General features: G+C 52.9%; 8 protein-coding genes across 8 annotated transcripts in view; 5 read left to right on the top strand and 3 right to left on the bottom strand.

The window, feature by feature from the left end:
* The window catches only part of VOLCADRAFT_103327 (uncharacterized protein), a gene marked incomplete at both ends in the record, with an annotated part of 4,222 nt that extends 2,625 nt beyond the window's left edge, over positions 1-1,597 (bottom strand). Inside the window, 3 exons of the mRNA XM_002947061.1 lie at positions 538-909; positions 1,083-1,214; positions 1,316-1,597. Of these exons, the coding sequence (XP_002947107.1) occupies positions 538-909; positions 1,083-1,214; positions 1,316-1,597 (786 nt within the window). The remainder of the gene's footprint in view (positions 1-537; positions 910-1,082; positions 1,215-1,315) is intronic.
* A 6,936-nt stretch (positions 1,598-8,533) lies between these two features.
* Positions 8,534-17,768, top strand: VOLCADRAFT_79505 (uncharacterized protein; the record flags this gene model as incomplete). Its single annotated transcript, XM_002947198.1, has 23 exons — positions 8,534-8,750; positions 8,931-9,031; positions 9,480-9,596; positions 9,866-10,022; positions 10,129-10,220; positions 10,672-10,755; positions 10,934-11,047; positions 11,118-11,216; positions 11,419-11,605; positions 11,937-12,096; positions 12,388-12,457; positions 12,587-12,759; positions 13,057-13,177; positions 13,419-13,547; positions 13,805-13,928; positions 14,454-14,650; positions 14,954-15,106; positions 15,546-15,726; positions 15,836-15,930; positions 16,038-16,200; positions 16,418-16,614; positions 16,752-16,892; positions 17,170-17,768. The coding sequence occupies 23 exons, from the start codon at positions 8,534-8,536 to the stop codon at positions 17,272-17,274; spliced, it is 3,177 nt and encodes a 1,058-aa protein (XP_002947244.1). The 3' UTR covers positions 17,275-17,768.
* Positions 17,769-18,646: 878 nt separating this feature from the next.
* VOLCADRAFT_116341 (uncharacterized protein) lies at positions 18,647-20,786 on the top strand (the record flags this gene model as incomplete). Its single annotated transcript, XM_002947197.1, has 5 exons — positions 18,647-19,069; positions 19,103-19,211; positions 19,281-19,569; positions 19,893-19,929; positions 20,730-20,786. The coding sequence occupies 5 exons, from the start codon at positions 18,647-18,649 to the stop codon at positions 20,784-20,786; spliced, it is 915 nt and encodes a 304-aa protein (XP_002947243.1).
* Positions 20,787-22,235: 1,449 nt separating this feature from the next.
* VOLCADRAFT_103325 (uncharacterized protein) lies at positions 22,236-24,693 on the top strand (the record flags this gene model as incomplete). Its single annotated transcript, XM_002947196.1, has 8 exons — positions 22,236-22,339; positions 22,440-22,497; positions 22,587-22,664; positions 22,777-22,859; positions 22,964-23,134; positions 23,426-23,691; positions 23,924-24,078; positions 24,487-24,693. Exons 1-8 carry the CDS (start codon positions 22,326-22,328, stop codon positions 24,691-24,693), a joined length of 1,032 nt encoding a protein of 343 aa, XP_002947242.1. The 5' UTR covers positions 22,236-22,325.
* Positions 24,694-31,187: 6,494 nt separating this feature from the next.
* VOLCADRAFT_79498 (dihydrolipoamide acetyltransferase) lies at positions 31,188-37,330 on the top strand. Its single transcript, XM_002947195.1, has 15 exons — positions 31,188-31,329; positions 31,401-31,462; positions 31,536-31,588; positions 31,659-31,976; positions 32,093-32,158; positions 32,264-32,348; positions 32,438-32,520; positions 32,815-32,968; positions 33,454-33,551; positions 33,951-34,193; positions 34,505-34,652; positions 34,917-35,005; positions 36,008-36,082; positions 36,302-36,412; positions 36,644-37,330. The coding sequence occupies exons 1-15, from the start codon at positions 31,259-31,261 to the stop codon at positions 36,827-36,829; spliced, it is 1,842 nt and encodes a 613-aa protein (XP_002947241.1). The 5' UTR covers positions 31,188-31,258; the 3' UTR covers positions 36,830-37,330.
* A 5,500-nt stretch (positions 37,331-42,830) lies between these two features.
* On the top strand, positions 42,831-54,301 carry VOLCADRAFT_103323 (uncharacterized protein; the record flags this gene model as incomplete). The annotated part of the gene is made up of 24 exons (XM_002947194.1): positions 42,831-43,595; positions 43,696-43,806; positions 43,865-44,021; positions 44,342-44,529; positions 44,838-44,969; positions 45,101-45,278; positions 45,438-45,567; positions 45,893-46,391; positions 46,631-46,856; positions 47,084-47,394; positions 47,747-47,897; positions 48,281-48,420; positions 48,552-48,701; positions 48,942-49,226; positions 49,441-49,630; positions 49,897-50,102; positions 50,474-50,966; positions 51,209-51,652; positions 51,757-51,905; positions 52,069-52,221; positions 52,446-52,640; positions 52,843-52,974; positions 53,424-53,627; positions 53,837-54,301. The coding sequence occupies 24 exons, from the start codon at positions 42,831-42,833 to the stop codon at positions 53,948-53,950; spliced, it is 5,703 nt and encodes a 1,900-aa protein (XP_002947240.1). The 3' UTR covers positions 53,951-54,301.
* A 3,198-nt stretch (positions 54,302-57,499) lies between these two features.
* VOLCADRAFT_87399 (uncharacterized protein) lies at positions 57,500-57,893 on the bottom strand (the record flags this gene model as incomplete). The annotated part of the gene is made up of 2 exons (XM_002947060.1): positions 57,500-57,559; positions 57,612-57,893. 2 exons carry the CDS (start codon positions 57,891-57,893, stop codon positions 57,500-57,502), a joined length of 342 nt encoding a protein of 113 aa, XP_002947106.1.
* Positions 57,894-58,424: 531 nt separating this feature from the next.
* On the bottom strand, positions 58,425-66,890 carry VOLCADRAFT_87398 (uncharacterized protein; the record flags this gene model as incomplete). Its single annotated transcript, XM_002947059.1, has 9 exons — positions 58,425-58,472; positions 58,682-58,906; positions 59,086-59,218; positions 61,373-63,174; positions 63,257-64,967; positions 65,158-65,314; positions 65,475-65,728; positions 66,212-66,273; positions 66,660-66,890. The coding sequence occupies 9 exons, from the start codon at positions 66,888-66,890 to the stop codon at positions 58,425-58,427; spliced, it is 4,623 nt and encodes a 1,540-aa protein (XP_002947105.1).
* Positions 66,891-68,951: the final 2,061 nt, after the last annotated feature.

Raw genomic sequence — 68,951 nt, 5'->3', positions numbered from 1 at the left:
TTAACGTAAAACCAAGACAACCTGAAAAAGTGTATACTAGCTCCCTGCAGTTTCCCCTGTTACCACGCAAGCGAGAAGGCCCCCCAAAGGCGCCCCCACGGGGTGATAGACGCAAACCTTTCTGCAGCATGGGTCGACTTCACTGAGACGTCCATCGGCGACATGCCTAGTATATCTAAGGAGTTGCGCAACAAGCACGAACTCTTCACACACAAGGAATCAAGGATGTCCGGGCCTAATTATACAACGGTACGTATGATGAGCTTTGCCTGGCTAAAAATTGAGCAGTGTTGGCTGCAGGTCTGCACCCTAGGACGATGGGAATCCTGGTCCTGTACCGCTTCAGGAGTACCAGGGTATAGTCGGTAGACTGGGTTGACCCTCAATGCAGTATCGGGAGTGTGAGGCAGTGGCTCCACAAACCTCTGCCGGATTCGCCCATGATTGTGCGTTTCTTATGAGCTACACCTCCCAGTTAGAAAGTCCTGCATTTCACGGCTCTAAAGCGAGCCTCTCCGCAAGCTCTTCGCCCTGTACCTTGTTGCCATAGATCTCGAAACACGAGACGCATAGGCTGATATCGCGATACTGTTGCTGCGCCATGTATGAGAAGATGTCGGCTGAGGCCCGAATCGGCAGCGGCGACATTGTATACGTCTTACCGCTACCGGTTTGGCCGTACGCAAAGCAAGAGGCACGACCGCTGCGGAATAATGTGCGCACAAGGGGCCCCACAGTGAGCTGGTACACGGCCTCGTTGCTAACGTGCTCATCCAAAGCCTCGTCGAACTTGAAGGCATGCTTTTCGACGTACTTGGTGAGATCCACCTTCACCTTCTCCTCATTCACGACAACCGTGCTTGACTTGGCCAGCACATCAACCACGTCCTCGTCACCGCGCTCCCGCTCCTACAGAGGTTGCATTGAGACGAGCAGGCGGGAATGACATGGAGGGCGGCAAGGGGAACCTGACAGAAGAAGCTGAACTAGGCGACATAAGACAACAGTGCCATAACACGCGAGTTGCAAGCAGTCGGAGGGTTCCCTCGGAGCCCTGTTGCAATACCCCCAGAAAACAGTACCTTTTTGCTGATTGGCCGCTTCCGAACGACAACGCGAATCTTCGGCGGATCGTCCTGGTTGCTTGTTGGACCTGCAGACGGAGCTGCTGCCTTCTGATTTGACAACGGCGACAGCTGGAAAGCAACACCGGCCTACGTTTGGGGGGGACGAAGACATGTTGCGTTAGGCGGGAACAGTTGAGAACTCAAGGGACAAATCGCAATAGAACAGAACCCGACGCAGGATGCCTCACATCTGCAAGAAGGTCACCGTCATTCTCATCGAGATCGATCAGAGCGTTTGGTTTCTCCACTGCGGGGTGGGAAGGCGTTTCGCCCGATGCCTTTGAGGCCGCTGATATTGACTTGATCAGGCGAAACAGTTTCTGTTTGTCTTCAAGTTCAACAATGCCATGGCTTGGATAATCGCTCATCATGAGTCCAAAGAAGGCTTGGTCCGAAATGCCCGCAAAAGCTGGTATGAAACGCTTTAACCCAGCATCCTCTAGCCCCCGGACCACTAAAGCGCTGACCATTACTGCAAACGTCTACGGCGACAACCTATGCCGTGGCCGAAAACTGCACCATGCCGAAGTTCCGAGGTAGGTCGCAACCAGGTTCTGCGGAAGTTTATTGACGCCTTTAACAAGAAAATAACAATTGCTGTTATGCTGCAAGAAAGACGATGACGCCGGATGGAAAAGAAGTTGTCCTGTGTGTCGTACCCGTATGTACAGTACGAACTCACAAGCAAAATACAAAGAAAGCAGTTTCGCCACCATTTGCGACAACTCCAAATGCATGCACCTGTGACTTTCATGTCTTTTCAACCCAAGATCGAGGCAGCTCCCATGCGGTTTCGATGCTGCCGCTTTGGGGTTGCAGGCCTTTTGAATGCATAGCCGAACAGGGTACAGTCGTGAGGCCCCAATCGCTGGAAACCGTATGTAAAGTTTAGAGCAACCTGTCAATTGGGCATCCCGATGGTTCGTTAAAATCAGCCGTACGTGAGCGTGCCCTGTGGTACTAAGTTGTAGCTACGAAGAAGCTTGCGGACGCGCACACACGCACATACACGCAACGCACCCGTGCAAGATGAGCACCTGCATTCAATACAGTAACTCTCATGTTGGCTGGATTCGGCGAGCGGACACCACACCTTTGGCTTTCCTGAGGCCGGTCTGGTGAGCTGGTAGACTAAGGTAGACATGTAAGGACGTGTTAGTCGTCTGCCCCTGGTAGCGCCATCTACCGATTTTGAAGCAAAGTTGTCCATACTATCCATTTCATATTTTCATTGGACTGCTCCAGAGGCAAAAATTTGCCGTTGTAAACCGTTCCCTATGATTTAGGGACCACTAGTTGTCCTCATATCTATCGTTTCATTCGCCCTGAAGGTATACTGTCGCTATGTAATGATGCTTATTTGACCTTTTGGGTCACAATGTGTTAAGACCAGCAAAGCGCCGGATCCCCCCTTAGGTCCTATTACTGCTGCTACCATTCTATGGTACCGTACTGCCACGATATTTTGGTAACACGCAATTGGTATGGCGTCACCAAATGCGTGTCAGTGGAAAAAGCTCTATGGCAGTTTTTTTGTGCCCGTCGCCAAAATAAGTGTCACCAATATGCCGTACACCAGCTCTGTGGTGCCTAACCTGTTTTGTTTGGTTGACAGATTGACTTCCTTGCGCTTCATCTACGTGTACCGTAGTGACAGGAAATGTTCGTCTTTTCATTGTTCGAGACACCCTCAAAATTACACCCGAAAATATTGGCGAAACTTTTGAATTCGTAAGAAGCCAACGCAACCGAAGCAACGGTGCCTGCAATGTTCGTAAATGGGTCCGACTCAGAACGCCGATTGACGCAAAAGCTGGCCAATGCATGCACGGTTATTCTGCTCACCAGAAAACACCAGATTCCAGTGACATGGCACGCGAACCACGTGAAAAGCATGCAGGTATTGTCTCTTCGACGAGGAAATACTGTGTTGAAGGCATTGTACGATTTGGCTTCGGAGCACACATATATTCGTAACGACCATCGCCTGGAACAGCTTGTAAATTTATATGTGACATAATTTCGTAATGCCGTCACGAAATTAAAAACACGAACATTTCCTGTCACTACGGTATGTTTCCTGCAGTTTTCTCTCAGAGCAACGAACGAATGAACACAGTACAATGCTGCGGTTTCTGCTCGGGACCTCCTGGAGCGGCGCCAAAATGTGTCACAACTGCAATTATGTCCGGCACTCGTCACCAGAATTGCAAATCATTAGCATAATTCCGGCTATGATTTTTCGAGCCTTCCCAAAAAGCGTATCACAAAAATAAAGGCTTACAAATTAATTGAATCATCTGAACTAATCATTTGTCGCCTGGTTGTTTATCCAATTAAAAGTCTTCCTTAGTTTTGGTTTTTTATGCCTATAAACTAAAATATCTTAATTAATTCCCATAGAGCCCCTTGAAGCGACCTTATCTTCGTCGTCTTCAATTACAGAAGCTGGAAGTGACACTTCCAAAAAAACAAGTCAACGACGCGTCGTGAGAAGGGCGTGCCCTGGCCAGATCCAGAACAGTGGACTTCAATTCAAGACCCAGATCTTAGTCCAGCCAAAAAGGAAGGGCGTCGAACATTCAGTCTCCTGCCTGCTCCTGCTTTGTACTGAAATTCAACACATTACCGGAGGTCTGCATCTATCAGATACCGATACACCGAGTTATATCCTGAGTACTTTACCGCATCGCAGGTCTTCTCAATCTTGTTGTACGGCAGGCACCTCCTTAGGGATATGTCTATTGCAGGACTTTTTCACTTCGTTTCGTATCACGGTTTCTTGGCCGTTCCTTTCATTGTATCACCCAGCAGTCCATCCTTGGCAATGTCGATACCCTGAAAGAGTGAGATGTAACGCATATGTCTGACATATGGCCCATATATGTCAGACATCTGCGACATATGCGCGTCCATTTCATCTCCAGCTTGCCATCTTGTTCAATCCAGGAACTTTATTCACCCGGGATGCTCAGATGGGCCTTGCGTCGTTACATTGCCCCCCGCGGGGGGCAATGTATGATCCATAATAACCCCGCCCGGCCGTCAGGGCGATGGATTCAGGGCGATGACCTGGATCCACTTCGGATCCACTTGCACGTTTTGATACAGGGCGATGGATGACGTACAACAAAGGTCACATTTGGCAAGAGAACATAAGCCTGCCAACTGAGGACACCTTAGTATTCCTTAAATGAATTAAAGGAATAGAATACTGCGGCGAAGGGCTAAAACAATCAGTATTGGAAAATATAGGTGCCGCCGCAATTCTCACCCTCTGATCCATATAAGGACTTGAGGAATCATAAGACAAGATTGGATGACGTCCTAGTAGCTTAAATACTCAGTCCATTGATAGCACAGCAAGCTGGCGTAGGGATACGCAAAAAGCCCAAGCGCTGATGGTGAATTAATAATGGTGAATTAATAATGGTGAATTATTATGAATTATTACATATTATGATTCGGTTTATTCATTTAAAGTACCCTCATATTATTAATGATATTTTCTTTATTACCACGGCGAAAGTAAAAATCTAATAAAGAGAATAGCTAGAAAGCAGTTTGAGCAACATTGTTTTCAGGAATGGAACTTTTAGCAATCAAGAAGGGAAAGGCAAGCAGACCGCTACCGACCGTCCATATAGGACGCACATTCCTTCCCTTGAGGTTTTAGGGAGGCCAAGGACCCATATGTATAGAGTATGTCTTTTTCAGATTCTGTAGATTTAGGGACCTGCTGAACCTCCCCGAAGCCTGCTTCTGCTTATATCCCGGTCTTTCGTGAGGTCCTCCCCTTTACCAGCTAAATGCGTAACAGTGATGACGCTTTCAAGAAGCACCGCAACATACGCCATGCACATCCTAGATGTGCACGGAGACCATCAGGGTATCAAGCGTTCAAGACAGGTCTGACGAATGAATGTAAGACCCTCAATGTCGTGATCAAAGATGTGGATGATTACGCTCTGCTCGTAACAGGTGTAGTGGCGGTGAAGCTAGGTGTTCTAACTAATACGGACATACACCGCATCTAGGAGCTGGAACGCTCTGGTATTGCGGACAAAGAACGAATCCGTGTTGGGTTGATTACAGTCGTTAGCCACGACAGACGCCTTGTCTGGGGAAACATGCTTCAAAAAAGAAGCGTTTGTGAGTGAAAGCATCAATATCCGTGCACCTGATCCAACCATAGTAGTGCTGCAAGTCTATGACCCACGGCGGCGGGAAGGCCTGGATTCTTGAGGTTCCAGAAGAATGGAGTCATAGCTAAAACTATGTGCATGCTTGAAGGTATTTACAAAGCCCTCGATTACGTGGCCCATCCTGCATCCATGGTAGAAGGGCAGAGCAGCACGTACCAAGACGGCCGTCTGCGAGGATAATCTAGGTTACTGAACGGGTTATTGCTCAGTCCTGCCGTATTGCGTTACAGCAGCTAAACCGCCAGCCGGCTCAGCCCGGTTGCAGTCAACCTGGCCACGAAACCCCCTCCCAACACCAACCCATTTCTAACATTGCATTAGTGCCCGATAGTGATGACAGTTACCTGAGTTGCACCGCCAATGAGCCCCAGGATCTAAAGAACATCGACAAGTGTGCCGGAGAGCCACACAGGGCGACCCACCCAAGGCCAGCGGCAAAACCAGGGACCGTTGCGGTACGGAGGGTTGGAGTAGAGGACACTGCACCAGCAGCGGGACACACCTCTTGGTAATAGTCATAACAACGGGACCACTGCCCCTGCGCGGCCCAAGTAGAAACTTGGCGTTCCCTGCCGTAATACGGTCTGTGCACACGCCCTGCTTCCTCGCACCACGTCGGTTCCTAACTCGCCTATCTCTACACTCATACTCCGCTTCGAGAAGTTAAAGCTATTCTGTGTAAAGCTCATCCAGCACTGCACAGCCCATAGCTGATTCAAATGATTAAATAGAGCAACCCTGCCTCCCGCGGCCCATTAGAAGCAGGAACAGTTTTCTGCATATGAAGCTCCGTATTTGTATATTTGTAATGTTATATGAAGCTCCGTATGGCCGCCCGTGGCAATCAGGCGTGGCAAGGCGAGACGACGCGTGGCAATCCACGCTTTCGCATGCACGACGTGTTTGTTTTTTTCGTTGACATTCACCGGTATGGTATATATAAGGGATGCACGGACTGCTCGTCACGCGGCAACTTTTACAGGCAGGCAAAGCTAAAAAGCCGCTGCCGGGGAATTGCATATCACCGGGAAGTCCCCCTCTTTCCCAGCGAAGCTGCACCATTAGTACTTGGCTTTGGCTTCCCATACGGAGTATGTAAATGTCTGCGAAGAGGCGTGAGGGGAATATATGTCTAATTGGGCTTGCGCGTAATAGGTCCGGGACAGGAAATGTAAAGAGGGCTGACGCAGTCGAGGCCCAAGCCTCGGTAACGTAAATACATTACGGGATTCAGAACGTTGAATTCTATACGTTGCATACCTGGCCAGGAGCCTTAACACATAGCATGGGTTAGAGGGTAGGATACATGGTCGGGGAGAGCAATTCTTTGGACTGCCACGGTCGCACAATTCCTTTGCTTCCCTAATTCGACGCCCCGAACAGACGCCCCGAACAGGCCAATTCTGACAGTCCGAATGTCCCTGCCAGGCCAATTCGTGTCCCTGTCAGGCTAATCCTGACTGTTGGAATGTCCCTGCCAGGCCAATTCGTGTCCCTGTCAGGCCAATTCAAGGGCCTGTCCCGGCAATTTAACTTGTCCCAGGTTTAGACCCCGTGCCAATTTCAACCCTTGTATCGAGCAATTTCGACCAATTGCGGGGTCGGCCCGGAAACTCTCAGGCAGGCATCCAGAATCACGGTAGTTGAAGGAACTAATGAAACTTTATGAGACTCTGTAACTACTGTGTTGGTTTTGATTCTGTAAGTGGCAGGAACCCTACACGCCTGGTTACCGTCCTCGGTTCTCATTTCATTCATTCATTGTGTGTGTGTGTGTGTGTTCGACGAAAAGATACCACCACCCGAACCGACCCGAACTAGTGGCATGGCGAGTCGCCACAACGTAAAACCCCTTTCATTCGTTCATTCATTCATTCATCCAATTATTCAACAGACGAAGAAATGTAAACACGCGCCTGAACACAACACTGTGGATACAGAACCGTGCATGGCGCTGGGTGGCCACAGCAACACGAGTTAACCATGTGCTGGCGTCCACAGACTCTGCAATCAAACTGCCGATGAAGTGTGGTAGGAAAACAGTGGGGCCTCGGCGACTGACTTGACTGGGTAATGCAGTCGTGGCCCTGAGTGCTTGCCTCCCTACATTGCCAGAGTACGGTAAACAGGTGTGCAAGTTTTCCTGCTCCATGTCCTGGGATCGAAACCAATACGCACATGAGGCACTTGTAAGCGGTCCCCTTGCAAAGTTATCTGTAAATTCCTTAAAAGCCATGTGCTGCCGGATGCCAGCCTGAGCCAATCCTGCCAATTCGACAGCCAATTCGACACCCTGAACACGCTAATTCGACACCCGGACAGGCCAATTCGACACCCGGACAGGCCAATTCGGCACCCGGACAGGCCAATTCAGGTCCAGTACAGCCCAATTCCGGGGCTCCACAGCGCAATTCGAATACCTCCGGCGAGCCTGCCAGGACAATTCAAGACCCCGACGGACCAATTCTTTTGTCAGGAATAAAATCCAGGCTAATTCTGCGACAGAGCTTTTCCCCAACTCCAGCCCGGATCCTACCCTCCTCATGGGTCGGCCGCATCACAGAGCAGGGGTGCACAGCAAGGACCCCTTCGAAGCGCGAGACCAAAGAACCGGATAGGTGAAAATCTCCATGAATTCCAGCACGGAGACACTAGATATGGTGTCCGGGGTAGCATGGCCATTTGCGGACCCGCAGTGATCAGGAGCTGCTGCAGCCAACCAGACAACGGTGCTGCGGAGCCAAACAAACATCCCCCAAAACACGGGAAACACCGCAATTCTGTGGGATAATGTTTTACGTGGCAGTGTGACGAGGGGGAATTCGGCAAACATGGCGGGTCACGCCGGCCGCACCGCAGGACTGCCAACCTCGGCGGGATGTCCTCCATGGGACTTTCTAAGACAGAAGTCTCCCTGCCTGCAAGGCTTCTCATGTCAGAGCTAGTATACTTACCTTACCTGTAAATGATGCTTGCCTATGCCTCGAGTCAAGCACTGGCGAAACTTCCAAGCTTTAGTTGTACGGCCGTACAACGTCCTTGGTTGTACCTGCTTTAGTGTTCTCGGAGCTTTCGCATCCGTAGTCATTCGGAAACGTAAATCTTCACCTTAGTTCGCTTACATACTTCCTAAATCAAGGTATAAGGCAGGAAAGCTGTCGGGAGAGGCCCGACGCGTTCAGGAACGCGCCTGTGCGCTTCATGTCAAAACGCGCTGGCGAAAGTTCCTTTGATACCCCGTCGGCAAAAAAACCTACTATGAGCAAGAGCGTTGCTCCGGACGGGGGTGTTGGACAGGTGGAAATTGATGAAAATCTCCATTCGCGCCAGCTCGCTGTTTATGGCCGTGAGGCCATGAAGCGCTTGGCTACTTCATCTGTACTTATCAGCGGAGCAAATGGGCTGGGGGTCGAGATAGGTAAGGTTTTCCGGTTGGGATCTATTTTGGCAAGTGACGAGCTGGGCGCTCGTGGTTTGTAAATGTACTCTTGGCATGTTGTCAGGGCAACGCTTCTTTGCCTGGCGTTTGTTACAACCTTGTCACAAATGGGAGTTGAGTCCTCCGGCCTAATGCTGCCATTCTCCTCAATCCTGACAGCCAAGAATGTCATACTTGCGGGTGTGCGGAGTGTTACTGTGCATGACGCAGTGACCGTCACCATGACGGATCTCTCCGCACAGTTTTACCTAGCGGAGCAGGTGCGTACCAGCGCGTCGCACATGTAATTATGCAATTGATGGAAGTTAAACGCAAGTCCACCAAAGTGTTGGGATTACTAGCGGGTGCAACCGTTTGTTCGACAGGATCAGTTTGGCTCGCCGAGTCAAGGGTTATGCATGCATCTGTGCCGCGGACACCAGGTGTGATTTTTGAAACGTGCTGGCGTGCCAGAGACGGGACCGCTTGCTACCCATCGTCGGTTTCGTCTTGTTTACTTCCCTCCACGCCTAGACTCACTTGGCTGCTTCGTCTCCGCAACTATACCATTACATGTCTTGGCTTTGAGAAAGGGTTGGAAGCGGGGCTATTGCTCTGTGAGACCTAAGACGCGCTGTTCTTAACCCCTTGCCCACGTATATTCCTACATCACAACTGCCCACTGTAACAACCACACACAACTGCATGAATTGGCACCTTGGCTCCCAGGATGTTGGTCGCAACCGAGCGGAGGCGTGCCGAGACAAGCTTCAGGAGCTGAACACCAGTGTTGCAGTGCATGCTGCAGCAGGCCCACTAACCAATGAGTTCATCAAGAAATTCCATGTACGGATTGCGCGAAAGTCGCAGCTATTTTCATTGCCACGCAGCTGGAACGTGTCCTGGATGCCGGCAACTGGGTCGGGTTGGTTACTAGGATAGGAAATCCAGCATGCGGTTGATGTACAGTTAGCATCGGAAGTATGCATGACCAAGCCACCTTGCCCTGTATCGAGCCATGTGCAAATTGCAGTTTGCCCCCCATGGCTGCCTTTGGCTACCAGTTTATCGCGATCCCGCTTACCCCAACAGGCCTTGGCCCTGATGCACCGTAGGTGGTGGTTTGCACAACTGCTACTTTAAGAGAGGCGAAGCGTCTAGACGCGATTTGCCACTCCGCCGGTATTGCCTTTATTTGGGCGGAGACCCGTGGTGTGTTCGCACGTGTCTTCACGGACTTTGGCCCCTCCTTTACTGTGTACGACGTTAACGGTGAGGGGCTGTCCGTTTCATGAATGTCTCGCGTTCTAGCCTAATAGGCCTCATCATGGCCATAATGCGTCCCACTGATCTCCTTTGCCTACGTGTGCTTCAACAGGTGAGGAACCGCATTCTGGCATTGTGGCCTCTGTGAGCAGCGGCTCTCCCGCAATTGTAACTTGCGTGGAGGACGAGCGGCTAGAGTTTCAGGTTTGTGATCATGATGCGCCAGGGAATGAGTGGTCAATAAATGGATGGACCTGGTTTGGTGTGACGCGCAGTGTTTACATACCAGACTGCGAGTCTAAGGGGTTTTGAGCGACCTCTGCGTCGGACTGCTTAGTTCGAACCAACGGATTGTTAACCACCTGGGCGGGATTTGTTGCTTTATTGCCAAGAGAATTTGATGTTTAGCGAAACAGTGCTTCCGTGTGGCTTAAAATCTATTGAAAATTTCCGTTGGGGAGGCGTTTTCAACTTTCGTACGTATCGTCTGCACTGGAGGTCGCTCAGTCCACAACGACAAGTGCAGCCGCATATGTACATTTACGGGTGTACATGTGCTTCAGCAGGCATCCTGACCTAGCTTTATGTCACGTTTTTCTTTGGACGACTTGGCGTTCATCCAACATGAGCTGTATGGCCGTTTCCTTTTCCACAGGACGGTGAGCTTGTGTCGTTCAGCGAGGTGGTGGGCATGGAAAAGCTCAATACGCATGGACCATTTAAGGTCAAGAACTGCAGGGTAAGGTGTAATTCGGAAGCGCTCTGTAACAATGTAGCATGCGATAGTAGAAAGATGTATGTAGGTGCTCTCTTTCAATGTGGAATCAACGATGAGCATGGTCCGTGCTAAGCTTGCCGAGCCGTGTCGACTCGTTAAACCTAACGTGTCTGTTTTCAATGATCACTATGCGCTGCAGGCGCACTCTTTTGAGCTCGACCTCGACACAAGTAGTTGGGGAGAGTACGTGCGTGGTGGCATTGTGGTACAGGTTAAGGAACCCAAGACCCTGGCATTTAAAACGCTGGACGAGGTACGGTTAGGTTGAGCGATTATCGATGTCCATAGTGTTTGTCGTGAAACCCCAGTTTTACCTCCCCCAGGCGCTCCTGAATCCGGGTGATTTCCTGCTGACGGATTTCTCCAAACTGGACCGGGCGGCGCAGCTGCATGTGGGCTTCCAAGCACTGGACCAGTTTGAGGTATGTAGGTGTAGGGCCTGGGGCAGCGCAGGGATGCGCCGGATGAGGGTTTCGCGGTATGTGGCTGGTGATGTGTATGCCCTGGCTAACTGGACAACAGTTAACCGGAAGAAAGGCATAGATTGCGGTATGGGAATGGCTTCTGTAAACACTCGACGCAAAAGCTAAGTTGGTGTATCTTCCCTTCCGACCCTTTTCCCAGGCTGAGACAGGGCGGGCTCCTCGGCCTGCCGACGCGGCAGATGCGTCAAAGCTGCATTCATTGGCTGAGCAAATTAATTCAGCTTTGCCTGCTGGTAGCGCAAAGCTAGAGGCTGTTGACGGTGGCGTGGTAACAAAGCTGGCACATTGCGCCTCAGCGGAAATCAATCCTATGGCTGCAATGTTTGGTAGGGAAAGCGGGGTTGACATCGTTGAGCATTCGGAACGTTCCCGAGATATGGGGGTCGGGACCATGTTTTGTTGTACTCTCCTGGTCCTTCAGGATTGTATTGAAAATATACTGCTGGCAGTAGTATAGAGAGATACGAAAAGACAGGAGTACCTGATGGTTTGCGTAAAGTATCATCGTTCGGCTGCGTTTGCGCAATGCACATTTACCCTGAGCGCGAACAAGTAGGCTATTAACGTCAGATTTGTACAGCTGCGTGTCGAGTCAACAGACGAATGGTATGTTACTGAACGTGATACCCCTCCATCCCTGTCCTCTGCGTTCTGCAGGCGGTATAGTGGGCCAGGAGGTCGTCAAGGCCGTGAGCGGCAAGTTTCATCCGATTTTCCAATGGCTGTACTTTGATTCCATTGAATCTCTTCCAGACCAAGAGCAGCTGACAGCAGCAGGAGGAGCCGGCGCGGACGAGTATAAGCCGTTAGGCACACGGTGGGGCTGCAAGGACGCATGAGCACGAAACGGGAGGGACAGACTGCATATTTGTGCATGGCCGTGTTGTTCTGTGTTCTCTTGCGACGTGGCACAGGAAACCAATCGGCTGTGAGGGCGATGTGCACTTCCGTTGCTTGCATAGAGCGAAGGCATTTTATGGCGACTTCAAACAGATCGCGAAGGACTCGTTTTTGTTTTGCTTGTTTTCAGGATGTCGCCCATAATTTTGGACCAAGTCTTTCATGCGCTGCTTACTGTTTCGTATGCCGTTGCATCTGCTGAATTCAGGTATGATCCACAGATTGCGGTGTTCGGCCGGACGATGCAGCGCCGGCTCTCGAGTTTGAAGCTTTTCCTGGTGCGTCGGGCGTCCTGCAGCCCGGCTTTTTCTGCCTTGACTTGGCGAACGCAGAGAGCTGGCGACTAGTGTTATATGAATGTTGTTATTAGTTTGCGACACCGTTCTTACATAAAGCACACATACCAGGTTGGCGCTGGCGCACTGGGCTGCGAGTTCCTGAAGAATTTCGCCTGCATGGGAGTGGCCTGTCAGCTGCAAGGGGCCCCGCAGCCCGGCATTGTGACCGTGACGGACGATGATGTCATTGAGAAGTCTAACCTCAGTCGCCAGTTTTTGTTCCGAGACTGGGACATTGGAAGGTTGGTGGAAACAGGGAAATCATGGGAAGACGGGCTGGGACGTACGACAGGGTTTACTCAGGTCCTGCAGCTAAGACATGTGGTCACGTGCACGAGCTGTTAGCCGACGTCTTTGGATTATTTGGCTCATGGAGTTGGCCACTCCTGAAGATCTCTCCCGTGCACTCCTTCCATTCATATGGTGTGGTGGGTTTTGCATGTCGAGTTCAAATCTCTCCTGTACTGTTCCATATGCGAGCACCCGGTTCATCATTGTTCCTCATCCTTCTGCGTCTTGACGTATCTCTTATACTGCAGCGCCAAGTCAACCGTTGCAGCCGCTGCAGCACAAAAGCTCAATCCTGCTTTCCAAGTGGTTCCGCTCCAGAACAGGGTGTCGCCTGAAACCGAAAACGTCTTCGACGACAAATTCTGGCAGGTGCGTTGCGAGTTGATTACGACTGCCATGATTGCGGAAAGTGAGGCGGCCTTGTATAACTTTAAGTCTTTATTCAGCGTTGAGGAGTGCGGTCCCTGGGCTTTTGTTGGTACGACAGTACAACTCTAGCACAGAGCGCGTTGGCTACGCCGTGGTTAAAATGCGCTATCGCTTAGCTTTCGTGGCACTTAGCCGGTATTGCGTAGCTGACTGATTCGTTGCCGCACGGACATTTGGACAGGGCTTGGACCTTGTGGTCAACGCGCTGGATAACGTAAACGCACGTTTGTACGTGGACAGTCGTTGCGTGTACTTCTGCAAGCCGTTGCTCGAGAGCGGGACGCTGGGGCCCAAGTGCAACACACAGATGGTAGGGCAGAACAGGAAGGACCGAGCGGCAGGTTGCGCCGGTCTTACTAGCACCGGTAGTCTTATGGGCAAATTGGTTGGCACTGGAACACAACGAGGATTTTGGGAGACCGGTCATAAGGTGAATGACTGTACGTCCTTGGGCTCTCCTGTGGCTATTTCTAGTTAAGAAGCATCAAATGTGGACATATACATGATTAAGGGCGAGGGTTTGAGATGCCTGGCTTCTCAATTTTCCTCGCTGCCTTAATTTTCCAGGTTATCCCCCGGCTGACGGAGAATTATGGTGCATCGCGCGACCCGCCAGAGAAACAAGCGCCCATGTGCACTGTCCACTCATTCCCCCACAACATTGACCACTGCCTGACCTGGGCCCGTTCAGGTGAGTAGGAGCGAGGGAACTAGGTTGCTGACGAACTGATTCGGTGCAAGGTTGACCCGAGGGAGTACAGCAGACAGTGCAATTAAGATTAACATATGGCTCGATGTTGATCGGGAGAAAAAAATTTAACACTGCTTTGCTGTTGGCTTCCGCTTTCGTGGCCGCGCTCTTTTTATTTTATGCCGCACAGCGTCACTCCCAAGTTCGCCCTCAACACCAACACCTTGCTCCCAATACTGGCTAACCCAGCGCCCTCGTGGCGGGCCACTGAAATTAAGGCGACATAATAATCGTCCATTCGCCATGGTCAATAGTGTGGTGCAATGTTGGAATAACGAAAATCTCCGGCCGTGGCCATGACTCTTCATGTATGCTGTCGCGCGTGGCGATACACCTTACACCATGAGAAAATATGTTCATTTTACAGGCTAGGAAGGGCCAGTGTGTGCACATGCCATTGACACTTGCATGAGATCATATGCACGACGTCGCCGTTTACACAATTATTGTGTCTCAACATTGTAGAGTTTGAGGGGATGCTGGAGAAGGGGCCCCGCGAGGCCGCCTCCTTCCTGGCCAACCCAGCCGAATACGCCAAGGCTGTGCGGGCCAATCCGGACGCCTCTGCCCGCCAGCAACTCGAGGCTGTAGCCGAAGTCCTGCTGGACAATAGGTCCGCGACCTTCGAGCAGTGCATCGCGTGGGCGAGGTTGCGATTCCAGGTCGGTGGAATTTGACTGGATTAGGCGCTGACCTGGTTCTTAAGGATGATAATTCATGACCAAGGCAAATGATAGAAACAGACCTGAAGTTTGGCGCCCCGCAAACGGAACAGTTGGTTTGGTGAGCTGCGTTACTACAGCAAAATCGCCCCACAGTTTCTACATACCCCTTGCATGTCAGCTCCAAAGACCGCCGCTAGGCCGAGTTGACCTGCACTGGTGCTACTTGACACCCTCTGGGCATCTCACCCTTGGCACATGCAAATATATGTTTTCTTATCCTGTCGACATGTGAAATACCAGGATTACTTCCACAACCGCATAGCTCAGCTGACCTACACTTTCCCTGAGGACGCTACAACTTCTACTGGTGCCCCATTTTGGTCAGCTCCTAAGCGCTTTCCACGACCGCTCAACTTTAACCCTGCCGACCCAGCGCACGCGGCGTTTGTTCAGGTAGGATAACAGAACAGGGTACGCAAGTAGGGCCGATGGTGTTTATCTGTCAGGGGTGCATTGTGCAAGGTATATTTTGTGCTGCTTCTAGGCGCGCGGCCTAGGTTGTTAGCATCATCCTGCCGATCATGGACCTCTTGGAACGTCTAAGGATCGGCTCATGCTGTCCTGCGCCAGTTCTCTGGTCATAACGCAATACGCTTTCCATGGCTTGGCAACTAGGAGCGTAGACGTGTCATTCTGCGCAGCAGTAGGCGTTTGGCAGGTGACTTAGATAGGTGTGGGGCAAATTCGCGACGATTTATCCAGGCTCATGCATGCAGATTTACTTGGTATCGCCGTCGTCAGATTGATACAACCTCAAGCTTCCGAAACGAATGTCAGCGACCATGTGCATTTCACATTTATTTTGTCCATGTAATGACGAGCCTTGCCCCAGGCTGGCGCCATCCTGCGCGCTGAGGTTTACAACATATCCCGTCCAGACTGGGCCGTGGATGCAAGCAAGGTGGCTGCTGTGGCAGCGGGAGTGGACGTGCCCGCTTTCGCACCCCGGGCGGGGATCCAGATTGAGACTGACCCGAAGGCGGATCGCTCAAAGCCAGTGCAGACTGAACGCAGTAAGATGAATGCTGCTTATGCGTTGAAAGGAAGGTTCTATATAAGCCGTCTTTCCACTGCGGTCCTGGCAAGGCCGATGGATAACCTTCGTTCCCGGTGCTGCCGCAGCCCATGACGACGAGGCGATTATCGATTCACTCCTCACCAGATTGGAGGAGGTTGCCCAGCAGCTGGGATCTGCGCTCAAGCTCGGGCCGATTCAGGTGGGGTATGCATTTCGACACACGTTATCAGGGGTATCAGGTGCCTCGTGATCGGCCGGACTTTAGTCCCTGTTTACCCTCTGGACTTCTCTTTTGGCATTACACAGTTTGAGAAGGATGACGACACGAACTACCACATGGACCTTATTGCCGGCCTTGCCAATATGCGTGCCCGCAACTATTCGATTCCCGAGGTGGACAAGCTCAAGGCCAAGCTCATCGCGGGCAGGATTATCCCTGCAATTGCAACCGCCACGGCAGTCGCTACAGGTGCGTACCCCCGTTTCCATTCCCTGCACCCTCGCAACCTCCCCCGCACCTTCGCTGTACTAAAATGGTATACTGAATAAATAAAGCTTTGCCCCTCACTAAACAAGGCGCAACCTCCCCTGCACCTTCGCAACCTTTCCTACACCCGCGCACCGGGACGAAGTTGACGTCCAACTTTGAGACGGCCCTATGAACTTCTGGATCTCAAAACCTTCAGGCCTGGTGTGTCTGGAGCTGTACAAGGCTATCCTGCCGGGGAAGGCACTTGAGGCGTACCGCAATACTTTTGCTAACTTAGCGCTGCCACTTTTTGCCATGGCGGAGCCTATTCCTCCCAAGGTCACTAAGCATAACGACTTGACGTGGAGCCTCTGGGACCGGTGGACGTTGGAGGGTGATCTCACAGTGCAACAGGTAACATGCTGTAATGTCGGTCGAACAACTGTAAATTGGTTGGTCATGGGGGGCATCCATGCTGCTGGGCATAAAGCCGTCTACGTTTGTGACGGCGTCCTTGACGTCCCGAGTGCTATCTTGCATTTTGGTCTCAGGTCTTGGACTGGTTCAACGACAGGGGTCTGAGTGCTTACTCTATCAGTTGCGGCCCGGCATTGCTGTATAACAACATCTTTCCGAAGCACGCCGAGCGGCTAAGCAAGAAAATGAGCGAGCTGGTTGTCACGGTTGCGAAGGTAAAGTATCTGGGGAGTCGTGCCTGACTTAATATGAATTTGAATCCGTGCGGTTCTGTATATGACAGCGGTACGATGTGCATATGTACACGATGGAGTGACACACGGCGTCTGACGTATGATACGTGCCACACGCAACATGTGTTTGTTTATGGTGCACATGGGCACTGGGACATTGTTGTGCACGTGAGCAGCAGGATAGCCTTCGACTAGGACCTCTTGACAAGGCCAGGTACAACTCCCTGCCGTCTGTATAATTGTCCTATCTGCCCGGCAGATGGAGTTGCCCAGGAATCGGGATCATTTCGACGTCGTGGTTGCCTGCGAGGACGACGCCGGAGAGGACCTGGACGTCCCCCTTGTGTCCATCAAGTTTAGGTAGCGGAAGCGCTCGGGACTGGCGCAAACAGGGCCACAATGCCGGCATGACACCAGGACATTGTGTATAGCTAGTCGTACGAGACCGAACAAGAGAAGAGTGTCTTGACGTCTTGGCGTGGAGGGGTATTGCTGGGGTAGCGATGCGTGAATGAGCTTGGCCTGGCTGCGTCAATGCTTTGCCGGTAACAGGGCCTGTTCACGCAATAGGCGGCATGTGTACTGGTCATGCGTTGAGGCGAGCATTTTAATTAGGGTAAGTCTGCAACAGGACGGAAGTTCAGTTCGGCAGGATTGCTGTTCCTTGCATAGCTGTTGAAGGTTAAGGGTCAATGAGTTAGGTTCTTCAGAAACAGAACCCCATAGTCAACAGAACCGCATAGTCGTCATCGTTGGGCCCAACCTACGGCCGGGCAGGTGGCATTGGCCCAATCCATGACCGAACAACCTATATACCCCTATCAACCTCTCCTAATTAAGCTTTTAATTCGTACATGCATTTTTCGCTGGGCTGCCGCACTTGACTTCAGCTAATTGCACACGGCACGGTGACTCCGTTGAAAACGTGTCGGGATCGCCTGCGGGTTATCAGCAGTGGCCATGCGCTGCAAGGAGAGAAGCCCTGGTCGTGAACATTGTATGGCTTAACCTAACCATGATGGTGGTGATTATAGAGTGGGCTTCTGGGCCCATTGAACACATTTGGACCGTCATATCTAGGATTGGACATTATCTAACATCCAACAGCACCATCCACCATTACCACACTGTACTACGCCATACGAACTGCAAGTCCAAGGCGGAGCCAGGATGTAACGTGGCCTTTACATGTAACGATTTGATGGACTGAAAGTGGATGGAACGTGCCACTGAACTTGGTGAATAGACGCACCGAAGACCGCTGTCCACCCAACGCCAAAACGGAAACCAGATCCCTAAGCAAGACGGCATTTGAGAACCAATGTGCTGAAGTCAATATGGATTGATAGGAACTATGTTACGTTCTCCCACGCCGCTAGTACAGGTTACTAAATCGTGCAGATGCAACTGCATGTGAATGCGCAGTGTAGTTTTCCGTGCAACGTTACCGACGTACTGTTTCATAACTTGAGTAGTGAGATTTTCTGAATCCCTGGGTTTTGTGTCATAAGACTGTGCTTCCTTTCGCAGGGTGAGTTTGTGGATGGGGCTTACAAACTTACCTTGTTTGTGTTGGGAGCACGACAAACGTAGTGATGTTGTTGAGCATCAGAACATTTTCGTTCCTGGCTTCAGGGAATTAAGCATACCAACCCGAGGAGTTTGTCACACCGCACCGTAGCAGGGCCACCAGTCCCAGTGTTCGCCTACTTGATTACCAGTAATACTGCTCTCGTATGGGGACATTGTCAGAGGCAGATCTCAACACTTGCCTTAAGACGCTCGAGTCATGCGGGAGAGGAGCCGCCGATGGCGACCGTGCTGACGAATCACGAATGCTAGATGTCCTTAAGCAATTGCAGAAAGGATTGGTAACAGCAGAGCTGCTAAAGCGCACCAATGCGGGAAAGCGCTTGAACAAGTTCTGCAAGCACAGCTGCGTGTCGGTCGCTCAGGCAGCCAAGGCCGCCGTGGAGGCGTGGAAGCAATGCGTCAAGCAAGAGCAGCAGCAAAATGATGGTGGTGAAGCAGAAACGCCCGATGCTGTCGCGCAGCGTGAGGCCCCTGCGTCTACCTCCCAACCTGGGTTGCGCGCCCCCCTGGCGCTGACGGGCAAGGCCTCCGCCATGACTAGCGGTGTTGGAGCCGGGCAGCGTCCCGTAATGGCATCCTCCCAGCCCCACCACCGGCAGACGTGCGCATCCTTTATTGTGGACCCTCCACGATGTGGCAATGACACCCGGGATAAGGTCCGGGTCATGCTCGCTGAGGCTCTGGCCGTAGGTTTCAATTCAGGTGGCGGTGGGTCAGGTGAAGGAGACACAGGTGCCACTGGCCCATCTTCGCTGCAGTCGCCCAACCTTCTCGCAGCTGTTATAGAGGATGCACTACACGAATTGTTGGCTGGTAGTGGGTCGTCGGTGAGTGGAGAGTATAAAGCAAAGGCGCGGTCCTTGTGCTTCAACTTGAAGGACGCCAAAAATCCCGACCTGAGGGAGCGGGTCCTCTCCGGCAGCATACCACCAGAGTCGTTAGTGCGCATGAGCGCAGAGGAGCTCGCCAGCGACGAGCAGAAGCGCAAAAACCGGGAGATGAAGGAATGGTTGGCTAAGGAAGCGACACGCGGCGTCAACAACGCGGCTACCACAGACATGTTCCAGTGGGTTGGGTTGGGTTTGAGATGGACTTGACGCTTCTCACGCCTTGGAGTGCGTTCCACCGTTTCTATCATTGTTTTGCCTCCAAGAGGCATGGGCCGTTAGGAAGGTGCATTCGTCGCAAACCCATGGGGGCCAAAGGGAGCGCGGCTTCTAGCCAATGCTTTTTATTCAGGACAGTGTGCAAGCGTGGTAGTCCTTATGTTGCGTTAAGGTAGTCGTACTGCTATGCATAGGGACAAGAGACGGGTTGGGCTGTCCTGTTCCTCAAATTATCGAGCTAGCGCTCACCGGTCCTACCACGTTTATATCCACTTTCTCGCAGGTGCGGCCGTTGCAAGCAGCGCAAGTGCACGTATTATGTAAGTGCTTACGTTGGGAGATGGGGTTTACTTAGTTGCGCCACCAAGGGCAAGGCCTGTCTGGCGGTATGAATTGTACAAGTACAGGCTTGCGGGGGCACTGCAGCAGCGTTGCAACGTAACCAGGGCTTCCCACACAGCTTCCATCCTGATGGATCCCAGGACCGCAGTTGACGACGCAGCGGTCATCACGCACCCGCCGACACATGAGGCATCAATTTTCACTACACATGTGTCCAAGCTTCAAAATATGCAATGTAATATGATAGTTAAAGTACGGCACTCTGCCCCTTTGGCTGCAGAACAACGCATTCTCATCATGTATATTTGTAAATATGTCATATAAAACCCTAAAAACCCTAAAAACCCTATGTCCTCACCATGCCATTGGCTATTGCTTATGGCCTTTCTCTTCCCTACAGCAAATGCAAACGCGGTCGGCGGATGAGGTATGGATGGGGCGGCATGGGCCTGCACGTACATTTTGCACGTCGCGATCCCTAGGTGACCGCAAATTTAATATGTTCCGCATATTGAGAACTGGTTATAAGTGGTTGCGGCAGCTGCAGTAGCCGTGTCTTGTTCATAACAAAGGCATATCAACTCCAGCCAACCTATACTGCACTGACGTTTCATATTGGCCGGCCATAGTCGACACCACCAGTCCAAAACCCTCCTAGCCAGCGCTAGGGAGACCTTGTAGTACGAGCGCAAGGATATTCATCACTTTCCCTTTTGGGCTGGACCACTTGGCGGGCTTTTCCTAATGCCTTACATCTTCCGCATCTTGTCGCGCGCAGCCCATGACAACGTTCGTCACGTGTACCAACTGCGGGCAGCGCTGGAAATTTTGCTGATAGGGTATTTACAAGGCAGGCTTTGTTCGCTGTTCCTAACTTGTTGGGAAGTGTAATCATCTGGGATGTTTCTTCGGTGCCTATGACCTATGTAATCACAGGGGATGCTTTAGTTCCAGAGTGCAATTATTCAAGAAGAGTGCAATTATTAAAAAAAGATTGCAATCATATTAGGTGGAAAATTAAGCAGGCGAGGAAAGTAGAGCTGCTGAGGGATGAGCCTTAAAGCTTGGACCGTCTTGGACACTGCATTGGACGCAGTCATGCAGAGGACCATGTAACAAAGCTTATTGCGCTGTTTGGATTTGAGCCAGCCAACAGCTACGTGAAGTGGACGGATGTTGCCTGCGTTAGAGCTGGAAATGAGGCGGAAGGGTGCTCACGGATGAGGGGGCCCCGCTCTGACAACATGGTTGAAATGGCCAAACCGTGTTTAGGCTCTCCAGCTTAGGCGCTCGCCGTGAATACGCACTCCATGCATCATCTTCGGACGGGCACGGGTACATAGCAGCCAGATGGCAAATCCAAAGCATAATTGTGTGCAACGTTTGATCGTCCACTGCCTATATTCAAGCGGGCCTCAACTCCTTATGGTAAGCAAAAGATCGAGCCTTATTAAGGATGCCACGCATCATAGAGAGGCAACGCCTGTAAGGTGGATACTGAATGATTATGGGAATTTTTGTGCAGATGTAATTCCCGTGCTGAGCGTCATTAATTTTCTCGGTTTCCGTCCTCGTATCGACCCCCTTAACGCCAGCCCGGAAGCAAACCCCGTGCCGAACTGGCGGAGTTTGCTGTGTGAGGTAAGTAAAATGTGAAGCTCATGTGCTAATAGAATGCCTGGCCCATGAACAACTTAGGCGCGTGGCTGGGCTACATCCCTAAATAGATATGCGTTGGTTCGGTAATGACATGACACAGGAACAAGACATACGGTAGACAGCAACATGTCTACGGATAGATACAGAGAGGGACACAGATAGATACAACGAGAGAGTTACGGAGATAGATACAGATACACATTGAGCAATTATATAAGCTGCATGACAAGCACGGCAAACTGAAAAATAAAAAGAAATTGAGAGATAAAAGGGCTTGAGGTACAGGTACACAAGAGAGAGAATCTCTCTTGTATCTGATACGCATACACCGAGACCCGACACACAAGAGAGAGATACTGATACTGCGAACGGCAATTTGTTTTTTGTAATATATAAACCTTGATTTGTATCCGTTGTGTATCTCGTGCGTCTCATATCCTATGTGGCTATTCTGTATCTTTTGTGTATCTTCTGGCCCAGTCAAAAAGGGCGCAAATGCGACTAGACGAACAAGCGCAGATTCGTACGGGCCATGACAAATGCAAATCTTGACTTCCTGTTACAATTACCTTTGCAAGTTAACGTGTTTGGAGTAAGATATTGTTTATCACCATTTGGTTCATTTGCTCTTCCATCCTGTCGTGCGTGAACCCAAAAGGTTAGCCCAAGCCCTTGGGGCCTGACCTGCTTGGTACTACAGACGGCATCATTAACAATGCCGTATATACGGTAAGCTGAATATTATCGTTAAGCGAAAGGCGACTGGCGGCTCGTCGCTTGCTGAGACCCTGTTTTTCCTATTTGGCATGCCCCCTTGTACATTCGGAAGCTTTGGATGCTATCGATACGCCGCAAGGACTGAAACTGTCCGGGACCCTGTTTCAAAGGTACGGGTGCCAGGATGGTGTGGCTAAAGTCTTGTGTGCGGCTTGCCACACACTTTTGTTTGCAGACTCTAAAACTAGCTCTTTTCCAGCTGACATTCTTAGCCTCAAGGAGGAGCCACGCGACGAAAGGCGCAGCGCAGGACGCCCGCACGCGTGCTTTTTATTATGTAAGTGTGACGTCTTGCAACAAAATTACAATCAAACGTGGATTTGTGTTGCCCCATCCTCACTAATTTGTAAGAAGGTATATGCGTAAGGACCCTACCTTGTCGTGAACAGGACTACGACGGCGTTGGGCAGCCTGGAAGAGATCTGCTTTCTCGGCAGGGGATTGGAGAACAGCAGGGGGGCGTTGGCAGTCGGTAAGTTATGGGGGAGTTAGCACTTGTGGGCTAAGTTACCTCACTGTCCTTGTGGCTAGCATGACAAATTTCATGATAAAGAGCGGTGCCCCTCACCTAAGCAGGGATAATGGCGAGAGGAGGCAAGCTAGCTGGCTTAGATATGGAGAAACGAGCAGTGCGGAGGTGGCGACTATCAATGGTAACGACTACGGCTATTCGTCAAGGCAGGAACGGAGTGCTGCCTACGGGCGTGGAGGTGGCTACGTGCCGCGAGGCGGCGGCGCTGGTGGCAGGTGCGTAGGCGGGCAATAGCTTTGATGACACTTTCACATGTGCACCATTGGAAGGGTGATCGCAGCTGGCCCGGGCGTGGATTAATGGGTAGCTGCTTACTGTGGAACTCCGGTGCCTATTATTTAAAGGGTGGCGCGGGTGGTGTGCATCGATTTGTCTACCCACGCTTGGGGTCCCGGAAAGAGTTCTCAGGGCAAAGGGACGGAAAACAACCAAAGGCTTGGCCGTACTGGTGAGCAGTTTCTGCATCCCACGCCCCCGGATGTTTCACATTATCCCATGACATGCAGAGGGTACATGCGTGGATCTCGCGGTGGTGAGCGCCGGCCGAGCGGGCCCACTGATGGATACGATCAAGGGGAGCAGCAGCAGCCCGGTGAGGGGCCACTTGCGCCCAACCTGCAAGGAGGACAACGGCATGAGCGCCGTGACGGCTTCAAGGGATCTGGAGGACCTCGGCGTGCCGGTGATGGCCGGGGCCGGAGCAGCTTTGCCAATGAGGCTGCTGAAAATATTACCGGGACAAAAGCAGGCGATGCGCGCCATACTTTTCGCGGTAAGCCCTCTAGGCCGGATATGAAAAAGGAGGGCAGATGATATGAAGTGGACGGTGCATAGATTTGAACTTTTAATACCAGGCTTTATGATTATTTCAAGCCATACTAATTCGACTCTCTTGCTTCCTAACGACATGCCCCTCGAACTTGCTATTCTTTTGCATAGCTTTTCTTAAGCGTGGTCCCCATGCACATTACTAAGGTGCTCCTCCGCCTTCCCGGGCAGCGCAGGACCCCGTGAAGCACTCAGCCCCGACGCGCTAGCTGCTCGGCAGGCAAACAATGACGCTATTCGCGCCGTGGCCGGCTGGCGAGGCGTCGCGGCACTCCTAGAGTCCCGGGGCAGCAGCCTCGATGCAGAAAACATCGCAACTATGTTGCTTAAAGTGAGCTGAAAGGACCGTCAGGCCGATGCACCTGGGTAAAGTTTGGATGCACGCAAATTTCCCCCAACATTGAAGGTCGCGAAGTTCATCTTTGCTACCATACCCGGTGTGGTGCTTCTCCCGGCTGACATTTAAAGCTAATCCAAGTTAAGTGTTCCTGATAAGGCAGTCATTAGCCGCTAATTATCATCCAGGCTTGGATCTGCAAGCTTCCTCATTCCTGAAATTTGTAGGGAATTGCATGCTTTTGGAGATGAGGCCGTATAAAACCGTATAAAACCCATGTACGTCCTATTTTGGGCCTTTCCATGATGCGTAGGCGCATTTGCTATACATGCCATGGTTTGTGAGTAGGGGTGCCGCTTACTCCCTTGACTCGCCCTTTCACGCGCTCATCATTTTGCGCAGGTGGCCCGTGAGGGTCGGCCATCCGCCCCCATGGATGCTGCTGAGTTTGAGACACTCGTGGCGTCGCTTTACGGCTGGGTCTCCGCGCTGTGCCCGGTTTTGCGACCTAAGCAGTTGGCCACCTGCCTGTATGCCATTGCACGCCTGGAGTTGTTCAATGCCGAGCTTATTGCGTCACTTGCAGCGCGCTCGCAGCAGGTTAATTGAGGGAGTGATATGGGTTGCAGGTTTACCCTTAGTCGCCGTTTGGCCTTCTTGGGGAAGCGGCTTCTCGGGGCTTTGACCGCATACAATGGCCTCTACCCTTTCTCAGTCTGCCGATAAATGCATATAAGGTCTTGAATTATAACATAGTCACCATCAATCCCTGCATAGAAACCGCACAGTCGCGAAATGCACCACAGCAATGCCATACAGGTATGCCATCATTACCGATGGACAAGCCGGTAAATTTTGCCACTTCTTTTGTTATTGTCGCTATTTTACTAGTTGGCACTGGCAGGGGTCGGCACCTGTCTGTCAAACCCAAGGGTTAACGGGATGCACTGATGCCCGTTCCCCTCCTGAACACGTGGATGCGTTGTGGCACCCCCTACCCAAACCAGTTCCGAATCACTACGCGAACTCATTATTGGTCGGCCAACCTGCTGCTGTGGCGGTGCGGCGGCTGAGATGGCTCTGCTTCATAGACGTCGCGAGAAGGGTCCAGCGCCACCTGTCCGTCTAGCGCGCCAAGAGCAAGGCTAAACATGCCGCAACATTATTGCTCAGCTGAACTTATATTTACGGAAGCTGCTTGAGGAATTTGCTGAAATGCGACAATAACTATATTTTATACGCTTGCGGCTTCAGATGGATCCCCTGCCTATGACGAAGTCAGTTACCAAGACATTCGGGCCTGAGCGTTATGACCAGACCGACTGGATGTTGACCATCTTTTCATCCTCCACAGGTTGTAGGTACATAGGATGCCAGAGTTGGCACCGGCGCTTAGTGCGTCTGATTGTTTGACGTATGGAGCGATGAGTGCAACGGCATACCCCCCTAAGCAGGCTATGGATGCCCTATATTCCCGCCTTTTGGGGGAGGTTGACACATGCTGTCCCTTGCGCACTGTACCCGCGTGGGCAACTGCTAATCTTGCTGCCATGTGTGCTTTCAACTCACTTCCGGCACGCAGTTTATGGGAAATTTCAACAGTTGGGAGTACAGCAACATGGTGTGGGCGTTTGCCCGTATGAATTACACACCGGGAGACGAGTGGCTGCAGCAATTTGTTTTCTGGTAGGTGGCCATGTTGGGTGGGTTACTTGCACAGGATGGAGGTGGCCTAGCTTGGGAGGCTGTGGCTGTTAATGGATGTTTGATGCGTTGTCGGTGAGAGTAAGTTGTTGGAGCAGTTTTATGCGATGTATGCCTTTCTTCTCTGTCATTATTCAAGGCTTGCAGGCAGGCCACTGAGAAGTCGGTTTCCCTCTCAGCACGCGACAAGTTTTTGTGTGGTGTAGGGCTGCATGCCGGGGCTGATAACAACGTCCCTGCGAAGGTGTGATTAAGTTAGAACTTATTCAACTTTGGCAGTAAAGTTTGTCTTATCCCAGCTTTTCCTTCCATATTTCGGGACCATCCACCATCCCGTATCTTACCTCCTCAGAGATTCGTCCTTGTCCGCTGCTGGCAGGTAGGGACCCGGTACACGTCTCTTACCTAGCTTCGCTTTGGCTGTTCGTCCGGTGGCCATGTCCATACCGCCCAAACTCGCCCCTCTGTTGTCAACGTTAATGCGGCCCCGCACTTGTCCATTTCTAGGACTGAGAAGAGGCTGGGTGGCTTTAAGCCAGTAGAGCTGTCCAACACAGTGGGGGCTCTGTCCCGCCTGGGCCACGCGCCGGGTCCGAACTGGTTGGCAGCCTTTACGGAGTCGGTGGCCAAGCAGGTGTGCGCACGGCCATGAGGCTGGGTGGGGTCCGCCCCGCACCATGGAGAGGGCGAAAGTAGGGCAGACACCTTGGGCCACTGTTAGCGGAGATGAAGCAGAATAGTCTTTAATCGGTCGCAAGGTTCCCGTCGAACGAGAAAAGCTGAAACCTGATGCTTGGTATGAGCTCAGGCCAGTTTACCCAAGCATCTGACTTTCGCGACTTACCTATAATTGCACGACTCTGTGGTTAGTGGTGTTTAACTTCCCAGACTGGTTCCTGCCTTCCCTCAGGCTGCTGACTTCAACAACCTGGAGGCTGTCAATACGCTGTTTGGCCTCGCCTCATTGGGTTACACGGGTGGCCCCGATCCGGGTAGCTGGCTGGGCCCGCTGCTGTCGGGCAGCAGCAGCCGCAGAGACAGTGGCGAGGCCACCGCGACTGGCAGCTCCGCATCTGCGTCAGGCTCCGGATCCAGCGTGTCGTCTATGCGTGTAGCAGACCTGACGCGCACCACGTGGGCGTTGACCCAGTTCGATTGGCGTCCACCGGAGTGGTGGCTCGAGGGAGCAACCCGGAGTTTCGTGGCGCAGCTTAGGTACGAATGGAGCAGATCTCGGGAGGCGATAAATGGGGGCCTGGTCTAATTTGAGCGAGGATGGGTCTGTCGGGCCCCCCGACAGGCCGCATAGGATGGCCGCGTCCCCGGCCAACTCAGGGGCCCTGCATTGCTGAGTGCGATGCCACGACTGCCTCATCTTAAGCCTATTTGCCGCTTCGTTCCCCAATTGTCACGCATCATTCCTTTCCTCTTTCCTCTAAATTCCTAAGTTTCTATTGGCGCCCTATCCTAGTGATCACCTATACCATTGAATTCCGTCCGTCCGTCCATTGATCAGTACTCGGGCTGCTCACGGTTCGTTTGTGTCGGCGGGTATCTTTTCTAAAACCCCAATTTGCGCCTTCCCGTGTGCCTGTCCGCATCCCCTTATGTGCACTCATTCTTCGCCTTTAACCTCTTTTATGGTATGCCCACGTGCATACAAAAGGTTATTGCTTAGTGTCCCGTTGTTATTTATCCCCTCCTTTACATGTAGCTTTTCCTCATTTCCGTGCGTCCATTTCTGGTTCCACATCTGAATATGTTCTTTGCAATTCTCTGCCATATCTCTTTAGTCCTTTAGTTTTGTAATCCTTCATTTCTTGGTCGGTAGATTCTGCAATTATTCCACGACCAGTAAAATGAATGCTTTCACCGTCGTTTGCTAATCTCCTTTCGGTTGAGTGGACATTAGCAAACGACGGTAAAAGCATTTAATTTATTGGTCGTGGTGTCGATTGAGTGTTGATATCTCTGATCCCGTTGATGGCGTTACTGGAACGACATTGAGGAAATGGGGGGGGGTGCCGCACACATTTACCACTCTTGGATTAATGCTTTCCTGAGGCTTCTTTGTGCATCACTCCATTTTTAAGTAATCCAAATTACGTGTTGCTGTATTTCACACTGCGGTTCCGGTTCATGACAACACACGGTCCTGGCAATTTCCTCTCGGGCATAACCTCTTGGAAAGCCAAGCAGTGGGGTGTGGTTAATATTTTCCAACCCGCACATAACACTGCCATCGTCATTGTCTTTGTCGTGCATCAGACGCTTTACCAAGTTTCCATTACCCATCTTCCGCGGCTCAGGTACTGCCTGCCATCCGACCTTGCCACTATCTCATACTCTCTGGCCTACCTGCGCGCACGGCCCTCTCAAGACGGGCTTCAGCTGTTGGCGGCCAGTTTGGCAAGGGCGTGGCAAAAGCTCACTGGTGACGAGTTGGCCAACTGCGCGATGAGTCTTGCGCTGTGGCAATATAAGCCGCCATCCGATAGGTGGGCCTGCGCAAAGGGGGGTCACCGCTGTGAAGCTGGGCATCTCGGCGGGGGTTTGCTTGTAAATGTGGCACATACATGACCCAGCGCTGCCAGACGTGCGATAATAACACAGCATGAGGCTGAGTGTGTTCCTGTGTCATAGTGGGAATGCGACGCTGTGCAAGTAAATGGCACGGTGCATATCCTTACCATGTAGCATGCCCTCAATCCCCGCGTATAAGTATCTCCCGTCATCCTAATGAGTTCCCATGGTGTACTTCTTCGGTGTGGCTGCCATGTTCCTTCGCGTTTCGTAGACATGATGGGGCCCCGGTTCTGTTTTCACATGTACCAGGTGGTTGGACGAGTTAGTATTGGCGTGTCGGGAGAAATTGCCAAGCTGCTCGCCAGATGCTCTCTCGAAGGTGGTTTCAGCCCTACCGCTGCTGGGCCAAGGGTACCGGCTCAATCAAGTCGTGGCCCAGGCGCAGGTGAGGGCGCTTTCCTGGATCCGCACGGTGTGGACCGAGGTTAGACGCCATGACCGTCAGGTCTTAGGACAGGCATGTCGGACGATTCGCTACATAAATGCTGCATGTGTACAGTTGTCTGGGGTTTCGTATTCACGACTTATGGCGCGTGTGACTGGTCCTGACCACCAGAGTTTCCGCCAAAGCACATGTCTGCACAGCGCAAGACACGGCCAGCTCGAGGAGCAATTACTTACTGCATACATGATAAAGAACGTACGCTGGCAACTGCCAGATGCTTTATTGTCTCTGTTTTGCGAAAGACCTTGTCACCAAAGACTCGAAAGAAAGATGGAAAGACGATAAGCCTAAGGCCTCTGGGTCATCGCCGTTCCGTACCATGCAGCGACCGCCACTTTCCTGTGTCCTGGCGTTGCGGGGTGCTCGCAGGCGCTGCTGGACGCGGCCTCACAGCAACAAGCAGCAGGGGATGGACAGGAGTTGCGTAGCGGGGCACAATCATCGGATGTTGCCACTGCGCTTGCGTAGGTGCAGTTCTCATCGATCAGTCGTCCTATTAGCATGGCAATTGGGTGTCTCCTATGTACCAGATCATGTCGGCTACAGTGTCTCAGGAAGAAGGGTCTGTAACGTTGTGGGAATCTCAGCATAGTGCTGCTGGTGTTGTGCTGATGACGTTGGTCTTGCTCCCTCTGGGCCGCTTAACGCCCTTTCTTAGCGTGGCTTGGGTGTGGAGCCAGCTTGTTTGCGCACTTTAGCTGTACCGCCCTTTTCATTTTAGGAAACGGTTGTAACCTTCCATGTAGCCTAGCCATCATACACATTCCAGCACTGCCCAATGTGCAGCAGTTGTATACATGGTCCATCGCCCAGCGGCCCGAGGTGGATCACATCGCTCGCTCGTACGCTTCTAAACAGCTGCAGCATGAAGTAGTCCGCGGCCCGCGCTGTCACGCTGCTGGGCTGAACCAGTTCGCTTATGCATGCGCGTACTGCGGACTGCGCGTGGCGATTAGCAAGTCACATAGTTTCCCGACCCGACAGCAGACGCGGGTCATGGCCTCAGTGCAAGCATGCACTTGCCACCAGCAAACAGCAGCTGCAGCACCACAGCAGCCACAAGGATCTCCCGCCACAGGAGTAGCCGCAGCAGCTCCTCGCTTCAGACCAGCAGCAGACGCAGCAGCCCCAGCCTCCACCGTAGCCCAAGTAGCAGTTCAGCCAGCACCCCGGACGGTACACCTCTGTGGATCCGGTGCCACTGGGGCCAATCACTTCCGGTATTCAAGTCGGTCAATGCTTGTAACTTGCTGGTCACTGGGCAGGTCCATGTAGTGGGCAGGCAAGGGAACTGCTGGATAATAGGTCTGGATGCGCGTACCTGGATACCTGGAATAGATCCGGTCGTTTTTGGCTTCTGTGTTCTGTTCATACTTGAGCATGATTTTGCCACGCGACGGGCTTCCGCCTTCCGCTCCTCAACAACCGCCTCTTCATTTGTGGTTACCGTGCCGTGCTGGCCGGGGCGAAGCTACGGCAGTTACTGTGGAGGACGTCCTTGAATTGGCTGGACAGCGATGTCGCCGCTCTGTATGTTGCCTGTCCCCAACCCTCAGGTGGCGATTGCTTTCCCTTTGTATGTTGTGCAAAGAGCGAGCTGTTAATGCAGCAGGGTGAACAGTCCGTTCGGTTTCTCGTAAGAAAATGTTTATATAGTTAGGCTTGAACATCCTACAGGGTTGATGCTTTGAGGGGCAGTGAATGGGCCTCACTGCTCTTTATTTTTAGCAGCTGACCTCTCTGACTGCTGGTGGCCGAACTATTCCTTTCAGGCCCTTTTGCCCACGCGCGGGTTTGCCTCTGATGAACGACATTACCCACTTCATATTGTTGTTTTCGCGTGTTGTATTTGGCTTTGGTGTTACGGCTCACATACGGTGGGTGTGGCCGTATCGCGCCCTGGCGTGGGCAACCCACAGAGATTAGAGGTTAACGACCGACCAAACAGAGCTTACAAAAGGATTATAATGGGAGTAAGAGAGGGGAGTAATGCGGGGTTTATGGAGAGGGGAGTAATGCGGGTCTTGCTGTGTATGGTTGCCTTCGCAGCGAGCGTCCCACGGTGAGCTAAACGACACAAGCTGTCTTTAATGCCACCGTCACCGAACTTTACAATAGGACGTTCTGCAGGCGGTCCTAATGGCAGGGAGTTGATTATAGTCGACGTTCCCACTTCCCAGGGCCAGCATGAAAACCTGTAAGCGCCTTAAGGGCAGAATGGGGACAGACGCATTGGGACCTTTGGAACTTTGAAATATCTGTTAGTATTCCGCCGCGTATGCATGGGACAATTTATCTTGTAAGCCTCTGTACAGCACTAACGACTAGCAGTGGCTGGTGGATTGCAAATAAAGACAATACTGCTCCATGCGATTATGATCGTAGGCGCTTATTCCAATTATGAGTGGAGAATAAAGTCTTGTTCAGTTACTTTACAGGATGTCGTCCGGAGCTCAGCGACTCGTGCTAAAGATAGCCCGGGCAGCAACAACAGAAAGCAATCTAACATGGTGCGTGATGATGAGCGTTATTGCAGCTTCCAGTGCTATGATTGCTTATGCCGCCACACATGCGCGAGCAGGGCTACTGTCGGTCGCCTGCCGTGGTTATCAAGCGCAAGCCATGCACGCTTTCTCGCTTCATGTGAGTGGAGGATAAGGCTTAGTGTGCGCAGTTTCACGTGGTGCTGTGTTTTACCTCCAAGCCGATCATGCAGACCCTGCTCACGTGGTGCTCAACATGCCATCACTCTCGCCGACGATGACTCAGGTGAGCTCTTTAATCTTTCATTTTTCTCCATAAGGACCGCCTTACATGGGTTGTTTGGGCTGCGAACCAGGGAAACATCACGAAGTGGCGGAAGCAACCTGGTGAACAAGTTGCACCTGGACAGATTCTGGCGGAGGTTGAGACGGATAAGGCTACGATTGAATGGGAAGCCCAAGAAGAGGGCTTCATGGCGAAGCATCTGGTGCCAGAAGGCACGCAGGATATTGCTGTCGGCACCCCTGTGGCGGTCCTCGCTGAGGAAGCAGGGGACGTCGCGGGATTGGCATCCTTTTCTCCCGGAGCATCATCGCCTGCAACACCGGTAGCAGCAGCATCTCAGCCCGCCACTTCAGAGCTGCCTAAGTCCACCCATTTACCGCCACACCAGGTTAGCATGATCTAGCTTAAAGCACTGTGCCTCTGATAGCTGCATGATACAAGCTGGTTAATATCGACGATGTTACCCGCTGCGTGGTGAAGTCCCGTGGTTTGAGCCTATTGCAGGTTCTCAACATGCCTGCGCTTTCACCCACTATGAGCCAGGGCAACATCGTCGAATGGAAGAAAAAGGTGCACATGGTGCTGTACTTTTAGGCGCTGAAATGCTGATGGCCCCTTGACTCCCTACCCTGCTACCTCCCTAACCTGACGTATTTCATTCCGTTGCCTATGCAGGTTGGCGACCCAGTCGCTCCTGGCGACGTGTATTGTGAGGTTGAAACTGATAAGGCTACAATTTCATGGGAAAGCCAGGAAGAAGGTTAGGAAGCTATTTACTTACACGCTATGTGGACGTATCCTCATCACTGCCTCTTACCATGTGGACTGCCTGTTACATTTCCCTGCTAGGCTTCGTGGCCCGCATACTGCTGCCGGATGGTGCAAAGGACATCGAGGTGGGACGACCAGCGCTGGTGCTTGTTGACGACAAGGTGGGACCGCTGATGGTTACAGGTGATAAGGGATCGCCCGACTTGCTAGCCCCCAGTACAGCTGTGGAATGTGTCAGGTTCTTCATTTGAAGTCACGTAGGGTTCCTATCGTCCTCTGATGTGTTCAGATTTTACTATACATATCGAGGTGCTGAATGACACGCAGGGCCTTCTTGACCCAGAGTAGTAGAAAGTAACTCTCCCGGATGTCTTAGGGTTGGACAATTTTCATACGGTGTCGGCGTATGAAGCAGGACATGGCAGCTGAGGATGTTCTATTCGCGCCCGCCACAGGAGACAGTCCCTTTCTTTGCCAGTTTTACGGCATCGGACGCAGCTTCGGGAGAACAAACCCCCCCCGCGCCGGCCGCTGCAACCGCCACCGCTGCGAAGGCTGAGGTGCCACCGGCCAGTGCTGTATCGGTGCAGAGGCCACCAGAGACCGGAGGTTGGTAGTTTACGTGGATCAGGGGCGTGGTGTGTGCATGGCGTCCGGACTATTACCACCGAGCAAGTTCATCATTTACTAGGCCAGGGGCTGTTCCTTATGCAGCCTTATTCTGCCAGTGCTCTTGATGCTTGGGCACCAAATGTTATGCTAGCAGCTGCGCAATCGTTCCCAAAAACCTAGTATGCATGGTCTCCCCTGTTACCGATGGCACTTACTGATTGTACAATAACTTTCCGGACGCGTCTGTGTGGCGATCTCGTGGATTTTGTTGGGGACAGTCGCCTCCTGCAATTTCAAACTCTGAGAATTTGTGTCGATATGTGCTGTAGATGGTTTGCTTTCCTGCTTGAGCTCGGTTACACGTCCGGGTTTACTCGTCCAAGTACTGTGTTGCTCCAAGTTTAGCTGTTAAGGCAACACGTATGCTACATGGATGTTAAGTTGGTCGCGGCGTGAACCCCGCTGTTATTCCATTCCGGCAGAGACGAACGTTGCGGCTCCGGCCGCGGCCAGCACAGGCAGGCTACGTGCCAGCCCATACGCCCGGAAGCTGGCAGCTGAGTTGGGCGTGGCGCTTGAGGTTAGTTGTTACCATCTACAGCAGCCGCTGCAGGGTCATGATTTAGCTTACCGTGCCTTCTGCGTGTTCACATCTAGCCCGGCGCTAGACGTGAGAACATCGCGGGTGGGACACTGAATTGGGGAAAGAACGGTATTGTCGCTACCCGTGCAATCATGAATAGCGGTCCGTGCAGGTTGCATGCTTATACATAAGTGTTGCGCCATGCCAACCCGACCAAGCAGTGTGCAACTCCAGCCGCCTTGAAAAGTGTAATGGACCTGGAGTGGCTCACATAGGAAACCAGTGCTGCGAAGTGCAAGCGGACAACGAGCAGAGGAAACCATGTGGAAATCCAGGAATGAGATTTAAGACTTAGCAGTGATTGTATGTTGTGATGCTTCGCAAACTGATCCGCAGGCGCTTTCTGGCACCGGTTCCGTGGGGCGCATAGTCGCAGATGACGTGCGCGGTGCCACTGGGTCGGCGGCTGCCATTCCACCGGTTGCAGCGCCCGCCGCTGTCAGCTCGGCCACGCCACAAGCAGACACGGCCGCGGCATATGTTGACTTGCCGCATAACCAGATCCGGAGAGTGGTGGCTCGGCGTCTGCTGGAGAGCAAGCAAACGGTGCCGCACTACTACCTCACTATGGAGTGCAGGGTGCGACAAAAAGTGACGCCATGTTTTCGGCTCGGCTTCGTGCTAGCTTGGGGAACAAGCAAGGATTTCAGTTTCAGCAATATTTCATCACAATAAGGCAAACACCGTCGTGTTTTCGTTTGAAGTTTTTACAAATCTTAAGATGTTTGCCTTTAGTCGTCGAAATCTCTGTATGAGGTTAGTTCTGTAACCCGCGAACTGATCTTGTTTAAATGGGTTAGGCTGACTTCCGTTCAGTCTTAGTCGGGAAGGTAGCTAATGTTGGATTTGACCAAGCTATGCACGGAATGTTGGACCGGATCCCGCCACAGGTTGAAGAAATACAGCAGCTCCGGGAGCGTTTGAACGCACTGAACTCGGCGGGGCAAAAGGGCGGTAAGGGCGGTGCTGTGGCACCCAAGTTGAGCGTCAACGACTTCGTGGTCAAGGCCGCAGCCAAGGCTCTCAAGGAAGTGCCAGGTAATGTTGTCCGTTGGGCTGGGCCTGACCAATTATTGAATTTGAGTCCAAATTTACGGCTTATGTAATGTTTGCGGGGAAGGGCTTGTGCCGTCATGCTAACATAGGAGAAAAGGAGGGTCAAAGCCATTAATATGGTTTCAGCTGTCGGACGGGCGCGCTCATTTTGCGAGTCCGCATGCTTGATTGCTAGCCTGTTTAAACCCCCATTTTGACGTGTGAGAGTTGCCCCTAGAAGCGGCCATGTTGCGATTTCTGCCGCAGGCGTGAACGCAAGCTGGTTTCCCGACTTCATTCGCCAGTACAACAACGTCGACATTAGCATTGCAGTGCAAACACCATCAGGCCTGCAGGTAAAGGTGCACCAAGGACTGCCTTGTATCTTTTCCGGTGAAGGACACTAATTTTAAAGGCAAAACTGACCTCTAATAGCTAGGTTCGCAGTTAGAAAGGATTTGCACCGGCGAGGGAGTGTAATGTTACAAGTTACAAGTTCTCCACACAAGTGCGGGTGTGTCCGTAAAAGCCGGGGGGCCATGGACGTTATATTGGTATTGATGCGGGTACGCGGGAGGTCATCATCATTCTCCCTCGTCCGCTTTAGGGTGAAGCGCCTCAGCGCGACGTGCCTGGCCTCCCAAATTTCTGAGAGGTACCTGGCCAATGCCAGGGGTGGCGCCTCAGTCATAATGGTTCGCATGCCGCGTCCCCTAAAGACGAGATCACCATCATACTTAGCCCGTATGCTCTTGTAAGCGGGACATTCATCGAAAACATGCAACACATCTTCAACCGCTCCACAGTCACAAAGCCTGCAGGTACGCGCGGTGCGCCCACGCCCATTAGGCTATCAACCTCTTAACTCCCAACAGCCTAACCGGAAACGCATGAGCACATGATGTAGTCGCTGGGGCATGGTCACTTTAGTGTGCTCCAACCAATCGAGACGCGCTAGGCGGGGCCGCTCCCATCCAGTTCATATAGCGACAAGCCTTGGCTCCGGTAATCCCTATGGGGAAAAGTTGGGGGTCACCCAAGGTATTCGGGCACTCCCACCGTTCATTAAGCCGCTTGGCAAATACCTTAAGAATGCTCTCGACTGGCAATTTAAGGGTGGCGTAATACACTATGAGATCATTACCGCGCGTATTAGTGGGGGGTTCCGTTCCTAAGCTAGTAAGAAAGGCTAGTACCTTGCTTGTCCAACACTTAGTGACGCCCCAAAGTGCCAATTCCAGGTAATGAGGAACGGTGTAGGTGAGAAAGGGATGAGAACTTACCGACTGGAAAGGCGCTATCTTTTCTGGTAGAGGTCGCGTGTCTTGAGATCTGCCGTCTTCATATTTTCCTGGCAGGTACCAATCGTGCGGAATGCGGATCTCAAGAGCCTCGGTGCAATTAGTTCCGAGATCCGTGCTCTGGCAGGGAAGGTGAGCAGCGGCGTGTCGTGGAGGCTACTACACCTGGGTTTGCCGCTGCATAATGGGGAGGGAGATGAATGGACTGCCGCGGTCCGGGTTATGGAACAGGATGCAGGACGCCCTGCTGTCCCTTTCATTACCGTATCTGTGGTGGTTGGCAGAGGTGCAATGCCTGGCGTTTTCCCCCGGATGGCATGGTCCAACTCTTGCAGCCGCTGCCACGTGCAGGCAAAGGAGGGCAAGCTGCTTCCTGGGGACTACGCGGGTGGTACCTTCACGGTCTCGAACCTCGGCATGTACGGCATCAAACAGTTCGCCGCTATTGTCAATCCACCACAGGTAATTAACGCTAGTCTGCCAGAGCAAGTCTGCCAGTGCTTCCGAACTCTCCGCGAACCGAAACATTCTGCGCATGCAACTTGATAGCGCTTAGCAGACACTCATTCACTGGTCCCTAATGCTGCTCACCTCAGCGATTTTTGGTGAGCATTTCGCAGCGGCTCACTTTTCCTGGCGGGCTAAGCCCTACTCACCAGCTAGGTCCATTCCCGGTCCGCTCTCTGGGTGCAGGCGGCCATCTTGGCAGTCGGTGCCATGACGCCCACCATTGCGCGCGTTGATGGTGTGTTCAAGGAGGTGCCTACCATCCTGGCGACACTCAGCTGCGACCACCGCGTAATTGATGGCGCAATGGGCGCGGAGTGGCTAGTGGCGTTCAAGGCACAGATCGAAAACCCGTTGTTACTGTTTGCTTGAGGTATCGCTGGCTGCTGGGGGTTTCGGGCTGCACATCTGGCTTTACTTCACGGGTTGATTCTCGTGTGCGGAATTGTGGGCGTTTTGGGTTAATAAGCTTATAAGCACCACAGCTGACAAAAGGAAGGTGAACGTGAAAGGTGGTAAGCTTAGATGTACCGTATGTGAGGCCGTATGTGAGGCCTATCTATGCTTAGAGCATCCGGTTTGGTGCGACGCTTGAAAAGAGCATCCGGTTTGGTGCGACGCTTGAAAAAGTGAACTCCTGGTTTGCATAATGTGCGGGTTCATCCCATGTGTGTATGTCATGCTCCTGTGCTGTGAAGGGCAGTCCATGACGGCCTTCGTAGCGTGCAAAGCAAATATGTAGGACTGACTTTCTTGAGTTTAAGTTAGGGTGAAGGGCTGATTTGTAAGGTCTGCGGAGGTATTCCTTCAAGGGACGGGGCACGAACAGCTATCGTGACTCGTACGTACATCCTTGTGAAAATTCCATGAGTCACCTGAAAGATGCCAGCTGGCCAAACCACTCGGAGAAATGGACGACTAGGGAAATAACGTATAGTGCACAAATCCTTATCGACTACCCTGCTATTACTCTACCGCTTTGGCTAACCCCTGCTCCATTTCTGCTATTTGCTCGAGGGTCTGAGGCGGACTTCCAACGTAGTCTTTGCGGCAATCCTTGACACCAACTACGTCTGAATCGGCCATGTCCCAAGCAAGTGGGATCCCTATGTGCATATTCAACTTCAAACCCTTGATTGCCAACCTCTTCTCGCCTGGTTCGAGTTTAACTTCCTAAAGGCGTGAAGGGAATGCAATAGGCCTTTGCACTTTTTGCGTCTATCATCACTTCCGAGAGTGGATCATCCCAGGAAGTGCAGCGCCAGCGGCCGGCCGTACAGGCGGACAACAGCAGCGATGCTGGGTAAGGATTTGGCCTCGAAAAGCGGCGGATTCTTGGTAGAACACGTCATGCATCATCATGTATTATAGTCAGTTCCCTTTGCTCTCAGATGTCGGTGCGCGGTACGCGGTATTAGGCACAAGTCTCAAGAGCGCGTCGGCCCTGTCCGACTTAACTGGGGTTCTGGGGTTGAACTGGGGTTGCGGTCGCTGGGTTAACATGCCATTGTGTTCCGACCGTACAAGTTCATTGCTCCAGACAAAAAAGAGCTGTCCTGGACAGCCTGTCCATGCCAAAGCCCCTAGAAGGCATACTAAAACATGTTAACCATATCATAGCACTTCAATGCCATGGATATTGTTAGGAAGGTCACACCCGTGAGTCAACGAGGAATCGGACTGTTTCTGACCGGATCAAACGCTGCAAAACATTTTGATCCGATGCTCCCAAAGCGTGACAGGTCACCAAAGACCAGAAATCTAACTTCACTGAAGCAATTAGCGACAGTGATGAAGACGGCGTAGAGGCCGTAGAGGCCGGTACCTGATAAACTGCTAAGTAGCGTGCAGCGTCAACAGCAAGGGCTGCAACCAACCGCGGAGGTTGCGTTTGGCGGTTCCGGTTCATTGCTGCTATGCATCATTTTTTTTGCAATCTGGAGAGTCATGTCTTTCAACGTGATGCAAAACGAACGACGGCGAACGAACTCTATTTCAGTGCTTGAGTAGGGGTTAACTGGTATGTGTTTGCTTGGGCTCTGCAAGCTCTTGGAAACAGCAGTCGCCTCATGCAACCGGGCATCCTGTCAAAGCGCCTAAGTGCGCGCCGCTTCCTGGCGTGTAAGAGACACCGTTCTGGAGAGATTGTGGTGTGTGCGTGTTTAGACATTCCCCAAACCCTGCAATTGTACGAATTAAACTGTAACTCATCGGGGTGTCTGGGGGGCCCTCCGGCCCCTCCAGCGGCTTTCAGATAAGGAATAATTTTATTCAAGCGACAACCTATTCTTCTGTTCGGACTGGAAAGTTGACGGGCAAAAATGAAAACAGAAACACTGGGTATGGATAGATTCAGCTACGAGCACTCTCTTACCTAAAACATCTGAGCTCCTCAAAACAACCCAAGCAAAGGGGTAAGGTCTGCCATACACAACTCTCACAGACCTGCTTCCCGATGCTCAAGGGTTTGACAAGAGCAAAGCAAGGACCCGTCCAGTGAAGCAAGCTCATTATTATGTGCGTGTTCAAAGATGACTCCACGCAAATACATAAGCGAAATGTTAGACAGTAATGCCAGTAGTAACAGGTTAGGTACAACTGGTACGGCACGATTACTGCCCCCGGGAGATCATGGGATCGAGACCTGTCAGAATCGAAACTATGTTCGATGGTGGAAAGTAAAGTGGCCCTAGTTGATGGACGGTGGTGACCTGAGATTAAGTTAACCTGCGAGCCGACCAGGAATGGAGTTGGGCCGTCGTCGATACGGCAGGTTCCGTTGAATGCTGGTGGTGGGTGCGGAACCCGCGCGATCCACTGAGAAGTTGACTAAGGTGACTGGATGAGGGTGTCCCAAAATACCAGGGAATTCAGGGTTTCGCAGGGTAGCTGCCACGGGCGAAGATATTACCCCCTGTTCCACACATCATAATAGGATATGAGGGGTCCGGCGCTTTGCTGTTTCGGCTGATTGTAACAGAGCATTGCCGGAGAATAGCCAGCGTACGCTGATGAACCTTAATCCCAGTGTTCTGGTGACACCACTGCATTTAACAGAATAAGGTTCTGGGGATCAACTCCTGGGCGGTTCTCCAACATTGATTTTTAGGATATGAGATTATGGCTGGCCGCTGCGACGCGGAGATGAGGTTACAGTTCATGGATTAAGTTTCGCATGCTGGGCTGGTGACAATTGCTGTCTCGTACCGATATTCGGGTGACTGCATGAGGAGGGATCTAGATGGCAGGATCCAAAAGCGCCTTGGACATTTCGGGCGGCCCCACGAAATTGTAAACGGTCGAGCACAACACAGAATATTGCTTAAGGAACGAGCAGGAAATAGTCTCAAAAGCAGGAGCATTAGAAGGATAATGGCAAATGCCGATCACTTCCGGTGTTGCTGATAGCATGTTTGGTAGACTATACGGGAATAGAGTCGAGCTGGTCAAGTAGGTCCGGCAAAAGTCAAGACATGGGCGTTCGCACTGCTAATAAACCACACCTTCGCCCTAACATGTTCGCACTGCTAGTAAAAAATCCATGCAAATGTAGCACTGAAGTGGCATTGTGTCCGTGTTGGTCAAGTGATAAGTTTATGGAAAGCGCATTAATTGACAGCTCGGGATTGCCTGACTGACACTACGATAACCCTCTTCCTGGGGCCCGTCGCTGAGGTACCGGGTGAGGCTTTTCCTACTTTGCAACGGACCTTCCATCGTTTGTGGTCCCCCATATATTGGAAAATGAACAAAAAAAAGGTGTGGTGGCGTCTCACGGGTTGATGGGTTGCCTATGCTGGGAAGTATTCACCTCAGAATGTCGAGGCCAGCAGGGTGTGGTTAGTTGGTGAGGTTACCCAGTTGGTTCACTGGGGGTTGTATCCCCGCGCTAGCACTTCTGGGACTGTCCGGTGGCACAGACAGTAGTGGACCAGATCTGTCAATAGGATCGCCAGTGTCGCGGGAGCAACTTTGGCTCCACAACCAGTGCAAATATGTGCTTGGGATGTTGTGGCTCTTGCCGCGGTTTCGGCACGGGCGGCGATATAAGGCTGCAACAATGAAGTCCGACCCGGCACTGATACCTGGCCCTTCCCTTACAGGACGCGCCATGGATCGAGTTGTTGCTGACTTTTGGGGCCGTCTTCGGGTTTTGCAGCTCTGGGAGTTCCACGGAAAGATGGAATTCGGTAGAATCACGTCACCCTTTCTTGCGAATTGTGCCGGATAAGTTCTTATGTTCACGAGAGCGGGCACCGATGGACGATGAGCTATTAGCTCATCCACTTCTTTATTTCGGTTTCTTTTCCTTTTGGAGCACAGACCTAGTTTAGTAACAACGTGCAAGTTCCTGTCAGCTTTAGCTGGTGGGCCTTCTGGTGGAGGTCCGGGGAATTTCCCCAATTGGGGAGCTTGATGGGCAAAAATTGCAAGAAATTATTATCAATTTGGAGGGAATATGTTTTCCTCGACGAAAGGCGCTTCACATCGCGCGGTCTTTTGAGGGCCAAGAGCAAAGGTTGGGCGTAAGCCACGTGCCAGTTGCGGGATTGCAAACATGCAAATGAAGGGCATGTCGCAGGGAGGGCTGGCCACTAGCCTTCAGGTGACATGGCGCAAGCTGGTTAGAGGCCATCGGCGAAACACGTAGCCACTGCCTGTTGCCGAAATAAACATTGATTACCGTAATGCCCGAACGAATTGGTGACAGAAATTTTGGGGACGGCCTAAAAAGGTCCTGAAAATTTGCAACGATTCTTGCATTTGGTGACGGCCCGGAGATCGTTTTGTGTGACGAATATTGTGATGGTATAAGGCGCATAACACGCCGGTACCGTTCATGTTTTGGCCTTGCCTGATCACCATTTTCACGGTCACAAAGCTAAGCCAGTGTGTGTGGTTATTACAGTGGGACAGTGAAGGCCGTTCCGGGGCATAAGCAGATTCTTCCTCCTTCCCTCCCTCCCTTCCTATATTCCAATCCCCCCTATATTTCAAGAGCCCCGAGAGGCGCATCACCAGCTTGAGCAGCATGGTGAAACTCCAAAATGTTTTCTGGGAGGCTGCGGCCCCCAGACTTCCCCGACGGGACTTCAAAACATTTTTTTCTTTCCACTCTCCTTCGCCCTTCCTGCCCTTCCTTTTCTTCCCCCGTCCTCCCCCTTTCTCCTTTCCCCTCGCCTTTTTCCCCTTCCCCTTCCCTCCTCTTGCCAGCGTTTTCGTCAATATATCATTCTTCAAGAAGTAATAAAGCTGTTCGTTTAGCCTTTTTAGCTTTTTACAAGTTATGAAAATTTGCCGTGCGTCGTACAATTGGTGACGCCCGCGCTGGAAAAGTATTAGACATATAACACGTGCTACAACATTGGTGACGGCATCCCAATTGTGTGTTTTATTGGCATCCTTGTACATGCTGTAAATAAAGAGCATGTCTTCCGCAGGGCTGCCCAGTGGCCTTCAGGTGACATGGTACGAAATGTTTAGGGAGCATGTCAGAGCATACCGCTCTAGAGCATACTGACGCGGAAATTTTTACATATTTGCTAGGGAGCATACTGTGATACTGACGCGCCAAAATACGACCAAGACTACGACCAAGCAACCTAATTTAGTTGATGCGGGCATGCATTCAGCAATAACGGCGTAAGCTTGTGGAAGTGCGCCTCCTGTGTCTAAACACGAACAGAAAGAGGCTTGTACGGCATGCAGCCTTCTCCTCGGCCCCAACGGGCACCAAAACAATGCATATATGAGAAACATAAAGTCGTCTCGAAGCCGAAGAAACCGATTTGCCGACGTATGACAGAAACCCGACGCTGGGTCTCGGAGCCATTTTCGAAGTGCGTTCGGAGTTCCTACCATTACCATTACCATGTCTCATAACAATTTGTTCATGATTATTTCTTGTTCTTGTTACTTGAGAAGCTTGCCGTTTGCACTCCTTTTTTTTAACTTGGCAGCAATACATAATCTGTACGCAACCCTAAAAGCTACATCGATAGATAATGATGCTGAACCTCTGGATATAACGTACAGTTAAATTAAGGGCGTCGGGAGATGTATGGACGGCACTGCATTTGAGAATCAAATGGAAAGGCCACCTAACGGAGATGAACTAACCACCTCCACACTGGATGGAGGCAATGGCTTAAGTCTCGATGGTCATGGCAGACATGGGCAAAGTGGGCCTTCGACTGGCGAGGACGCAGCTGCCGAACCTGGTGGCACGGACGGCGGGCCAACGCTTGAGGATTTAGGAGGACCTCAAAGCCAACAGGACGGACAACCTGTTTCAGGGGAGACACTTGAGCTAGCGCCAAACCCACATGCAGTAGTCGGGGGCCTAGAGGGAAGCCCTGGAAACGCAAATGAAATGCTGGTGTCCACTGCACAGCTGCCTGCACTATCTACTCCTGACTTGAAGGACACTGGCAGCTTAGTTGAGGGGATGGCTGTCGACGTGCGTGTACTTCAGGATTACAGGGCACCAGAGGACGGGCCAGAAGGTACCGACCCAACAGGCGCCAGCAGCTCCCGAGCAACGGACGTCTCCCCGGAGGCCGATAATGTCCGTCCACAGGATGACATTGTTGCGGCAGACCCCGCCAGCACAGTCACAGCCGCGGACGAACTTCCTCCTCCCTCAGATTCCATGGCGGGGCCGAGCACGCTGGCAACAGATTTCGGTGGTAGGGCGCCAGCCGCACCCAGTGTGGGGCCTGCAGAGGCATTAGAGTTTGAAGGGGAATCTGAAGCCGTGGGCGTCAAAGAGGCGGAAGAAGGGCAGGAACTACCAGTAGATGGGATTGAGCCGGTTGCTGCCGATCCTGCTGAAGAGCTCCGCGCCCCCGTTGATAGCCGTGCACAAATACTGGCGGTATTGGGTATGGATACACACCGTCACAATAACGCGCTTCTCCTCGATGAAGATACGCTGGTGACGTGTATCGGATCCCATGTGGTGTTCGTATCGCTGAACACTAGCCACCGCCGCTACCTGCGTGGCCTGGACGGCGGCGGAGTGGGGGCGGTTGCAGTGCATCCTTCGCGGACGTTGCTGGCGATCGGCGAGAAGGCCCGTGGGAGCACAGGCCCCTGCGTGTACATCTACGCGTATCCCGAGCTCAAGTGCATTAAGGTGCGGTGCCATGCGATCCCCACGATGTAAGCGCACCCACGTGGCGCGGACAGTGTGCGCTGGGGATGAACCCCAACCGGTTGCGCCTTTGATGCCGCAGTGCATATTTCTCGTGATTGCCGCGAACCGCGTGTATCGACCTCGAGCTAGCACACTGTTTGGTCAATGCACAGTGATGGCATTCACCCGAATGTTTATCCTTCGCTTACTTGTAGGTGCTGCGTGCTGGCACGGAGCGCGCGTACAGTGCCCTTGCCTTTGACCTGAAGGGCGACACGCTTGCGTCCGTGGGCTCCTTCCCCGACTTCCTACTCACGCTGTGGGATTGGCGCTCTGAGTCCATCGTCTTGCGAGCGAAGGCATTCAGCCAGGATGTTTATACGGTGGCATTCTCGCCCTACTTCGAGGGCCAGCTGACAACCTCAGGTGAGTGCTGTTGGGACCCACTTTTCCTGAGTTCCCTTTTAAAGTTCCTGGGCACCAAGCAACTTGGAAGATGTTTGCGAGCAGTGACCGGCGGACCGGCTGGGGCTCTAGGAGATCACGTCCAAGAAGCTACGCTGAGCGCTGCTAACGTACATGATATCGAGTTGTGGGCTCGTGCCTTGTCTTGTCGATAGGCGGTTGCGTGGCTCATGATCGGACCGTGTGTTGCCCGTCCGAGTGCCAAGAGGCATAGTATCTGCTTGGCTCACCACCTCACGTGGGATCCATTTTCCTGGTAACCATCGTTCGCCTCCTTGCAGGCCAGGGCCATATCCGCTTCTGGCGCATGGCCTCTACATTTACGGGCCTAAAGCTGCAGGGTGCCCTGGGCAAGTTCGGCAACGTGGAGCTAAGCGACGTGGCGGGCTTCGTGGAGCTTCCGGACGGGAAGGTGCTGTCCACGACAGAGACCGGCGAGCTGCTGCTGTGGGATGGAGGGCTGATCAAAGTGCGTTAAGGGCAACTGGCCGGCTGTCGGCAGCACTCATAATCATGGAGAGGCTGAAGCAGTAGCCCAGTATAGGAACGTTTCGATGCAGTTTGGCAGCCCTTTAGCCCTACACCCCAAAGTACCCAATACCCAAGCAGGCACTTAAGCCCTTTGTGAGCGCTGTACGCAGTGGCTTTCATGGAGCTTTGTGCATGGCAAATTAGCAGTTAACATGTCGTGAGGACCCCCGCATACACCCTCGTAATTATGGGGCTTTGCAGAATTTCATTCCGTCTCTTCCACACTGGCTCAATTACTTGCAACAGGTGGTTTTGCTGCGGCCGGGCGGCAAGGCCTGCCACGATGGCCCAGTGGAGGTGCTGCTGCACGATCGGGCGTCAGGAGTCATTCTTTCCGCAGGAGCCGACGGATACGTCCGTGTGTGGGATTTCAACCAGGTACGCAGCGTGCATGGGGCAACTGTTGCGGGGTGCCATGCGCCCGGTCGCCGATGCCTGACAGCCTGCACATGCACCTTACGTCATTTTTCATTCCGTGTTGTCCGGACACTGCAACCGTATGCCACTAGGTTAATGATGCTGAGCCGCGCGAGGACGGTCACAGCCTGGAGCTGAAGCCGCTGGACGAGGTTCCGGTGGCGCCGGGAGCGCACCTGGTGTCACTGCTGTGGGAGGGTCGGCGCTGGGTGGCGGTGGACATGGCGGGCCGCATCTATGTGGTTGCCTTGCCGGTGTCAGGCGCCATAAGTGAGTCTCAGTACGTGTATCACCTAGGATGCCTACCCTACCTTCTAACATATTCCTCCTATTCCTACAGTAGTAAGTGTAGGCCAACGGTAGCATCGCTGAGAGGCGAAGTTTTCCCTTTGTCGAACCAGTGGCGGTACCTCCTGACGTTCCCCGCAGGCAAGGGTGCTTCCATCCTCTGCGCGGGGAGGCATCCCGCTGGCGCTGTGGCGGGACTGGTGCTGTCACCTCGTTCGCATGTGTGCATAATCGCCAGCCGGGATGGCCAAATGCGTGTACTCGACTACAGGTGCGCCAAACGCTTGGCAAGGCTTTGCTGGGAATACGTCGGCGCGGTTCCCTTCCGTTCCCATTAGGGAACGGCAGCGGCAATGCTCGCTCTTGTAGGAGTAGGATGCTAACATGTATCTGCCATTAGCGTGAACCGGGCAGCCCGGCGCAGGTCTCTAGGTCTAGAGGAGCCGGGGCAAAGGAAAGGTCCCACAGGAGACATGGAAGCCTCGCGGAGATCAAGGATTAATTGTACGGGTGCCGACGTCTCATCTGCGAATGCAATCCACGGACCAACTGCCATCACGTCCCTATCGCACATTCCAACAATGTGATATACGCAGGACCGGCGCAATCCTTGCAGAGGCTCCCGGATCTCAGCCCATTACTGCCGTTGCCGCCATCCCTGCCTCCACTGGAGTCGCCGGTATGGTTACCGTCGCGGGCTACCGTGACGGTGTCGTCCGGGTTTACACCCGGAGCGGGCCCTTGGTCGACCTGGATGCACCCGACGGCGTGGATGCGGATACGTCACCCTTTCCACAGAACCTTACCCTGGCAGGCGTGGCCAAGCCCCACAAGGGCTCCGTCCTGGCGCTGGCGGTGTCGCAGGACGCAGCCCGACTGGCGTCCTGCGGAGAGGACGGCACGGTCTTTTTTTTCGACCTGGCGTCCCTTGGGTCGACAGCGGCAAATGGGGTCCCGGCGGCGCCGCCGTGTGGCGTACTGGTACCGCGCGCGTACGTGCGGCTAGCACAGGGCACCGGCACGGTGGCATGCGCCACGTGGAGTGCGGATGGCGTAGTGTTGCTGCTGGGTACCAGCCGGGGCACCATTCTGCAGGTGCTTACGGGCCTGCCGTAGGGAATTCCGGGGTTAATTTGTTAATGGTGTTAATGCGGGCACTGGTACTGGGAGCTCGGTTTGTTATCCCGTCGGTGAGGCATCCCATCGGTGTCTACGTGAGCTCGTGCTGAACTGTGCGGTGCTTCAGGATGCGACTGAAAACATGGGCCAATGGATTGGCATCCGCGGCAGACATGATGAACCTGCCGTGCCATCTGCCCCGCTCTGCGCATCAGGTGTCTCTGCCGCCGAAAGATTTCGACACCCATCACTCGTACGAGTGGACGGAAGCGGTTGTACATTCGTACAATTTCTGTGTGCCGAAGCCTAGGCGGCCTAAGAAGGACAAGGGGGGAAACAGTCGGAAGGAGGGAGATGACGCCGGAGCGGGAAGTGGAGGACAGGAGGGCGGCGACCAAGACCAGGCAGAAGGCGACGCGGCAAAAAGCAGTCCCCAGGCGAGTATGGGACACTGGCCGAGCGCGGGATAGGCAGAACTATTGGTCCCACCGGTTAGCACGAGGACGGCTTGTTTCCCACGCAGGCATAATTGTGACACAATCTTAAGGGGCTTTGCGTATGTATGCTTCCCTGTACTTCACTAACCTCTAGGGCCATAGGCATGCAAGTGTGAGAGCTGGCGTGTACATGTTTGAAACCATCCCGCATGGTCACATCCGCCATCGCAGCCGTGGCCCACTATTACAGCCCGCCCAGGAAATGCACCAGGATTCGGTGTCAGCGCATTCCGTCCGCATGTTCATTAAAAGGATGGGAGCCCGTACCTTGGCGTGTGTGGTCTGCTGCGCAGGGCGATGACGAGGGGGCCGAGCAGGGCGGTGGCGACGAGGAGGAGGAGGGCGATGTGGAGGAGGACGAGGAGGGCAACCCCGATGATTTGGCAGCCTCCAGCGCGGAGTTGCTCACCATCGCGCTGGCGCCTGACGACCCGGCTACACTGCTAGTCACGGCTGGCGGGAGCGGGCATGCAGCACGCAAGGTGTGGCAATTTTGTAAAATCTATATGCCACAGCTGCGCGGGGGACTTTGGAGGGCTGGCTGGGGTGTAGCGGACAAAGGCTACTTGGCGCTGCAAGCCTACGTCTAATGGGACATTGGGGATTGCTTGATTGTCTGTCTGCTGCTTACTATCTGCACCCTAACTCGGCGCATCCATGAAGGCGCTATGGATTCATGGCACTCACTCAGGGTGTGTTACGCGGTTGTTCTGTGGATCAGCTCTCTGCCAGTGGCTTGACAGAACCTCCCATCTGTTCCTACATGTTAAATATGCTGGCTGTGTGTATGCGAGGCCGATGTGTGCGTTCACGTTCGGGTGCCCGGTCGTGCAGGTATGGCGCGTGAAACTAGGCGAGGCGCTGGCGACTCCACTGCTCGAGGGCTTTACGTCCGCGCCCGTCACTTTCTTCGGCTACTCGGCGGACGGGAACACAGTGCTGCTAGGAAGTGGGGATGGCTTGGTGCGGGTCCAGCCCCTGGATGGTGAGTAACTGGGTACTGCTATCTTCGAGGGTCCCGTTAAGCCTCTCACCCATGGACGGCGTGGTGTCGAGTACACCGTATTAGGACTGCCGCGTCGCCATAATGTTGTGGTTTCAATATTCTCTTTGCAATTGGCGCCGGTGGGCATCATCGGCTCCGGGCAGATTCATATACAGGACTGACTGTCCCCACATGTAACCGACATCCTCCTTATGCACACGCACAACCGCGCACCCCCTTTCATTGGAGTGGCCAGTTTCCTATGGACATATGCCATCTGCAAGGAATTCATGCCACGTGGCGCGTGTCGCTGTGTCACCGACAGCATTTCTCGTTGTGTTCGCTGTTTGCGGCAAATATACTGTGCCACGTGCTTTGCTCAGGGCCATACGGGGCTCCCATGGGGCCCTGCTGGGAAAGCCCGCTACATGATATGCAAACTGGCCGTGTGACGGCGGTGGCGTTGTCTTACGACGGCGCGTACCTGCTTTCTGCTGGACGAGATGGTTCCGTCCACTTGCTGGTGAGTCGTTGCTGGCTGTCCGGTTGGGTGCACTCGTAATGGATGCATCCATACAGCTGCTGCTACCCATGTCTCATGCATACACAATCTTGTACACTCACCATGCGGTGGGTATTTGTGTTTGCCTGCAGGCGCTGCAGTTGTTTGGCGCTGTGGAGCCGCAGGAACCACCCGCGGAGGACCTGCCCGACGCCAGGTTGCTGCTGGCTCTCACGGACATCACGTCACCCACTGCCTACACCCTCGAAGAGGAGAAGCAGCAGGCTGAACGCGACCAGCAGGTGCGATGCCTGTTCCTAGATCCCGTACACCGCGCAGGAATGTTGGACTGGCTCTTTCCCTAGCCAATTGCGACGCTCTCCCAGGAAACATGGCACTCATGGAACATCTTTATGGGCGCGACTTGAACTTTCGCATGTTACAACAAGTTGCCGTATTCCATCGTGCTATGCATCTGCTTATGTACTGCTAACTGCTGCTCACTGCGCTGTCGCCACCGCAACCCGCAACCCCAACCCCAGGTTCGCATGGCCGAGGAAAAGAAGCTGTCTGTGCGTGAGCGCCTGACCCGTATTAGGGCGGAGTTTGAGGCCCTGCTCGCAGAGAACGATGCGCAGGCGGAGGCGTTGCGCCTGAGCCGTGAAGAACTCGAGGTGGACCCGGGGCTGCGAGATATTATGGAGGCAGAGGCTCTCCGGCGCGAGGAGGTGGCGCGCCTGGAGCTGGCGTGGGAGAGCGAGCGGCAGAGGTTAGGGCTGGCCAAGCTGCGGAGCTATTTTCTAGACGGCGTGGAAACGGAGCGCGTGGTGGGTAGGGGTAGGATAGCCGCGAGCCGGATTTAAAAAGTTGTTGAGCCCGGGCATAGCGTGGGTCTATGAGCTGCTATATAACGGTTTACAAAGTTGCCGGTACTATGTCGGTAGGACGCACCATGCAGTGAAATGATCAGGGCCTTACTGCCTGTCCATACGCTTATGTACGCCACGCCATGTACGCGGTCCTGCCCTACGTCCCTTGCAGGCTCTCTACTCGCTGCGCAACGGCAGCATTGTGACCACCTTCCGCACCGCCAAGTTGTCCGAGGAGACACGTGCTGAGCTGGCGGCACTGCGTACTGCGGCAGCTGCAACAGCATCGGCGGCAGCTGCGAGCGGGGACGGCATAGGCCGAGATGGCATGAACAGCGATGCACGGAAGGGCAGTGATACAGGTGTGGCTCGCATGCTATTTGCGTATGCCTTGCCCAGCTTGCCGTTGCCGGACCGTGCTGCTTATCATAGAATGCAAAGTACCTGCATCCTTGATCTAATGTGTAGCGCTTACCACTCGCAACTTGAGCTAGGCATTTTTAGGCAATATCGAACAGTCCTTATTGATGCGCCATTCAAAAAAGCGTTTGACACGACATCCCCGTTAACAGTTGCAACATGCCACGCCCACCGGCGAACCGCCCCTGACCATTTGCTGTGCCAGCAGGTAACGGCCCGGCTGGAGACGCAGCTGCACGGGCCCGGTTGGCAGAGGCCACGGCGGCTCTGGAGGAGGGCACCGCCAGCGGCAAACTTAACAAAGCTGATTTGCGGCGCTTATCGCGTAAGCGCCGCGAGGCCGAGTGGGCAGCATTTAACGCCACTCGTCCCGACGACACATACGACAGCCCCGCGGACCTCAAGGCCATTGAGGTGGGCTCGCTAGCGCTTTGCGGACCGTGCTAAAGGCGGGAGGTTGACGAAGAACCGCTCGCGACTGCCTCAACCTTTGTGGTGCTCCAAAGATCGAAATTGTGCTTAAAGCCACCGATTGCCGGCTGTGCTCGTTGCGTTCGTAGGAAGCGCGGCGCACGATAGGCGACTTCAAGTTGAAGAGCGACCCCAACTTTGTTGTTCCGGAGGAGGAGCGCATGACGCCACAGCGCAAGCGCCATGCCATGCTTGAGCTGGAGGAGGCCCTCTATAACATCAAGCACGCCTTCAACGAGAAGTTCTTTGCGCTCCGTGACGTGAAGCGCAAGGTACTCAGTGATGTACATGCCAAGCTTCACGCTCTGGCTGAGCTGGCGGTGATGGCCAACTCTGCAGCGGGAGGAGGTACTGGTGTCGCTGTTGCCGGTGGTAGCGTCGACACCGACGCCACAGCCGTCATGTACCTTGCGCCCTTTGCATCCATTCCTGCCGCATTGCTACCAGATGAGCAGCCCGCAGAGGCCCGGGATGCGGTCACAGACGATGATCTCGCTGCATTTGCTGCACGCAAGCAAGAGGAGGAGCGCAAAGCCGCCGCCGCTGCAGCGGGTGGGCTGGGAGGCTTCGCGACCGCGGGAGGGGTGAAGCGCACGGCGGGCGGCGTTGCGGTACCTGCACAGCCGCACGGTGGCGCTGGTGGCGGCGGTGGTGCGGCAACAAGCGGCTCGATCGGGGGTCCAGGTCTGAGTGCCTCCGAGGAAGCTCTGGCCAAGATGATGGCGGCGGTGCCGCAAAGCGAGCTGGAGAAGGGCCTCGCTGCCTATAACCGCCGTCGAGTAGAGCACATGCGCAACAAGCTGACTGGTGGGTTGTGTACGGGACAATGGGTGCCAGGACAGTAAGGGTTCCGGTAGGGGCAATGAAGCCGCAATGCGGACCGCTGCCAATTCAAAACGGATGGCGGCATTACCCGGTAGGCGCAATCAGCTGGGGCGCGAAATCTCCGGATGATCTGCATACATTATGCGAAAGAAGAACAAACCCGTCCGCCCTGTCGGGCCACGACTTGACTGTTCCGTCAACTGTGATGCACGTTCAACGCTCAGACGAGGTTAACTCCATGATCGAGGCTTTTGACGACGCGCATGCCGCGCTGAAGGCGGAGAAGCTGGGCCTTGAGGCGGACGTGAAGGCAGGTGAGATGAGGCTGCTGGTGATGCTTCAGGAGCTGCAGCTGCTGCGTGAATTCGACAAGCGCGAGAGCGTTTTGCTGCAAAAGCGGCAGGCCAAGCTGGATGACAAGCAGGAGATTGTGGACAAGATCACGGAGTGCACCGATAAGCTGGAGCAGAAGCGCGTGGAACTGGAAGGGCTCATCGCGCGCCGCGCCGCGGTCATTGCGGAGCTGGACGCGATTCTACCCGAGACGGACCCCTACAGGGAGCCGCTAGTGCGGATTTTCCATCGACGCATCAAGCGTTCCAAGAAAAAAGCGGGCGGGGGTGACGACGATTACGACAGCGATGACGATGAGGATGAGGACGAGATGGGTACGTGCACGTTAGGAGGGAAAATACTGCTAGTGGGATACTTCGAGCGCTTAGTGCGACTTCCGGTGATTTAATGGGCTCATGCTATTCGATTGACTGCACAGGCGATGACGAGGCGGATGATGACGATGACGGTGGGGAGGAGGTGTGCCCGGCTGGCTGCGATCAATCAGTGTACGAGCGGGTGTGTGACTTGCGGGAAAAGCGGCTGGACGAGGAGGACATGATCGCCGAGTTTCAGAAGACCATTGAGGTGAGTGCTAGGAGGCATGCTGCCAGTATATCTGTGCCTGTATGCCTGCGCAGAACACAACTTAACGTGCGCCAGGACTTAATGGCAGTGAGGCACACTGATGTCAGAGTACCGGCACTGCCGAGCGTGTGGCTCACACTGCTGGTTTGGCACTCTGGCGCAGGTGCTCCGCAAGGAGAAGGAGGCTCTGGCTAAGAAGCAGCGGCTGGTGGAACAGGGCCTGGCTGCTGTCAACGCGGACATGGCGGAGTTCCAGAAGGAGAAGCAGGGCCGACTCAACCAGGTGGAAGTAGTGGTGTCGCTCAAGATGCACCAGGTACGTGCTAGTGCGTGTCGATGCCAAAGAAACCCGCTGTTGGCAGGTTGTTCTTCCCTGCCGACGGCCAACCGCACTCCATGCATAGCGGAATTTGCAGAAGCTTGGGTTGCAACCATGTTCCGAATAGTGTTTTGAGATCATGCTCATGGCACTAGCTGCCAGTTGTTGCTGCTACTTAACGAGGAAGCTGCTCGCCGACACGTTTCCTAACGTGCATGCAGGTGGAGTACCTTATCGACGGCTGCCTACCAGATGACCTTTCCGCGGCGCTAGTGTTCAGTGCGACGCAGCTGCGGCGGCTGCAGCGGCGGGTGGACGAGCTGGAGGACGAGAAGGCGGCTCTGCGGTCGCAGCATAAGGATCTCAAGCGTGAACAAGCGGGGCTGCTAAGAGACAAGGCTGAAAAGGAAAAAAAAGTGCGAACACGGTGCAATGGCGAACTGTGAAATAGGGTTCGCATTCTTTCGGTACAACTAACCGTCCAGCAGCGGCTCTCGTTCATAGCGGCTTTTACGAAGGCGGGGCGGGGTATGATAATCGCCCAAGCCTGTGCCGTAGCCAGTATGAGATTTGGAGCGGTTACCGGTGTCATCTAAACATCGCTACGTCTTCCTACAGGTTGCTGAGCTCGAGGCTCGAGCGCACGACGTGCAGATGCTTAAGTTTGGCCAAGTGATAGACCTGGAGCTGCTGGACAAAGTGAGCAGCAGCCGAGGCACGGAGGACCTTAAGGAAGAGCTCAGAAAGCAGGTAAATCGGGAGGGAGAACACCCGTTGAAGGCCCCGACTCAACCGTCCGGAGGCGCAGGGCTACAGAACTGTTGACTGGAGGTCGTATCCCGGATATGCGGCGGATCCTTTTGGGTACCTTCCAGCAGAAGCCGGGCAAACGGCCGCAGCACAGGACGCGGCTGAACGCAAGGATGACAGGACAATATCGAAGGACGGGAAAAGAGAGATTGGGCGCTCTCTTTATGCCTACCATTCAGTTTTACATCCAGTTCTTCATCCTACATCCAGTTTTGCAAGTATGACAGGACCACATGACGCAAACATGCCATAACTCTGGATTTAATTGGCTTTGCAAGCGAAGGCACAAGGAACCACAGAGCGCGACAACGAGACATTATTCCTGGCTGTCTCCGCCTTTCACGTGTAATTGCCATTTTCCGTGCTCGCCCAATTACTTCACATCGTAGGAGTTGCAATACGCGCGGGAGTTGGCGGAGTGGGACTCCAAGATTGCAGCCCGCATGGACGAGCTGGTTGTGCTAACCAGGGAGAACACCGCCTGCCTCAACGCCGTGAGCCAGCTGACGGCGGCCCAGCGCAAGCTGGAGACGGGCCTCACCGCCACACGCAAGGGACTGTTTTCGGACCCTGTACAACAACGTAAAGCTGAGGTGCGCCTGGGCTTCATCATTACACTGCCGTATGCCCGGTTTTACTCTCCGCGCCTAGGTTGCCCGGCACATGTGCACGGCAAACCGGTATCTGTGCCCTTTGAGTACCATGTCGACCGTATACTAGATAATGCATACAGAAGCCTATACAGGAACCCGTGCAATGGACGAAACCCAGCTGGATGCCACTATCCCAATGGTTGGTGCAGGTGGAGGAGCGTGACGCGCTGGTGCAGTTGGTGAATGCACAGGCGCAGGAAATTGATCGTCTGAAGACACAGCTGCTGGCGTTGCGAAGGAAGGATACGAGCATGTACGCATGACCGGGGGCAACCCGGGTATGGAGGATGCCGGTTGAGAAGAGTGGTTATGGGCAGTACTGCAGTTGTGACATTGATGGAGATGCCGGCACTTGGTTGGGACTGAAAGGATTGAACCTACGCCCGGAATATTGTTCTAATATAGCGAGAATTCGAAGTATTCTGGCACTGGGACGGAAAAGTACGGCCCCGGCAAGATTTTATGTCGGTCCGGGTCAGGTGCTCGGAGGGTTTCGGACATGTTTCTGAGATCATGTTAAGATGATTTATGTGTTGTGATTTCCATAGTAAAACTACCAACACAGTTAAAGTACCGTCAGACTTAATAATGACTCTTAATGACTGAAATGAGTGCGGACGGTCCCAACACTCGGAAACCAGGCCATGTATGCAGATGCTAGAACTCTGGCTGCCTCACCGAAAGCGGTTGCTCGTGCGGGCTGTGGAACATATTTTGCGGATAATCCCTCCAAGCCATGGATACTGAGAGTCATAAGAACCAGAGAGGTATTTACCCAAATAGTTTGCATCTTTGGCATGTCCAAACCCTAAGCCAGGTGCTAAGCAAAGTTCATGATACAATTATGATAGGCCATTTCCCAAGTACCGCCATGTCCCGCCAGGTACCCAAGCATACCGGCACTGACGTCTAGCATTGCAACTATTTTTTATGCCATGTACCGCCAGCAACCCTCGCTACGCTAACGCTGTATGTCCAGCCTAAGCCATAGTTCTACGCAAGTCAACTGCGCTACCCTACTCCGTCGAAATTATGATAAAGTATCGCTTATGACCCCCCTGTAATGGCCTTGTTTTTGTTCATACACGGCGCGCACAGTTGTCCGCTGTTTCGTTTACGGTACATTAACCTTGTGAACCGTGCTTAGAACACTAAATTCTAGGCTTGAACGCTTGCGCAGATTTTTGATGTACGGTTTCAGAATCTGCCTTGAAATGCGCCTAAAATCCAAGCTCCAGAAAAGGTATCCATAAAGTTCGGTGATTTTTGCGCGGGGCGAAGCGCCCAGGGGGCCCCCGCTCTGTAGGATTGCCCATGTCCGTGCGGCCGTGTGCCCGTGTGTGTGTAACGGACCAAACATATTATCTCGCCCGGCTGAAACGCGTTATTGGTAATATATTGTATTATCTATTGCAAGGTATCTCGCCTGTAGCCAACAAAAATCGTATGGCTTTGGCTGCCTACTTTGACTGCCTACATTGACCGAGCTCAAAGTCACATCAACGTAATCTCAAAAGGTGCCGCGTATCTCATAATTGAATTCTGAGATGACGCCGTATGAGAACTCGAACACCCAGCTTGCGTTACCATTTGCCCGCACGGGCATTCCGACTTGCCATCAGCAGGCCGACAAATTTGCTTTCATTTCTCTATGAAGTACGCAAGCTGTTCGTTTGTACAATTACTTTGGCCAATGCTCGGGGCCTCCGAAGACTTGCAGTGTGCCGCGATAAAGCTCGCAGGTGTGGCGGATTGCTGAAGCCACTGGCGCTTCGGGAATAAACATCCCAGACAGCACCGGAAAGTGCTGAGGGCTTTGGGGAAGTGTGTCGAGCTAGGCTTTGAGGGGGCCACCAAGGGCGCATGAATGGGCAGGTCCATGCCTGAAGGGGTGCCGTAGGCAGTGCGTAACGGTGCTGTACGGCGCTGTTTTCCGTGCGTGTTATGGCTGCGGCACCAGACCGCAAAGCCAACAGGCTGAAGGCTGGCAAGCTGCGATTGTGTCTGCTGAGCGTTGAGCAGCCGGCCTGGACCGCGGACTTGGTGGCCGAGCCCCTGCTGTGTGCCGGTAGCGGCACCTCAGACTCATACGTTTACGCCCAAGCAAGGCCTGTCGGTGGCAGGTCGCGGAGCTCCCGACTACGTGTAACGGCCAATGACTCTTAGCCGTATCTGCTAGGTTCCAGAGACACCGTCTCTTCAACAGGTTATGAGCCCCGGCTTCCTGCCTCCCGCGCTCAGACAAGCATACCTCCCACAGCATCAGCACTGCTGCAACAAGCACAGCTCCCACCACGTCGACACTACCCATCAATTATCACACGTGCCACCCTAGCTACCGGCCTGTACAGATATACGGGGGCTCCGCCCTCTTTCCGGCTTCGAGGAAGCCGACACAGCTTGTTAGGGCAGGAATGGGTCTCAGTGGTTGCAAAAATCGACATGGCCGCGATCGCTTAAGGTGTCCACTACGAGCAGACGCAATTGCCTCACACACGGCCTAAGCACTAACCATTAATTGGCCCCTTTCCCATGACACCCATCTTAGGAATGCTTCACTTCAACAATCCGGTTTTGTAAGGTGGCCGAGGGATGCACGCAAAAGAACTCGTCCTGGCAGAAATGTAATCGTAGTTGGTTCACAGTGCCGCGAATGATTTCTTGTGTGTTACATGGTCGTGGGGGTGCGTACCCCGTACCGCCCAATACGAGCCGAGGGCTCAAGGGCTGCCATATCGCCTATAAGCACGATCCTACCTCGCACTTCAGACAAAGCAAGTGATAAAGGAGACGAACTACCAAGGGATGCGGTGGAACCACATACGTTCCAGCATCTTGGCCAGACGTTCAGGTTCCCACTTCATAGCGTCCCTTCATATGCTTTAAGCATGGGAAATCAATATCAGATCTGATTTCGCCGTACACTGGACAGTCCAGCAAGACGTGCTTCTCATCTTCAATATGGCTATCAGTGCAGGTACATGACGCTGCCCCGTGTGCGCTCTGTTCGCCGCCAACGCTTAACAGCAATGCCTAAACTGCATAAGCTTACAATTCGCTGAACGCGGGATGAATGTTGTGATATACGGGAGCACCTCCTTCCTGCCCGCTTGCTCAGCCGCCAGACCCATCCAATGCTTCTGTTTCGCCATGTGGATTTCCGGTTGCTTACCGTCTGACGGGTACACGTCTGGCTGGATATCTAGACGCGTATGCTTCCAACCGCTCATCAACCGTTTCTTAAACTCCGATGCCGAACTTCCGGCAATGGCCTATCCATTAATTAAAAATACCGTCAAACTGGGATTTCGTATCAGGCAACGTGATGACCCTTTGCAGGATGGACTAGTCGCATGTGTATCCCCCAGCCTTCATCACCCGTGTGACCTCCAGGTGCCACTTGCCCCACAGATAGGGTTTTAAGGTTTTAGCTCATCTCAAAGAAGATGCACAGGGGTGACGACTCCGTGAAAATCCTCCTAGTTCATGACGAGAATGCAGCCGGCTCCCACCCCTCAACATCCATCTTCACAAATAGCGTCGGCAGGGCAGTGTACAAAACTGAAGCACCGAGTGTGCCCGAGTGTCCGTGGTCCGAGTGCCCCAGGCCACTTCATCTGGTTGAACATGAAGGTCAGTCGGTTACTCGAATTTAGCAAGCGCGCTTCCATGTTGCGCAACGCGTTAAATGAATGTGTCAAGCCAAGCAGTTTTCCTTGAATTAATGGCTTACAAAACGTAATCAAACGCTACCTTTTTTTAATTTTTGTCGGCAGACCCCTTGTCCCGCCCTGGCATGAATTATGAATTAATTAAATCATAACAATGCCCGCAAGCCCTATCCGGAGACTCGCCCGCCGCGTATTGGCGGTCTTTGCCATCACAACAGACAGAAGCAGCAAGTGGATGAGAAACAACACTCACCTTGACGTACAGTACAGGCTGGCGCACTATTTCGTCCAGCTTCACCGCTTGCGTGGCGACGTGTGAAGGAACGTTGCTGGCATCCGGATCGCCCTCAGGCCGAGCATTCCAACCGTCAAAATTTACATCCAAGGTGTCCAACACAATCCCCTCGAATACTCGGACGCTGCTCGAAAAGCCATTAAGGGCAAGAGACATGTTCAAATACACAAGGACTTCTTTATTTGCATCGAAGGCGAAAGCCTTACAGCCGAAGGCTACTGCAAGCAAGCTGTAGTACATTACGTGACTACCAACATCCAGAACCAGCTACGGGCCGCCCGCCTTTTCACAAAAGTGCGATAAAATCTCGATTGTGCGTTTAGTCTCTGCAGGAGCCCATTGCCCTGATCGGACGAGACGGGATTGCGTATGAAAGATAATCTGCAGAATCATGTCTGTGATGCAAGGGGGCTCACTCCAAAATCATAACGAAGAAATCTGCTCCTCTAGCCTGGCGCCATTCAAAGTCGGCCGTAGATGTTCAACTGGACTGTTGGGTGCCGTAGGGAACACAGGTTTGCTCCAGCTGGCAAGGCTATGAAGTAACATACTGGCGACGCGGCTTGGAGCTGCTTTTATGGAGCATTCGTTGCAGACGGTAATGTGTGTGCACACTAGGGGAAGAGGCAGCCCTTGAAAATCATTGCAGAGCCATAGTTTTGGTGGTCTAGAGGGGAGAGAGCGCGCGAGTAGACTGGCCAGGCGAAGTGGGGGCAGATAGCCTGTTTAGGGTTTCCAGAGGTGATGTGGCGCCTTTCGTGCGGCTCTCGCTTAGTTCGGCTCGCAGTCTTCTGCACCGCTGTGTTGCCTAGCCAGGGGCTGGGAAAGCACCCCGGTTGGCGTGAGTGAGGGTCTAAGGCGCGCGCGGAGGAACAGACGGACGTAGAGCCGCGCGCCCGCCCCTGCGCTGTGTTTCGGCCCGGTCAGGTCCCCCGGTGCTCGCCCTTTCTCGGGACGAACCGCCCACAGTGTAACACCCCAAGAAAGATAAGACAAGACAGGATGACACAGCAATAACGAAAACGCACCACTAGAAGCTTCGAAAAGCAATTCCGTACGGCATCCATGGGCATGACTTGCGTACTGCCGTACTGCTGAATCTCCATGGTTACGGCTCCCAGCCTGGACGCCAGCGATCCCGTTACCGATGGCCGTAGCTGCAACTGCGAGGCAGACGGGCCCCGCGGCAGCTGCTTCTGTTCCTGCTGCTGCTCCGCTGCTGGCAGCGGCGGCGAGGGCGGCAGTAGCGGCGGCTGTTGCGGCGGCGGCGGTTGGAGGCCGAGGGTTGGACGAGGTGGCGGTGGAGGTGGGGGACGCTGGTCGGGACGTGGGCCGGAGCCTTCCCTGGACGAGTCTTCGTTGGGCCGTTGTGGTCCTGGGTGACTAAGAACAAAGTCCGCCAGCTCGAGAGCTGAGACTCGCATAAACGCACATGTCGCATGTACAATAGATCGTGGCGTCGATGGAATACTAAATAACGGCAGCGGGCGCTGCATAAACTCAAGGGTGGAGGGTTCTCCGAGCTAACGTAGGCGTATACGAAGAAGGGCAGCCTCTTAAACGACCTGCGAAGTACAGATGGGATGTACGGCAGCAGTTTATGGGCGTGGTAGTGCACGGGCATGTAGTCCCACAGAAACCAGCTAATGTATAATCGTGATGTTATGTGGGAGTAGTGGGAAAGGCGACCGGATGCATATATTTGGAATTGCAATAGCAAGCCCCTCTTGTCCATCGCAACTGTCACCATATCCTCTGCTATGTCCGCACTGCGATAGGGAAAAGTAGTGATGCGGACTAACCCGGCTCTGTTAGGTCACACCCTTTAGACAATGGTGTTCCTGCCGTCCCTCCGTCCCATTACAGATGTAGAAAGCGACAGCATTTCGCGCACCCTGGGCTGCTATTGCTGCTGCTGCATGTGAGGCGGCAAAGGCCCTGCCATCTCGGTACACGGTACTATGGGGTAAACAGCAGCTTTGATAGAGACTAACTGGAATGAAGCGAGGGTGAATCTTCCGGCTGTTCTCCTGACCAGTCGGGTATGTGTATTTGCAAAAGCCAGCAACGACGCACGTTGGCCACATGGGAGTGTAATTGCCTGCCCGGCCACTACCGCAGCCAGTGCTGCCAAGAGGCATTCGCTAGTGGTCAAACAATCCGTCCTGGACCCCTGCCCCAGCAACAGAGGTCACTGACCAGGGCACAACGGCCTGGGCCCCCTACTGCTGGATTACATGGCTCCCATGGGTCACAGTTTGAACGGTCCCTGTGCTCAGGGCCCATTTCCTTAGGCATGTTCTTTGGGGCCGTAGTTCTGAACATGCGTTTGAATGCATATAAGAATGCCGTTCTCCAAATTCATAGCCATAAAGCACCTTAATTTTAGAGTTCGTGAGGGTGGTATGAGGGTGTTTCGTTAGGGTCACAAGGGTCACGCCACTATTGATATTCAGTGAGCACTTCAACTGAACCCCCTCATACCGAGGCAAACACAAGAAGGTAGTGGCAGTACCATCGTGCTGGCTTGCTGCTGGCGTCCAACCGAGCCATGGTGGCAGCCAACCACTGTCTAGCAGGAACATCAAATGTGCAATGGAGCAAGTGTGGGACCAAACCTATGGTAGGCAGCTGTGAACTCTTGCCATACCGAACACAAAGCTGCCATGTCAAAAGCAATAAGCAGAGCACGATGAAAGGAGGAAATGAATTGCACGGTACCATTCCCAACTACGACACTTATCACTCCATCCCCACCATGTGAGATGTGACACCATAAATTCTCAACATCGAACCACCGCCATGTTACATGCATGTGGGATCAGAGGACCCCTGTTGAAAGACTGCACCATACCTTACGTTGTCCAAGCCGCTTACCAGATTAAAATCCAATTGATATGAGGGCGTAGAAAGCGCTCGCTAAATACTGACTCGACCTCCAGCGCCCTTCGATGTGATTGTGTGTTACAAGCCATTGCTTGCAAAAAGCAAGAGCACTATACCCTCTACAAACCCAGTGGCCGCAACGTCCTATAAACCAGGAATGGCTCAGCACAATAACGAGGGAAAACAGACAAAAACGGCAGTGCTACGCGTTCATGACAAGCAAGTACACAGCCCTCGCCTATGATGCTAACATCATAACATCGCTCCACTCCCACACACTGATGTCACACCAAACATATAGAATGAAAACGATAAATTCGAGTTCGTAATGCGTATGCGCAGCCAGCACAACATGAATTAAGAGCACAGAAAACACACAGCTAGGCCAAGTCCTTGAAATATGATACAGCCGCCGCAAGGATCGTGATGTCGCAACGAACACACAGCCGCATCCTAATTCTGTAAAACGCACACACTGTGCTACTTTCCGTGACCAGGATATACGTTTCTTCGACGCTCTACACAACACTACCCATCGTTAACCGGGTAAGCGGCCAAGCTATGCAGGACCTAAAATCCCCACTGCAGCACGGCGAAAAGTGTGTTTCGGCCACAACCGCGCCACTATAATTGGTGAAAGGGCCATACAAGGCCATCGGTGATTACGGTGTATCGTGGCAACCCGCAAATGCACGACTTATTTGCCACTGAGCGCATCCCTGGTCATTGCATAACCCCATGCTACAGGGGTCCTGTCATCGGTCATACTGTCATCTACCTGACTTCACGCCGTTATATTTTGCAGCAGTGACAAGTATCCCCCGGCTACTGACCGCCAATCCTTCCCGGACGACAGCTCTCTGGCTGCCTGTTGGTACTTCACTCTGAGGCCGTCATCACGAAGCAGCTGCAATATTCCTTCTTGGAGCGAGGTGGGGCTTTCAAAATCTACTAGCACACCGCGGCCCGGCAACACCGACACGGCATGATCGAAGGGGGTAGACACTATTGCTTTCCCAGCGGCAAGGGCCATAGTAAGGGTGCCTGAGTTGGTCGTGATGCGATCCTTATACGGCAGGACGTAGATATCAGCCGCCTGGACGTATTGCAACAACAACTGATCATTGATGAACTCGGTCACAAACCTGACGTGGTCCATGATACGATGATCTGAAACAGCCTTGACCAGCTGCTCATAGTAATTCGCGCAAGGCCAGCCACAGTCCGGGTGGGGCTCGCCAACGACTAAATACACCACGGCGGGGAACTCCTTTACGATTGTGGGCAAGGCGTCCAGCACCAGATCAACACCCTTCATGGGGTTTATTAGGCCGTGCGTCAACAGTACAGTCCTTCCAGTCAGGTTTAGCATTGCCTTCGCTGCAAGCGGGTCCACAGCAGATATCACTGGCGCTCCATGTGGCAAAACCACGACGTTGTTGCCCGGGATGCCGTGGAACGCCCCCAGCTTGTTCCGGGAGGATTCAGACATAACGACAACTGCTGTGGATGCTGCCGATAATTGCTGCAAAATGTATTGGTCCGAGTTTCCCAGGTTGTCGCTGAGCGTGTGAATGACAGTAACAGCTGGCACCTCCAGCATTTTTAAAAAGCAAACAACCAAACATCCAGTGGTACCACCCCAGATCCCAAACTCGTGCTGTAATATGGCTGCATGAAAGCCACCATCATTTATGAGGCGAGCTGTCGCGATGTAGTCTCCATAGTTTTCTTGCCGTATAACATGCATGGTAGGATCCATACCAAATGGCGCCGCCTCCATATCGCCGACCAGCGGAAATACTTCAACTGAGCTGCCTTGGGGCAGCAGTGGCCGCAAGTAGCGCAGTAGAGCTGTGTTGAAGGTAGCAATCCCACACCGCCGTGGAGGTGCTGTCGACACCACAGCAATCTTCAGGGCTGGTGTTGTCCGGTGCACACGGATACTAGCCTTAGGGAGCATGGCACATATGTGCACATCGGTTGGTACTGGGTCTTTCGCCAAATCCAGGGATCTCGCTGTGCGAGGGCGCGAAAGCTGGTATTCACTGATCTCCTTTAGCCTTTTCAGAACCATGTTGCTCACCACCTCATTGTCATACTCCTTGACCATCCTTACCCTTGCCTCGCGCCCCATCGCATGCAGGCTTTTGCTGCTATACGCCGCACGGAATGCAGCGATCAGCCCCTCAGCACACGGCTCAGCCCAACGAGCTCCACGAAACCACGTGTCTGATCCATGCACCTCAGTAGACGTGTAGTTAAGCTGAAACGCAAAGCCCGGCTGGATGTGCTCAGCTAAACCAGCAGAGGTGGTTGCTATCAGTGGCTTGCCCAGGCTCATGGCTTCCAAGTACAGACTGTTCCACCCGTCACCTCGGGACGGTACCACCACCACATCAACCGAAGAGATGATTCTGAGCAGCTCAATTTGTGTCAGTTGCCGGCCGAACACGTACACGTGCGGTGCCCCCCGTGTAGGCTCAGGATACATACTGATGGAACGGAGGTACGTATCATTGCTTGAACGGAGGAAGGTGTTCATGGTCTCGTAGATAGAAGCCCTTTTGTAAGACAGCTCGGGGGACATCGCCGTGTTGATGTATAGGGAAACATCTGTGCAGTTACGAAAGGCCTGCAGACGGGATGGAGCCGCGTTCAGTAAGAAGAGCAACATACGTATAGATCAGTGCCAGCATACACAACAGTTCTCTTACCGTCAGGTACGCCGAAAGCACTGCCTGCCAGCCCGCGTGGTCATCCAACCGGAATGAAGACAGGAAAGACAGCCGGGCTTGTCTTGGTAAAGTGAGCGGCTCCCAAATGTCGGGGTCATAAAAGTGAGAGTCCACGCTTTCAGGAATGACGAAAATCTTGCCTGTCCTGACACCTTGCTGTCTTAGGGATGCGGCATGCCAGTTGGACGGTACCCAGACCTCATCCAACTCGTTCTTCACCTGGTCGATCCACTGGCGATGGATAGGGTCGACATCCCACCCGTAGCGACCAATCAAGTACGTGGATGAGTTGCTTGGGGGCCATGGCCATGCAGCCAGCTGCCGGTAATCCTTCTGGTGAACAATGATGTCTGAAGGCAGGTATGCTGATAAGCGCCGAAGCCGGTACAGCCGTTGCGTGAAGGCCAGTGGCATCCCCTGGAGGACATCTGGATGCTCACAGAATGGCCAACCACGCTGTATCTGCGCCCTAAGCTGCAGTTGGCCCTCCAGATGCTGCATGAGGTTATAAGCTTTAATGCCTTCATATCCACCACATTGCATGGCCCAGCTCACAGTAGCGTTAAACGCCAGTCCAAGTGCATGCTGTGACGCGAGATCGGCTCCCCATACCTCATCAAACGCCTGCAATGCGGCTGTGTCCTCGTGCTGTATGCGTGCTGCAGTATCAACAAAGGCACCCTGCGGAGACAGGAGCACAGCACGGCCCCCGCGCTGAAGCTTGAGTGCCATATCCGAGCAAGCCAGGTTGCTGCCCAAACCTGAAGGAAAACCATCCTCCAGAATTTTGCGAAAATCAGAGCTGTGCATAAGCCATGCCGAACAGCCTGCACCACGTATCATCATGGTCTTCATGGTTGGCTGGTAATTCCATGGATAACCTGCGTACATCTCGACAGGCCGCAGCACCTGACGTCCCAAGTAGTCATCGTACGCCTGCTCAAAACGAGACCCAGCACTTTTAATTGTGCCGTTTGCGAATAAGATTTTGGCAAAAACCGCAGACGTGTCTGTATGCAGCTGCAGGTCATGCGCAAGCCCTGACAGCCAGCCATACAAAGGCACCAGGGACTCGGCGACCACAGCAGTGTAGGGCGTCGTGTAGGCCTTTGCTAGTGCCAGCTTCAAGCCATACTGGACACATGCATCCCAACGTAGTGAAACGTTGGGCCGCAGGAGTACAGCATCCTGAAGGTTATCCAGACTGGAATTACCCAAGTCCTGGCGTGAGCATGCAACCATGAACACCTTGGCATGGCATGAGTGGCCAGCGAAGTGCTGCAGATGGGTCGCAAGCGTCTGCAGCTGGGGGAAGGGCGTGCGCTCCAGTACAGGCACTATTACTGCCGCATCACATTCGGATACATGGCTTGGCACTGCAAGGCTAGCCCAGGTCGGTCTAATGGGAGGCGGCCCAGTCCAGAGTGGCGACGCGGTCACGTTCAGAACATGGTCCCTTGTAGGGAGCTCGGTTGACATGCTCATCACCACTTCGTTTGGCTGGAGCTGACGACGCCACGCGCGAATATTCCCGATCTGTCCCGGAAAGCGGCTCTCAAACCAGCGTGGAGATCGCCCTAAGTCCAGCTGCGTAACATCCTCGGGAATGCTGACCTCCATTGTTTGGCGAAGGAACCCATTCACATAAAAACGCAGAATCCCAGATTCGTGGGTCATTGCAAAGTAATTCCTGCGGAAGCATGGTCAGAAACAATAGGGTGAATGCATCTGGTCACAGTCAACGGGGAGCCGCAGTGACCCTACAGGAAGTAAAGCAGACACACATGATCCCTCTCGATGCACGTGTTGACATGCATCATCAATAGAAAGCTGAAACGCAGTCAGCATCTGTCAACTATTAAGCCGTTCAGTCGTCATACCAGCTGTTTACGGTGACTGCCCCGGAATATTGGTGGAAGGGAGGCGCTTCACGCAAGACTGCCGATGCCCAGGCGCCATCTGGAGTATCAATGGAATACGCCGCAAGACAGAAGAATGTGGACAGGTCATGCGAGTTCCGTGTGACGACAGTGCAACCTGCGAGCAGCGAGCACCAAAATAAATGCAACAAGCCTTTCATGTCGCGAGAACCAGATGTCCACATGAAAATGGCTGTAAAGTGTGGTGTCCTTTGACACATCGATGAATGCTTCGGAGAATGTCCTCGCACTTAACACGTACCCTTTCGCAGACTTACCGGGCAACTGCGCACACTCTCGCAAAGCATCATCGAAAGATTGGGTCTGGTAGGAACGTATGGTAAGGTCCGCGCAGTGCCCACGCAGGCCGGGCTTATGTTCAAATTGTCTTCGCACGTCGGGCCACGCCGATTCCACGCCAACGTACGGCACCGCGGGCGCCGCGAACTTGAGGCTCACCGGGCCAATGGAAAATGCGGTAACGTCAAACACTTCATCCAGGGCTGTGTCCAGGCGCACCCAACCTGCCACGCTGCCCACACGCACCAAAACAATTTTGTATTACAAACGAGGCGAATAGCATCAGCGGCTCACATGGTCGGCGATTTGACACCAAAAGGAAGTCAGACGTCAGCCTCTTAGTTAAGCAGTTCGTTGTGATTTGCGCTAGGGCCCACCAACGGATGCTATGGTGCAGTTGGTCGGTTCACGTCCCTGGTCTCGGGATATTCAGGGTTCGCCTTTTAGTAGAGGTTACTGCGGCAACGGAACGCGTGCCAATTAAAAATATTATAACTACAACCGGTTCCTTCCTCCTGCCTCCCGGCAAACCCGCCATCCGCGGCCACCATATGCGGTCATTGCACTAATTCCAGCCCTAAAATCTGTTGAGCGGTTTGCAAGTCCCTATATGATCGTCTGAGTCCAACCAGGGAAGCAGAATCAGAATAGGTGGGTCGCCAAGTCCTGTGCGGTTGTGACACTTGCTGTTCTGTTGTAAACCGGCCAGCCTCACCTCCAAGATTTCGGCACCCCGCCGCCATTGTTAAAGGTGTGGCATACTGAACCAGCACCGCACTGCATGGCGAATATGAAATGCGCGAATTGGGAATGTTTAAAATCGATTGCGGTACGATTGCGCGTGCGCCGGTAGCACATGTAGCCGGGGAATGTGATACGCTGTTGCACTTAGTGCAGGGTGTCCTAAACTGGAATTCGGATAAGTGGGTGTTCACAATGAGATGCGAAGATGAAACGTTTGCGCAACAAGGCCCAACACATGGCTAAATCTATCCATGTACAATGTTTCGATGTTTCCCAACATGGAAACGCCAGTTGTTGCTACGCAGCCATGACCTGGACAGGAGTATGCGACGCGAACAAGCACGACTGCAAGACTAGCTACGCGCAGTCATGGGCACATGTATGCCTCAAGTACGTCCTAATCGACGCTGCATTCGCACCTGGAAGTTGCGCTGGTCAAACAAGCCACTGAACAAGGTTATAAAGCAGTCCCCGCTGAGGCAAGTGAGGAATTGTGAGCGGTCCTCTAACTGATGGTGGTATTTGTGCGTTGTAAGCCATGTCGAACAGGTGATCAAAAACGCAAGCGCCAATAGAACCCAAGAGCACTTATACGAACAGAAATAAAAAAACTTATGAGGGTGTACTATCCGAAGAGAGGATCGTCCCATTTGGGATTGCGTCCTGCTCCCGACGCGGTTTAGGTCTACGCTTTATCCCTGTGCCGGGCTGGCTTCTCGAAATCTCGCATAGGTCAACCCTGCATTTCATGTCACGCAGGATCATTATTCATTCATTACATAATGGATTGTCAGTACCCTTGGTATAACGGTACCTTGGTCTATTTGCGGTCAGTCTCTAAAGTACTTCGGAAACGGGACAATCCTGCTGCCGATGGATTCATACTTTGTCAATTTTAATTAAGAATTATTCCGATGATCTTAGATGGCAGGGATCTAGGAATAAAAAGTTCGTACACAGATACGGAAAGCGGGAACCTCGCGCGAAGCACACAGAAGGAAGGTTGTTCCTCGGAACAAGCCGGGTAATATTTAGGAATTTTTGCTTTTTAAACAGGTATTGTGCTGGTAAAGCAAGTCAGTCACCCAGGGAGGACCCACGAAACGACCATGTGCGCGCGATGGTGCAGCAGTAAAAGACAGCAACGGCATGCACGGACCGTGGCAAGGCTCTAAAATAAATCTAAATAGCTAAAATTATTTGATTTCCAACAATCTCGCCCTTTAGCCAGCTGCTACAGTTGGACGTTTGGGCGTTTGGGCGGAGCGAGGCGTAATAAGCCCCATGCATGGAGCGTTGGAACGAATGCAAGGCGCAGAACTTAAAGGAGTGCGCATGAACTAGAAGAAGATACAGCGGGTGATGCATGAAAGGGTGCCGCATTTGTATATGTGCAAGCATTACATGCTACTTCGAGGAATCTTCCTACATATAGCCTTCTTTGCGCGAGAAGTGCACATGCAGTAATGCAAAATGGGATACTGGATTTAGGGAGCTGGTTAAGCCACATGCTACGCGTATGTCGGCTTGCCCAAAAGGGTAATAGTCTTGGTCTGAGTGGGTGCGTTTGGGGGTGCTGCAGTCTATGTTGTGATGAGATTTTTGATAAATTGTGCGAGCACGGCGAGTCGAATGAGCTTACAACAAGCAAAGCTAATTGACGAGGTGTGTTCGTGTAGCAAACTTCCCTCTACCAAAGCATGTCGAAAGCCCGACTTGTTCTCTTGGAATGCCTGTGATGTGTTTGGTAAACCCTGGGATTTGTTGTGAAGAGCCTGAAATTTGTAGTCTGTAAAGACAAACACGATATACAAGCAACATTAGCGTGCTTTACCACATCCTTTCTCTCTTCCCTTTCCTCTTTGCCCTTTTGTTCTCTCCCTCCACACTCTCCTCTTGTCCCTCTCATTTTTTGCTACTGCCTTCCCTGGATATGGAAAATCAACCTTCTCTTCCTTCTCTCTACCTTATGTCTGTCCTTCCGGGGACTCCCTGTTTATGAAAGCAAGTGGTGAGTGTACATACCCGTTGAGGAGCGATTTGAAATAAAATCCGTTCTTGATCGCCATATTGATTACGATGTACAAGGAGTGTATGCAATTACTGTAGTGTTTGGTATTATAACAGCTGAAGATGGCCGTACATCAGTTGCAAGCTATCGACCATGTGTTATTACAAGTTACGTGTGTTAGTTTTTGTCATTTGCTTTCGTCTTTCGTCTTCCGCTTCCGTCTCTTGCCGTGCATTTGTTGTGAGTTGCTGCAACGTGTGCGTTAGTGTTGAGACATGCTGCATGATGACTAGGCACGGTTAATAGGATTTATTTTTGTAGAATTATGGATGTGTAAACCATGTTTTAATGTGGTGGATTACGTATTAGCTGTGCGCAAGTGTGACAATGAGGAGTTGCTGCAACGTGTGAGATAATGTTGAGATTTGCTGCATGTAACCGTCTGTAACCGTCTTTTGATCGGCCACTACTTCACAGTGCTCATCTGCACTTTGCAATTTACCATGATCCCTCCTCTCCCTCCTCTCCCTCCCTTTCCCTCCAGTTACTCCTCTACCTCCTCTTACTGTGAGTACGTTGCTGATTAATCTTGCAGATGCACAGCCCGGTTGCAATGCTCATCTCCGTACACATATGTTCCGGCAGTTCTCAAATACAACGTTCATTACTACTTGTTCTTCTTAATAATTTCTCCGTTATA

The sequence above is a fragment of the Volvox carteri genome (assembly GCF_000143455.1).
Source record: "Volvox carteri f. nagariensis unplaced genomic scaffold VOLCAscaffold_5, whole genome shotgun sequence".
Taxonomy (NCBI): Eukaryota; Viridiplantae; Chlorophyta; class Chlorophyceae; order Chlamydomonadales; family Volvocaceae; genus Volvox; species Volvox carteri.
The sequence above is the reverse complement of the archived record's forward strand: the minus strand, read 5'-3'. Positions and strand labels throughout refer to the sequence as shown.

Excerpts from the sequence above, each read along its gene's own strand:
- VOLCADRAFT_79498 (XM_002947195.1), top strand. The coding sequence starts at position 31,259 with ATGTCGTCCGGAGCTCAGCGACTCGTGCTAAAGATAGCCCGGGCAGCA. Across the intron at positions 31,977-32,092 it reads CCCATTTACCGCCACACCAG|GTTCTCAACATGCCTGCGCT; the intron begins GTTAGCATGATC and ends AGCCTATTGCAG. Across the intron at positions 36,413-36,643 it reads CTATTGTCAATCCACCACAG|GCGGCCATCTTGGCAGTCGG; the intron begins GTAATTAACGCT and ends CTCTGGGTGCAG.